Here is a 72089-nt window from a genome sequence, read left to right as displayed (position 1 = left end):
AATTAGTAGCATTTCTGACTGGAATTCCTTACACCCATTTAGTAAAGTAGTTTGTTGCAATGAGGATCCATCTATGTTGATTACTTGAAGTGGGGTGAATCTCTCCAACAAAATCTAATCCCCATTGAGAAAAAGGTGTTGAAACTATTGATGGAACGAGTGGAAGAGCCGCTAATTTTTGTTTACCAACAAACATTTGACAAGGAACAAAACCTCTGACCTTTGCCTCTACTTGTAAGAAAAATGTGGGCCAATAAAATCCTCCCCTCAGAATCTCTCTCCAAGCATAATGTCCCCCACAAAATCCTGTATAAAACTGATCAATGATTCCTTCAGTTTCTGATTCTGTTAAACATAATAACAAAATATTCAGTGGATCTTTCTAGTATAAATTTGCATTTATAATGCAGTACTTAACTGATTTTAACTTAAGGGTTTTACACTGGGTTTTGAAAAATGATCCTGGACACTCAAAATGGATGAAGAAATTTACAATATCTTGATACCAGTTTGACAAGAAGAATTTTTCATCAATGTGTATAGGACTGATATTGCTTTGAAGGTAGAGGTTCTTGTGGGTTCTTTTCTTTAGGATGAAGGGAAGGTTCTTGTGGATTATCCCCTTCTGCAAGGACAAAAGGTTCTTGTGTATTCTTCCCTTTTACTTCTAAAACAGAATTGATTCCAAGTACTTTGCAGTTGGATTCAGCTAGAAGCTTGGCTAATCCTTGACCTTTTACTAACTTTGTAATCTTAATAGTTAGATAAAACTCCAGAATTTGAGTGATCCATCTACCTCTTTTCCCATCAGTGTCTGGTTGGGTTAAGACAATTTTCACAGCACTATTAGGGACATAATTAGTAATAGGTGAATGTAAGACATACATTCTGAATGATTTCAAGGCTTGAATAAGGGCATAGGCTTGCTTCTCAATGATGTCATACTTAAGCTCAACATCTCTCATAACCTTGCTAAAAAAGGCTATGGGTTGGTCATGGGAATCTTCATTTTTCTGTAATAGAATGGCAGCAAGGGTTGTTTTAGAGGCAAAAGAGAAAATACTAAATGATTTAGTATAATTAGGGCTGGCTAAGGTGGGAGCTTCAAATATATCCTTTTTTATTTGTTCAAATGCACACCAAGAAGAGGCAGTCCATTTGACTTCATGGTCCTTTCGGAACATGTCAGTTATATCTTTTACAATCTCTGCATTATTTGGAATAAATCTCCTTAGAAAATCAATCTTGCCTAGAAAAGCTTAAATCTCCTTCTTGTTTCTAGGTAAGGTCAATGTTTCAATGGCAGATACTCGTTTGGGGTCAATTACTACTCCCTCCTTTGAAATTATATGGCCCAACAATTTTCCTTCTTTGACAGCAAACAAGGACTTCTTAGGGTTCAATGATATTCCAAATTTTCTACACCTGTCAAAAACCTTCATCAAGTGCTTTAGATGTTTCTGATCAAATTTAGAAGAAATAGTTATGTCATCAAGATAAATAACCACAAATTTATTTACCTGACCCATAAAAGCTATGTCCATAGCTCTCTGAAATGTTGCTCCAGCATTGGTTAAGCCAAATGGCATCCTAGCATACATGAATGTACCCCAGGGTGTAGTAAAGGTTGTCTTCTCTCTGTCTGTTGTATCAACATTCACCTGATTGTAACCTGTAAAACCATTAAGCATAGAAAGTCTTTATGCTCTTGAAACCATTTGTAGTAACTGATTCATTTTGGGCAAAGGATAATTATCTTTTAATGATGGCTTGTTCAAATTTATAAAATCCGCACAGAGTCTTATTTCTCCATTTTTCTTTCTAACAAGAGCTAGATTCGCAACCCAATTAGAATATCTAAGAGGGAGGATGATCTGAGCATCTAGAATTTTCTTAATTTCCCTTTCTACAGTTGGTAGAAGGGCTGGATTTATCCTTCTAAGTTTCTATTGATAAGGTTTCGCTTCTGGCTTCAAAGGAATCTTATGATGTATTAATGAAGTATCATAGGTCTTTAGAACAACATCAATCCAAGAAAAAACATCCTTGTAAATTTGCAGTAACTTAAGATATTGAGCTTTGATCTCAGGGTCTAGAGATGCACATATTTTTATGTTTTTGATATCTTCTTATGTTCCAATGTTAATCTCCGCTATGTCATCTTCTGAAGAAATGGACTGAGGGTTTCGGAGGACATCATTTTGATCAAACAATTTTTCTAAACGAATGAGTCCTTTTGGAATAAAATTATTAGATAATTGAATAATGTCATGATTAGAAATTTGGGTTTTAAAATCTGAAGTATCATTTCTCTCTAAATTTTCATTTATTTCAGTTCTATCTTCATCAATTTGTAGAAATGAAAAATCATCTATTACCTACAGAAATGATTTCAAATTTTCATCATCTTCAAATATTTGCCAATGTTTCAGATTATCTTGGATAGATGGCCTATATTTGACTTGTATATGATAGAGTACATCAGTATGGTCAGGAATTTTAAAAGATCTAGTAGAGACAGCTAAGGCATCTGCATGAATATTCTGATATCTAGGAATATGAGTCAAATTAAAAGCATCAAAGAAGTTTTCAACTGAATCCCATAATTCATTTCAGTAGGACCTAAGTCTACAGTGCTTGGTCTGGTAAACATTTCTTACTTACTTAACAATAAGTTCTAAATGAGTAAAAACACTTAAGTTTTGAACTTTTAAGCTTTTGGCTAATTACAATCCTAAAAGGAAAGCTTCATATTCAGCCACATTATTTGTAACTTCGAAGTCTAATTTACATGATTGGGTTATATTTTCTTTTTCAGGTGAAATTAAAACTACTCCAACTCCTGCCCCATCTTTCGTGCAAGAGCCATCAAAGAACAATTTCCAAATATCAGTTTGGTTTGGTTCAAGACTTTCAACTACCTCTTCAATTTTGACTTGAGTTTTATGTTGGTTTGAAGTGAGTTGAAAACAACCAAAGTCTTGATCTATTGCATAAATTGGATGGTTCCTTGGCTGGTCAGTCTTACAAACAGTATGTACAAATCTTACCTTTCTATATAATCTTAATTGCTCTCCTCCATAATCAATAATAGTAGCATATGACATATCCATCTGTAGAGTTCACTGTGTAAAGCTTTATAGCAGCGCTTTGCTGAGATATTAATATTATCCAAAGGATTAAGTATTTCAATTCTACATCTATTTTTATTCATTGGTCTTCCAAAACTAAAACCAAAAGCCCCAAAACAATTATTTTAGATGCTCTAGCATTGGTAGCTGACCTAATACTATCTCAGAGGTACAACATCAAAGTGGTTTTGTTGCCAGGGAGGTCGGTGGAATACTACTTTTTCGGGTGGCTAATGCTTGGATAGAGAGCCAACCTAAAATCGTTGAAGGTCGTTGGATTTGAATGCATTTGATCGGACGGTGGTGGAGTGAAAGAGCAGTGTAGAGGTAAGAGGAAAGAGCAATGGAGGGGCCCAACGATTAATCATGGCGATATGGGTTTTATTATGGATTAAAAACTGAGATTAGTAGGGTTTTATGGTTAAATAGAGGTTTAGGTTGGTTCTTCGTTTGAATCATAAAAACATTTTAACAAAGAAATCCTTTGCAAAACAAGGTATGGCGGACTTCAAATAGTATGAATTCGAGCGGATAAATGACGTCGGGTCCAGGTTCATCGCATATCGCAATCGCAATTTAGCGAAGGAAGGCCCATCGCAAAGGAATGCGATAAGGGTCGGACGCAATGTGGAAAATAAATCATGGATAATACTGCAATTGGGTTTGGGTTCCCATCGCATATCAGAGATCGTAATGGCAGAGGGTGTATGTTTCAGCCGGGACTTGTGATGAGGGGCGGATGCGAAATGGGCAATGAATTATGAAATATATTTGCGCGAGTCTAGGTCCATCATGTATTGCATATCGCAATGTGGAGGAGAGTGCATGCACGTTGAAAAGTTTGCAATCCACCAATATGCGATGTGTTATGGAATACATAGTTTTATAATAAAACTTATGATTTTGGAATATTTAGTAAAGGGAGTTAATAATACACAGCAAAGGGACTTTTAGGGGTTTAATACTCTAAGTTAGCGTTAATATGAAACATGAGCAGAAAGGGGAAATACACTAAGTATAATGCCTTTTCATGAGTTATTTTCTTTTCACATATATACATCAATACTTAGGCTAAGCATATTTTTGTGGGTTTTTTGGGTAAAAGGGGATTTAACATGGGGTTTTCACTTTTCGTAGGAAAAAAGGATTTTAACCTTAAGAAAAGGGGTTTTTTTATGGAAAATGAATGAATATGAACTATATGAAGGTGGCAAGGGGAAATTAGTAAATATAGGGATGAATGGGGATAAGGGAAGTTAATTAATTGATCTTGTAGACCTTCATTTGCTTTGTGTAATTACCTCATGGACATAGAAACATATGGTAAAACATGATAAATGTACATTTTGTCCAATCAATCATCATACTTCTGCAACCTTTCTTCTACTTACCCTTTGCTTATCCTATCATTTTTTCTTCACTTAATAGGTGCATTTAATTTAACAAACCCTTTTCCTTTCTTTTTATTAAAAAAGAAAACAAACTATCTAATTCTAACCTTATAACATCCAAGGGCTCAGATTAAACTGATGAACACCTTATTATTCTCTACCTAACCACTGATCTGCCAAGATTAAACAGTTTGGGCAGATCTTTATTCTTTAATTATAACATCAAATTTAAAGCATGAAGCAGTCAAAATTAAACTATTTGACTGTCATGGGTTGTGGCATTTATGACAAGCTACACACAACCATTATTTTGCGGAAAAAATAGTAGTGGAATTTAGACTTGCTAACTTTCAGTGTTTATTTGTTTTCTTTTCTTTCTAACTTAACATTTTCTTTTTGTCTTGATTTTTTCATTTTAAGGCATCTAACCTAACATTTTCTTTGATATGGACTTCATCATCAAGATATTTTCAAAAACATTTTATTCAATATTGTTATGTCCATATCCTAACTTGACATTTTTTTAAATTTTATTTTTGTTTGACTAATTTATTCTATCTTATCAAAACCAAAAATGCTACAACATCCGATTTGAAGGAATCGGAGAAAGAGGTTATGTAAGAGTTGAGGGTTCGAGTCGAGAAGCTCTCAAAAATAATGAATTCGTTGAACCTCATCCTACTCTTCCTAAGTCCGAAGAGTGTAGCAAGAGAACTGAAGGTGATAAGACCGAGGGCATAAAGGAGGTTCTCGAAGATGAAGAAGAAAAGAAGACAATCACTGAAATAGAAATGAAAGCCGACACCATAGATCAAAGAGCGTATCCATTTAAATTTAATCATGCATGGTTGAAGGAGAAATCCTTTGAGGAATTGGTTCAAAGAAGGAAGGAACTATCTAAAGGCAAGATAGTGGATCTTAGCAGGTTCCTCGAAAAATTGAAACTGCATTTACTCCCCATTCGGCTAGTTTCATAGACCTATCAATCACTATAGCATTAACCTAGAGGTTTCATGGGATGTTGGTTGCACCCACTACCTACGCGAGGTTACATGTGGATGAAAACAACGTGCTTTAATAACACCATTGTTGATTACATACATGTTCGCAAGTGGAAAGGCAGAGTAAGTATTCTAGTTGAATCTAGTGACAAGGTAGTTAGTGTGGAGTAGCATTCTTACTATAAGTGATCTATTGTTGGAGGCCTTGTAGTTATGCTACCATGAAGTAGATATGGGAATAAAGTTTCCAGTTTACACACTAGACTAGCATAGAGTGACACTACATGAAAACAATTTGGACTAGCTACTTCTGGCAATCCAATGTGAGGCAAAATAGTCATATCTACATTCTTGGTTTATGAAGAACCAATTGCAAAGTCTGTTTTTTAGGTGATCTAACTCGTACCTAAGAGCGAAATTATATGCCATCAACATGTTATTTATTTCCTCAATGCATTACCCTTTGGTGATATTACACTCCCACAAGAAATGTGGTGCACATCCTAGAGGTGCTAATCCCACGTACATAATTTTTTTTGCATTCGCATTATACAGATGCTGCACAATCATAAATATAACCAAATTCCAATTCAATTCAATATAAATTATAAATACACACAAATTGGTATTCAACTCAACAAGACTGAAATGATTATTGCTAGTATTATCAAGAAACCCTAGATTAGGAGAATAAGTTACTTCCAGACACCCTAAGCCATAAACATGAAGATTTGTAGGATAAATGACCTCAACTTCTACATTGATGGCATTGACGAGCATTCCCATAGCGTAAGGAATGGTGGAAACCACAAATGTTGCACAGATAGAAGTCAATGTAATCGATGCTTCTTATGGGGATATAAATAATGGACTTCAAAATTATTTGTTTTGTTGTTTCTCGCCCTAGGATAGATGATATATGCTCAATCATCTATGTAGCTTGTGTGATCTATTGCTTCAACAATATGCTTTGCCCCTATATTTGAATGAATTAAGATAAACAAATTATGTTAGACAAATCACCATTATTTCAATGAAAATTTACAAGAAATATAACTATATTATATAGTTGACTATAGGGGCAAGCAATACTTGGTTTGAGTCACTGGGATGCAAAACCCTCGCACATGCAAAAGAAAAAATTAACTCAATGTGCCATGGTTTCGATTCACCTCACTTCTCTAGGAAATGGCTAAACCAACAACAAGGGAAATCAGTACCTAGTCTAAGTCATTGGGATGCAAAACCCTCTCCCTTACATAAGAAAAAATAACTCCACACGCCATGGTTTCAATTCACCTTGCTTCTCCAGGAAATGGATTAACTAGCGTAAGGGGAAATCAGTACTTGGTATGAGTCATTGGGATGCAAAACCCTCGCCCCTGCAAAACTCCATGCTCCATGGTTTCGATTTACCTCGCTTATCCAGGAAATGGATTCACCCCACTTCTCCAAAAAATGGTTGAACCAACGGTAGGGGGGATCAACAATTCGTATGAGTCACTGGGATGCAAAACCCTCGCCCCTACAGAATAAAAATTAACTCCACGCATCATGTTTTCAATTCACCTTGCTTATCTAGGAAATGGCTAAACTAGCGACAGAGCATGAGGCTTGAGTGGAGCGATATCTATTGGCATTAATGTGCAGTAAATAACAAGTGGCCCAGCTGGTTGTCTACGGCAAAGAGTTCCTTTTGTCCTAAATTTTGACAAAGTTCCTTTCGTTTCCATTTGTCTTTAATTTTTCCCATACCTCTTTTCGACTTAAATATTTTATTAAGACAATTAAAATTTTCCTTTCCATTTGTCTTGAATTTTGTGCAAATCTATAAAATTTAATTTAAAATAATTAAAATTAAAAAGTAATGGTTTAAGACAAAAGATTTATTTTGTCTTAAAAGACTCCTCCGTGTAGTAGCGATGTTGGAGATGCTGGAGGTTACTACATTTGGCATGACAATATAGATCTCTTTTGGATGTTTAGGAGAAGAAGATGTATCCTATCATATTCACTTGTGTTTTGCAACATTATTGTTAAATTTTATTACCCTATCCACAAAGATAGAGTCAAGACCCAAAATTTGGTGCCCTGCAAGTAGTCAGCCCATCTAATAAACAAGTCATTGGGGATGCATAACACTGGGGAAAGACGATGAACCCATCCTCTAAAAAGGTTCTTGAAGATGCATGACACTTGAGGAAGGCAAGCACCATAGATTTGGATATTTTTCTTTACATTCCAAGTGGAATTTGACTTATGATACATTTCAATTTTACCAATCATATGATTATTTTTGGATAAAAGTTATATATTAAAAGCATTACGAGTATGGATGTCTTTGACTCTTTTAGTGTTGTGTAGTTGCTTTGTTGAAAATATTTCAATTTTGTAGTTTCAGTATGTTATGTGTTGTTCAAACAAGGTTTTGTTTTTCTTTACGGCTATTTTTTTGAAAACTTGAAGATGATGTTATTAGAGGTGGAATTGGCCCCGACGAGTTTTGATTTAAATTTTCTTTAAAATTTCATTTGACAAGGGACTAAAGAATAAAGTTTCTTTCATAATTTTAAGGGAAAATGGATTTCTTTGACTCTTTTAGTGGTGTGTAATTGTTTTGTTGAAAATATTTCAATTTTGTAGTTTGAGTATGTTATGTGTTGTTCAAACAAGGTTTTGTTTTTCTTTGCAGCCATTTCTTTTTCGCAAATTTGAAGATGATGTTATTAGAGGTGGAATGGGTCCAGAGGAGTTTTGATTTAAATTTTCTTTAAAATTTCATTGACAAGTGACTAAAGAATAAAGTTTCTTTCATAATTTTAAGGGAAAATGAATGTCTTTGACTCTTTTAGTGTTGTGCAATTGTTTTGTTGAAAATATTTCAATTTGTAGTTTCAATATGTTATGTGCTGTTCAAACAAGGTTTTGTTTTTCTTTGCGGCTATTTTTTTTTCGAAAATTTGAAGATGATGTTATTAGAGGTGGAATTGGTCCTGAGGAGTTTTGATTTAAATTTTCTTTAAAATTTCATTGACAAGTGACTAAAGAATAAAGTTTCTCTCATAATTTTAAGGGAAAATGGAGTCATGATAAACATGGTTAATTTTGGTTGAATATCTAGAATGATGGGACATTGAGATACAAAAGAAGTAATTTAATGGAAATAATGGACTTAAAGACTTTATAATATTGAAAGGGAGTGTTCTAATTATGGAGATGTTAATGTAATATTTGATGACATATTACATGCAATGCAACCATTGGAGGAGAGAAGAAGCAACTACACATAATGATACTTTTCCATAGAAATATTCATTGTTAACAAAGTTTTTTTACATAACCGTAAAAAAATATGAAAAAAAAATGTCTTAAGAGGTGCTTGTCAATTTTTATACCTATTGTGATAGTTAGAGAATTGAAATGATAAAGAGGTTTTTATGTGAAATCAAACCAACACATAATCTTAAATACCAACCTCCTATATTATATACCATGTTCTTTCATTATTGAAATCACAAAGAATCTAAAAATACTCTAAACCAAGAATTAGAAAAGTTGGGGTAATAATCTTACTGGAGAGAGAACTGTTATAGACATTTTTGTGCCTTACAGCATAGAGCATGAAATGTCAATAATCTGAGGGATCCAAAGTCCCTAAACAAGTTGTTCTTACCCTTAGAGGAACAAGGTCAGCAAACCACAGCACTGCAAAACAGTTCTCCACTGAAAAACACTCAAAAACAGGTCAGTTTTGGATCATTGCAGCTGCTCCACTAGGCATCTGCGCTGCATAGCAGGTACAACAAAGGCTACCTGCGTTGCATAGCAAGTAGAACAAAGGCTACCTGCGTTGGGCGTACTTGGACATGTGGAGGAATCTTTTTCTCAAAGTGCCAGTGCCCAGGAAGCTTCTAAAAAGACACTTGATGATAAGATTCGCCTAATGATGAGTTAAGAGCTTCTAAAACTCCAAGTGGAAGACAGAAACTCCGAGTGAAGAACTGAAGAACAACTGGAGTTGAAGAGGACAACAAGTCACACATCAAGCTGACTTATCTTCACTCCAAAACTCTATATAAGGATCTCATCCCATGGGATCTGGGAGGCCGGAATTTAGTGCAAAGAATTGTTGTTGGTTTGCAGTTGAGAGTATTGGGTGATTGCTTGAGGGAGGTGAAGAAGAGATTTCTCTCTGTCGGGAAGGTGATGCTGGATTGGACCTCTCATGGTTGTATCACCGCCTGAACCTTACTTCCATATATTAATAAAGCTTTTGAGGTTCTTCTATTCGCATGTGTTTCAATGATGTATTGTCTTACTTGCGTATTTGATTTATGCTAATCCTTGAATCAGTTATGCATGCATGCTTCTTGTAGTTTCCTTTTCTTATCTTATTTGCAGGATCTCGTGTAGCTGGGCCCGTGAAAAGACTTGGAGCTGGGAGCAAGCGGCAATCAAAGGAGATTGGATCGACCATTTGCGCAAGACATCGGTAAGTGGATCTCTTCCTTTTATCTCTTGCATGTCATAAAGAAGAAACTTTAGATAGTTTTGCTTTCAGCTGTTGCTAAGGAACTGTCACCCTTAGAGTGGGTTAGGGTCATTCCGAGTTGGATACTTTCCCCCACAACAGACTGGCGACTCCGCTGGGGATCGTGTCTTGTTGGTAGCTTGTGTTTCTTGCTATTCTTTTCTTAAACAAAAGGGTACCGAATCGAAAACTGCATTCGAGTTCTTCGAATGCAAAGTAGAGGGCAGCTACTCTAGCCCAGTGCTGGGCATGTTTATGATTTGAAGAGCTGATCCACAAGGACTCTTTTTAGCTCTTTGTGATAGTGTTCATCTTCCTTTAATCATCCTCTAGAGTATACTTGACTGATAGCAACTGATTTGGCCAAAAACCGCTCATTTTTGAGCAAACTGTGAGCCGGAATCTGAGAAAGACGAGAGTTGTCTCGTTCAGTGTAGCTGCAACAAAGGCTACCTGCACTGCAACGCAGGTCCCGAAGGGGCTACCTGCGCTGCATCTCAGATTGACAGTGCAGCACCTGCGCTGATCCAGTCTTGCCTTGTGCAGCTGGGATTCTCCACTGTCTGTTGCCCAGTTTTCAGTACTGTTTTTGCAGCCTGTTGTCAACCTGTATACCCAGCTGAAACCACTTCTCTTTGCCTTCATTCCGCCTCAGTTGTGTGAAGAAACCGTGATTGTTCTTATTGTATTTCTTGCTGTCATTCACAGTTTCCCATAGCGAAAGTGAACTAGTCTTGCTATGACCTCTTGAATCTAGACCTGTGAGAAAGTGTCGTTGTGATTCTAAGAGTTAGTTTATTGCTGTTCATAGCTGCTTGAGCATTTGCTTTCGTTATATGGTTCGAATCTCAGTATTTCTTGTGATTGAAACGAGTAAATCTTAAGGTGTTCTTTTGATTATTGGACAATACTTGTTTGTTTTCGCTTGAAATTGAATTCGAAATCGTACAACAGCTTTCTTTTTGTCATACACCAAACATTAAGAAAGAAGAAAAGAAATACTTGCATTGTGCATGTGCATTTTGACAGTTTGCATGTCGATTTAGGAAAAGTGCATCAGTGTGTGCTCTATGATCTGTTTGAAAAGATGATGTCTTTCTTTTCCTTCAGTAGTTAAGGTTTTCATAAGTTGAAAGAATTGAAAAAGCTTGCTTATCATTCTTAGACTGCATTTAGGAGTTGTCTCATACATCACGTGGTGATCCATAAAGGCAAACTGCTAAGCAAGATCAACCTAAAAAGAACTGAATTTATCTAACAACGCTTTGAAACATAACGAAACACAGTAGAGGTCTAGGTAGAGACGTGAACCGGCGTCGTTAAACATAGTGACTGTCGATCTCTGCGAAGGTGGGTGATTCCTCCTGAGGGACGATAGCACTAATACGGACTTGTGCCCCCGCGTACCGTCGTGTATATTGGGGGACCCCTATAGGAACAAAGCCTTTATCCATAGGAAGCCGTGTCGGCCGCCCTACTGATCGCGATGCAGTGAACACAGCATTCACGAAGATCGACCACTCGTACCGTAAAATGTATTCTGTGGTTTCGCGAAAGGTTTGGCACACCCTTGCCTAGAACTCCAGAGTAGTTTCTTTTGGCCTTTTTCAAACTCTATAACTGAAAAAGTCCATCCGAGCATTTGTTACTTCGGGCTCGTTAATACATCGAAGGATACTAGAGTCATCTTTAGCTTTTTCTCGACTCTTAAAACATGAAAAAGCAAGTTGTGTCTTAAAAGCGTCTAAAATTAATTCAATTCGAAAACACATTTTACCCTGTGCATTGTTGGTTGATCAAGTAATCCGCAATCGTGGAAGAAAGTCAATCGATGAACCGTCGTTCGCGGAGGAATACGAGACAAACGTCTTTGTCCCCGGAATCGAAAACAACCCGGGCAAAGCGACCTCGTTCAACTGGTTCCAAATCACCTGTCAAAGTTAGAACGAGTGTTCCAACGACATCTGAGGTTCCGGTTACTCCAAACATTTCTGGAAACCCTGCCCCTATTGAAGAAGTTCAACAGCCCCAGAAGGACAGTAACACTGATCCTAGTCTGAGAACAAATACTTGTGTTACTGAATCAGGTCCATCAGTGATCGGTTCAGAGATTCTTGCTCCTCAGACAACTGTCGCTGTCGAAACAACCCCTTCTTCGGCACCAGAAATATTCTACGGACCTGACGGTCTTCCTCTTCCACCCGGTCTGATCGCAATAGAAGAGATTGTAGAAGATCCGCAAGCAACTACTCCAACACATTTTGGAGCAGGGATCACTCTACTTCCTACTGCATCAGAAGCTAGCCTACCACCCAGAGAAGTTCCTGAAGAATCACTAGGCAATCTACTGGATAGACTAAAAATGTCTGAACAACCGTCGACATCTAGGACTGTGCCAAATGACACAGCGACAGCAGAACTCCCTGCAGTCACTCCGACAATGTTCGCCGGCATACCATCTGTCCCAAACTCTCAACAGCTGGGAGGGGTCCCTTCAGGGGCCATGATGACAGTGTGGTCTGTTCCTGTTTGTTCTCCCGGGATAACACCCGGTAACTCCTATGTTGGAACTCAACAGATTGATCCTTTTGGAAATCCGTTGGGACAATCCGGTCCTCGAGGTGTATTAAATCCTCTCAGTGCCGGACCACCACCGTATGGGGGGCAATATGCTTTTTCATTACCCCCTCCTGGAGGGTACCCATACGGGAGTTCACAACCATACCCAAGTTATACTGGAATAACTGCAAGTGGTTGGATACCTATGCTACCCCAGCAACCAAGAGTTGTGTATTCTATGCAACAACAGATGCCTGTGACGAACATCCCGACGACACCAGCAATTGTGACTGTGTCGCAAGTTCAAACGATACCTGTTACATGTCAACCTCAGTTTTCTCAGGTTGTAATGCAACAACCCGTTGACCCTGCAACCCAACCGCAATCGCCGGCTAGCGAGGCGTCACAAACACAAACGGGTACCCTTACCCCTCATCTTGGCCCAGTGGTAAGCATCGCACAACAACCAATGGTATCACAACCATGGTTGGTGCAGTATCAACAACCGCAGTTCCAGCAAGTGTACCAAGGTACCGAGCAGCAAATTTTTGCGAATAATGGACAACCGTACCTACAATACGGTCAAAACCAACCACTCTATGGTGGAGCAGTCCATCAACCGTATCAATCATATCAGCATCAATTACATTATGCTGGTATGCAAAGACCAACTGCTCAGGCGATTCCGTCGTATCCTGGGTACGCTTCACCTAACTTGAGTCAACAGCTGCCATTCGTGGCAACTCTGGAGTTACCTGATCTACATCGGTTGACAAACGATCCTATCGCCTACGCCCCTTGGTGGCCCATGATTCCTCACAAACTTCCATCGGACATTCCTAAATTCAATGGAAATCCAGGTGAAGACCCGTCGAATCACGTCATGACCTTTCATCTGTGGTGTTCATCGAACACCCTGAACGATGATTCGATAAGACTCCACCTCTTCCAGAGGACATTGACAGGTCCGGCGGCCAAATGGTATATAGAATTTCCAAGAGCCTCTTTCGACAATTTCAGCTCCTTAGCCACGACTTTCTTAACCCACTTTCAATTACCTATCAGGTATGAAACAGGAACCGAGATACTGACCAACTTCAAACAGACGACAGCTACTCACATATCTGACCATATACATGAGTGGCGTCGTCGACGTAGGATGGTCAAAACATACGTTCCTGATCAGCTACTAGCTGAATGGTTTATAAAGTCATTACTTCCGGCTATAACGGAAGATGTGGCCAAGGGGGGCGTCGTAACGGAGGAGCAAGTCATTGCTCGTGCTCAGTATTTAGACTTGGTATATACTCAGTCGGGCACGCTCTATGACAAAATACCTGATGCCCCCAGACCTGAATTTTCAATTCCTCCCCCTCCTAAATCGAATATTGACTCTCATGCCGGAGATGGCGTGATTGGCACTGCAAGCGCAAAGTCGAGAAAGGCTTCACCTCAGAAAGCCCGTAAGACTTCAGATCGAAATGCCCATGAAGAGATTCTTGCTTCGGAAGTAAATGCCATATCAGCAGATAAAGGCAAAGAAACCAATCAACCAGGAAGCAAGAAGAAGCAAAACAAAGGGAAGAAGAAGCAACAGGATGATCCGTCACCTGAGAAGGCTTCTTCAAGCTCTCCTAGGAAAGGGAAATAGAAAGAGAAGTCACCTGGTCCATGTTCTATATGTGACGAGGACCATCGGACACGAGATTGTCCATACAAGGCTGAGCTCAAGAGATTCTTTAAAAGTCCAAAGAACCCAGCTGTGTTGACTGACCCGTTTCCCAACCCAGGTCAAAATATGGTTGATAGTGGAAAAGCTTCCCCGTCGCAAGTACTGATGTTGTCGATCTCTAAGCACCAAAATGATGCTTTGATTTCGACAAGGAACAAAGATTACGGGAATCCGCAACTATCAAACGAAAAAGGTAACGATCAACCTAGTAGTTCGACAACAACTTCGTCAGAAGTTGTCCCTCCCATAATGCCGGAATTAACGATAAAACCACCTAAGGGTGTGGTACACAAGTCGACTTTTAATCCTCGTGCCAGAGCGGCGCAGCATTATAACATAGTGGAAGGATAACACTGGTGAAACAGCAGCTCTATTCTTTTTTAATCATGTAGTCGCCAGATTCGGCGTGCCACAGGCCATAGTAACAGATCATGGATCGCATTTTCGCAATCACATGATGGTTGAATTAACTGCCAAACTAGGATTGTCTCACGACAGCTCTACTCCGTACTATCCGCAAGCTAACGGACAAGTTGAAGCGATCAACAAAGTCCTGAAGCGCATGCTACAAAGGATGGTGGGGGTTCACAAAAGAAGATGGCATTTGATCCTATACTCGGCTTTGTGGGCCTACCAAACATCGGTAAGGAATGCCACTGGGTTCACACCGTTTCAACTGGTGTATGGCCTGGAAGCGATCCTACCGATCCAGTGCGAAATTTCGTCCCTTAAACTCGCAATTGATCTCCTCCCCGGAACCTCAGAAGAAGAAGCTCGTTTCTTAGAGTTAATCCAGTTGGATGAAACTCGTCGTGATGCCGCCTTGGCCAACGAAGCCCATAAGAAACGAGTCAAAGCGCAGTTCGACAAAAATGTCAAACCCCGTGTCTTCTCGGAAGGTGATTTGGTCTTGCTTTATGACCAAGAATCCGATAAATTGGGAGCTGGGAAATTCAAGTCCTTATGGATGGGCCCTTATATTGTTAAAAGTGTATTAGCAAAAGGTGCCTACGAGTTGGTAGATTATGACGGAGTTCCACTGGCGCAACCTCGCAACGGGTTGTACCTTAAGCGTTACTATGCCTAGTAGTAACCTGTATGCTTTTGTTACATTTTTGTTTTCGCTAAAGCGTTTGTTCCGGTTTAAGTAATCCACTTTTTACACTTATTGCAGATGTCAAATCCATTGGAACCGTGGGTCGGATATGCTGACGGAGCGAGTCGTAGTTCGAGGAACCTATCCTCTGCAGCATGGGCCATTTTTAACCCAAGCGGCGAGTTAGTGAGTTTCAGGGGGGTATGTATTGGTCAATCAACAAATAATATCGCTGAGTATAGCGCGTTGATAGAGCTCCTCTCTGATGCCATCACCCATGGCATACGCCGGCTAGTCGTCAGGCTAGACTCGCAGCTCGTGGTACTATAGCTCAATGGTACCTACTCTGTCCGAAATCCAGCTATTTATCACAAGTTCCTAAGAGTTAAAATCTTGGAAAGACGGTTTGATTTTATCCAATATCAACACATTTCCAAAAACTTAAACACATTAACCAACTCGTTAGCAAACTATGTGTTAGATAGACATCTGCAAAATTGATAAAAAGAGAAGCATCATCGATGTTTCATACATGGATCACATAAAAACTGGAATAAACTCCGAAAATCAAAAATATACACAACTGTTTACGGTTTACATGTAATGTTCTGTAACCAAGACAAAATCGGTCATATGACCCCAAAACTCAAAAATGGTTGGGGGGCACCCTAGCCTAGTGATGCTCATGATAACATGCCACGGCCTGTGCAATCATGCGCAGAAGACGAGACCATCGTCTGGGAACACCAACAGTATGTCGCTGCAATCGTAGAGGCAACTCGTCGATCCGTACATCCGGAATCCCAAGGGTAAGACCCTCGACATGTTCCTGCACAGCTGTAAGAGTCTCGGCCAAGTCAAGGTCACGGAGAATAGCTCTCCCAGGAGCCTCCCCTGCGGGGGCAGCGGCCGGAGCTCTCGGACGAACTGCTGGACGGACAGGGCCCACATCTGCATGCGCACATGAGTTTGATTAGAGTCTTGATAGAGTAAAGCACAAGGACATTATAAATAAAAAACAGTAAACAGTGATAAGGTCAAAATATTTACCAAGATCACCCCACTGCTCGCCATCCGGTAGTACCAAATCCGGATCACCTCGGAAGCCCATGCCAATATATGGATACTCGGAAAAAGCCATATCCTGCTACTCAAACCACCTAAAGAAGGCATCAGTAAAAGTAATCTTAGATTGACCCGCATGCCTAGCCATGTGGTCAACCCACCTCTGCATGCGTGGCTCAGTAGGAGATGGCAAGTCGAGAATAATGTACTGAGGTTGCATCAGGGGTATCTTCTCCAAAGCGAAGGCAGTCAAAACTGAACCAAAGCCAAAATTCTTCAGTTTCCCGTCCTTTACTTTGGTCAACTGGTTTTTCATCTGAACTAATACTGCATCACACCAGTTAAAAACTTTCGGCTGAAGACACTCCAGGGCGTGCTGCACATATGACCTGTTGGCAACGTGAGGGGATGCACTACCGGCCATCCTACAAATCGTGTACAGAATAGACCTGAGAGACCTGTCAGTGACATCACAGATAGAAATCTTGCCGTCTCTGCTCGGCTGAGATCCCTCCCTGCAATACTGACGGATATAATCTTTCACGGAATCACTCCCTCGGGCCGAACCGGACAAGGAAACGGGGGCACCCCGCCTTGACAAACCAGTCAAGAAGTAGATGTCCACTATGGTCAAAGGGATGGACTTGCCCCTAATCTGGAACACTTGGTTAACAGGATCCCAAGCATCAAGCAGGTACTGCAGTAAACATATCTGTGCCCTCATGCTAGATATGCGGAAGAATTTTAGCAAGCCACAGTTCCGCAACGCGCTCACAGTAACAGGATCATGGAGGGCAATCATGTCCTCCTCTTCATGCTCTCGTTCTCGCCACGTAAGAGTCATTCTGCTCCAATAAACTCTGCAAAACAAACAAGAGGAGGAGTAAGATCCCTGACTCAGTGAAGAAAATGGCAAAAATCTCATGAAAAATTGTGCAACCAAGAAGTTTTCTGCGCCCAACGCAGGTAGAGAAGGGTCTACCTGCGTTGGGGAACAAACTTCCTTTGAAAATGAAGGCCCCAACGCAGGTTTCGATATACGGCACCTGCGCTGATGGCAGAGCGCCCTAGAGAAACCCCAGGGGCTCATGGGGGCAGGAAAACAAGCATGAAACTGAGAAATAAGACCATGAAAAGATAGAGCTAAGGTTTAGCTCCTACTTGGTGAAAACGGCGCTGAAAATCGTCCACAGAATCTCCCGAAATCAGCTGGTGAAAAATCAAGAGGAAGAGGCACCTCCAAAGCTCCAACAAACCAAATGCACATGAAATGGTAAAATGAGGGGTAAAAACATCTTTTAATTGCTTTTTACGTAGTTCGAAGTGAAATATTAGTATTTTTACTTCATGTTATCCGTTTCTAACAAAGTTTGTTGCAGCAATTGATGATACAGTACTATCTCTGAAAAATAAAAAGCCATTCATGGTAAAATATGAATTTGATCTTATCAAACGAGCAGTTTTGGCAAAGTTCATGCTCGTTAAAAAATAAACGTAAGAACCGAGCAGTTTTAGCGCATAGTTCATGCTCGTTAAAAAATAAACATAAGATTGAGCAGTGTTTTGGCGCATTCAAGCTCTTTAAAAAAAAAAATGAACCCAGTACCGGTAAATAAACATCTGAGACCGTAAATTCATCAGCCATAAAAGCCTTGGTCGTGTTTGTGCACCATCACCTCCACTTCTCATTTGGCCGATCATTCACATCCACTTGATTGTTTACCTATTTTGAGGAACAGCTGCGAAGAGTGATTCCACCTAGCCATCCTTGTAATACTGCCGTGATTGGAAAATTCCAACCTGTACCTGGAATCTGCTGCTATCTCTGTTTATCACTCGTTCCTCAAAAGACGAGTCTTCTTTGAGCTCTTTTCACTGACTCGTAAAATATGAAAAGTTTGCCGAGTTTTGGCCTTCCAGCTCGTTAAAAGGACCGGAAGAGCTATCCCTCCTCTAGATTTTAATCTTTTTGGACCTGAGGGATTATTGCACAAAAAGATCGAGCGCTTGTCTAGTTCGGCTCGATAAAGATATCGAACATTCATCCCTTTTGTATTGTTTTATACTTTTTCGGACTTAAGGGATTAGATGACGAAAAAGGACCCCTTGGAGTCTACTTTATGTACACTTTTCAGACTCTCTAAAAATGAAAAAGGACCGAGTTGTCTTTGTCGCTGGGCTCGTTAAAAATATTAGATAGCGACAAACTTGTCCTTAGACAAGAACAAGTTTCCCTATCGCTAGGCTCATTAAAAACATAGCGATGGGCTTGCCCGAAGGGCAGGTTATAGATCAAGCATATGTTATCCTCCTCAAGCTTGTCAAAAAATAAAGAGGTACTGGTCAGAAATGACTGGGGAAAAATTGGGAAGAACCTCAAAGCTTAATGGTAGCAAGTCGCTCTTGAACATGACACTTTTGCCTCCGTAAATATCGGGTTGGGTTATTATCATTCACCGGTCCCTTCACCATGGTCTCGCCATACCATCCATACATGGGGTAATGCTACCGATCCATCACATCAGTGTCGTTATATGTTCAAGAGATGTCATTCAGAATGTGTCAACCGGGTCCCATCCACTACCATACATCATCTTTCATCCTTCCATGACCGCCACCCTGAATCATATTTCACAAATTGTTTTCACCAATCATCACTAGCTCCGTTCCGTGTCACTGATGTGGGATTCATTAGGGCCCTCCTTTGACGGATCACTTCTTGTCGACATCAGCTCATTATCCAAGAAGTTGATCTAGGAACACCCCCCTCAGTACTTTGAAGCTTGCATGCCTCAATGGCAAGTTTCTCACTCCCGGCGATAGGTATACATTAATGACCTTCGACCAGGAGACTTTGCGTGGTGTTCGACGTCAGATCCTATATTCACACCACGTAAATTGTGCTGCAGTACCTTGAGGGTCATCATCATTATCGGTGATTCCTCTCGTGCTTGTTAACAGTTTACATTATTGACTGGTAATCAAGCGATGTCTTTCCATGTTCGACTTCAAGAAATTCTCACATGGATCGACTTGTACTAATGTGAAGATCGGACAAGTTTGAAGACCCCGGATCTAGTTTCATCCATCCGGGCTGCGATATATATTCAGGAGATAAAGACATAGACATGTGCAGCAGATGATCATCCTACTAAAAGGATGATAATTAAAAGCAGAGAATTATCCGTCTATTATCAAACGATCGTCTATTTATGTACATCAAATGTATTTATAAAGCTGAGCATGGGAAATGCCCGCCTCAGCTAGATCATGAAAAGAAAGTATGAAAAGATAATGTATTGTATTGTATTTTGTTACAGGTCACCTCCCGGCGATTGAATGAACTTCGGATCCTCCTAATAAAGCATTTCACCCGATAAATGACCTCATACTTTAGGGGGCAACTGTTATAGACATTTTTGTGCCTTACAGCATAGAGCATGAAATGTCAATAATCTGAGGGATCCAAAGTCCCTAAACAAGTTGTTCTTACCCTTAGAGGAACAAGGTCAGCAAACCACAGCACTGCAAAACAGTTCTCCACTGAAAAACACTCAAAAACAGGTCAGTTTTGGATCATTGCAGCTGCTCCACTAGGCATCTGCGCTGCATAGCAGGTACAACAAAGGCTACCTGCGTTGCATAGCAAGTAGAACAAAGGCTACCTGCGTTGGGCGTACTTGGACATGTGGAGGAATATTTTTCTCAAAGTGCCAGTGCCCAGGAAGCTTCTAAAAAGACACTTGATGATAAGATTCGCCTAATGATGAGTTAAGAGCTTCTAAAACTCCAAGTGGAAGACAGAAACTCCGAGTGAAGAACTGAAGAACAACTGGAGTTGAAGAGGACAACAAGTCACACATCAAGCTGACTTATCTTCACTCCAAAACTCTATATAAGGATCTCATCCCATGGGATCTGGGAGGCCGGAATTTAGTGCAAAGAATTGTTGTTGGTTTGCAGTTGAGAGTATTGGGTGATTGCTTGAGGGAGGTGAAGAAGAGATTTCTCTCCGTCGGGAAGGTGATGCTGGATTGGACCTCTCATGGTTGTATCACCGCCTGAACCTTACTTCCATATATTAATAAAGCTTTTGAGGTTCTTCTATTCGCATGTGTTTCAATGATGTATTGTCTTACTTGCGTATTTGATTTATGCTAATCCTTGAATCAGTTATGCATTCATGCTTCTTGTAGTTTCCTTTTCTTGTCTTATTTGCAGGATCTCGTGTAGCTGGGCCCGTGAAAAGACTTGGAGCTGGGAGCAAGCGGCAATCAAAGGAGATTGGATCGACCATTTGCGCAAGACATCGGTAAGTGGATCTCTTCCTTTTATCTCTTGCATGTCATAAAGAAGAAACTTTAGATAGTTTTGCTTTCAGCTGTTGCTAAGGAACTGTCACCCTTAGAGTGGGTTAGGGTCATTCCGAGTTGGATACTTTCCCCCACAACAAGAACCTTATTAAAAAAACAAATATATGTTACAAATTAGTGCCTCTTTAACATATAAAAAGAAAAAAGAAAAAAAAGTATTTATTAAATTTAAACAATTTACAAATTTAGACAGCGCAATTTAACATTAAATTTTTATTCAAACAACTCAATTCAACATTAAATTTCTATTCAAACAACTCATTTCAACATTAAATTAGTATTATTTTTAAACAAACAAAACTACACAAAACGTAAATTTCAAACAATTTAATTCTAAATTATAATTATGTATCTACATAAAAATTGTGAACAAATACAATGAATGAAAAACTATAATAAATCATATGGAAAAATACCAAAAATCACATGATACCAAAAATCATATTCTAAATTGTTAATATTTCAAAGGTTAAGTTTTTGAAGTCATTAGGTGCATGCATTCAAATTTTCGTTCAAAAATTTATTATTATTTATTTTAATTAATTAACTGTAAAAAAATAGAATGTAATTAATTAGTTGTGAAAAACATATATCATATATAAAAGGAGTTATTTTCAATCATACAACGGAGTTATTTTCAATCATACAACATTCAATTAATGAAAAAATATAATTATATTTTTTTATAAAATAAATTTGTATAATATGAAATTTTATTAAAAAGAATTTATAAAAATAGTTAAATTAGGTATCATATTATAAAGTATTATATAAGTAATAAAATTTAAAATTCAAATTTCTATATATTAAACTAATTAAAACAAAATTGGTAGAAAAAAACAAATTCAACCATAATATTCAGAAAAAAAACACTCAAATGCCTAACATGCGGAGGGGCTCATAACCCTTTTGAAAGTAAATAAACATTAAAAAAATACATCTCAAATAATACAAATTCAAAACTAGAACGAACCAAAAAAAACATAAACCAAAAAAAAACCTAACAAAGAGATGAACTGATAACCTTATTAAAGTATTTAAAGGCCCATGCTTTGTTTTCGTTTGGTTGACTGGTTTGTTTTTTTATATTGGACATTCTACTCTAGGGAATTGTGGTTCTTTGACGGGTGGCATCAAATGGTTTATTTATATCTTTGACTTATGTATCTTATTCCCAATCCTGATCTACTCTACATACGCTTTGGCGGTGATTGGTGCATTTCTTCTTTGCCTGTTTTGTCGGGGGCTGGCTCCAGGAGAGCGGTACAATATTTTGCTGATCCTAGATGAAATTTGGGGTCCCAGATGCAGGCTGCACCCAATGAGCACATATTTTGCATATCTGTTCTCAGAAAACAGCCTTGTTTATATTTGCCCTGATCCTTTGATCCCAACATGGAAGAGCATCTCGTTTCAACATTGCCAAAAGACTCGATAGATTTCTCATTCACGAGAACTTGATCGAGGTCCTGGGCCTTACTAGATCTAAAGTTTCCCCGGCAACCTTTTCGGACCATGCCCCCATTATATTGCAGTGACGCGAGGAACAGGTGGGATCCGGATTTCCCTTCAAATTTAACCACACCTGGCAGGACGATCCAGGTTTATGCGACCTTGATCCGGAAAACATGGACTGAGACATGTGTTGACCCTGTTCTGTTTGCTAGCGATTTTTGGGTGGGCAGGCTGAAGTCGTTGAAAATGGCGATCCGAAAATGGATATGGTTAGGTGCTACGGAAGGTAGGAAGATACTTTTAGTTAACATGGATACTTTATCCAGGAGGATATTTGGAGGATGCAGTATCAAAAACACTGAATTCTTCGATTGGGCTCTACTGTCCATGAGCTTATGGTGGGCTATCTCTGGATGTGGCATTTGGAATGATATCATTGGGGAAAATACCTTAAAAACAGAGACCCTATGGACTGGATCAAACAGGGTGCAAAAGGCACAAAATTAGCATCATACATTTGGTGAAGTCTATTAATGACTAGGAAATGGTCAATTGAGAACCTTTTCTGGTTCATTGGCTCAGGCAGGAAGACCCTGATTGGAAGAAAAAAGGGTTTATGGAATTGCTGGAGATTAAAACCTCCCCAGAGGTATTACTGAACACTTAAAGTCTAGAAATATATCTCATGTTTCTTTCCGATCATGAAGGGTTGGGACCCCTCGAACTTTTCCCCTTTTGGATTACAGCAAATGATTTGGATATCCGTGGTGGTCAGGCAGAAATCCGGGACAGATACATGTTCCACTTATTGTTGGTTGGCATCACATTTAATAAAGAAGCATACACGGTTTTCTGGTATGACGCCCCTACAAATGGTCATATTTCTGTTAAGGGAATTTACAATCATATTTCCACATCTTGTAGGGGCTCTGAGGACAAATGCTGGTTTTCAAAAGCATGGAAATGACATTTACTACAAAAGATTTTGCTATTCGGATGGTTTGTCTAGAGAAATAGAATTTTGACCTGGGACAATCTTTGCAAATGGGGATTCTAGGGTCCCGGTAGATGCTCTTTATGCCATGAAATGGAAGAGAGTGCTATAGACCTTTTCATTGATTGTCCTGGAACCTGGATATATGTCCTACATATGCGGAGTTACATGAGAATCAAACATATAATTCAATTGAAACATGTTTCAGATTTTTGTTTAATGGGCATATAGAAAACAAAACTATCTCTTTTCATTTTTGTTGGGGTTTATGGAAGGGTCATAATGCAACTTTTTTTACGACAATCCATTCAACCATGTTCGGGTTGGTTCATGCCTCCTTGGATTACAGCAAAATTCCAAAACCAAAGCCAAATAGACTTATTGCTAACATGGATAACATACTCTTCTTTTTTTCCCATGTAGATAACACATGGTCTCTGTGTTTATGGTAATCATAAAGTCGCACCCCCATATAGAATTTTGTGCCAGCCCCATTAATATTTGTTGTTATATCTCTTCTAAGACTAGCACTGGTCTCCAGATATATCCTCTATTGATCCCTGGGGATGAATTATCGCCAATCTAGCCATGGGTGATGGTTATTGTTGAATTTTGATGAACTTCGCAGATTTTTCATATGTAAACTTGATTTTCATATAAATCAATGTTCGAAAAACATTTCCAAAAGATGATATATTGACTTCCAGGAAGACAGGCCATCCGCCGATAACTCATCCTTCAAGCCGATCAAATCCCCTCCTATCATCCATTGATGGGTAACTTCTTTCTTGTCTGTTGGCAACTTGGTTTCCCTCATATCTCTCGTCCAACCCCAGCTGCCTTTCTCCTGCATTTGACTGAGCAAACCATATAGCACTTGGGTCGTTTTATAAAGCCAACCAGATGCATAAATAGGATAGATCTTTCTAGCTGTAATATAAAAGATTTGTTAATCCCATAATTTTGAAAGAAGCCATTACACACATCTTTAGATTATTTCTTTAATATCAATACACTGACTTAGATCTATGTTAATTCCAGATATACCAAAGGCTAAAATGCTATGTACTTACAAAAAAATATGATAATAGATGCCAGTGTATTGATGTTAATTCTGTACTTTAAAATTTTTATGAAATTATATTAATTCTAGATTTACCAAACGCTAAAGATGTTATGTATTTTAAATTTTTTATCAAATTTTTATTAATTGCAGATTTACCAAAGACTAAAATATTATGTATTTTAAAAAAAATTTATTAAAGATCTAATCTCTTAGAAATCCAAAGCGTGAAAATGAATCTAAAATAAATAAATTATTTTATTTTATTTTTATATTTTATTGTTTTTTATTTAATTAATAATTATAATTATTATTATTATTATATATATATATATAATTGGGCTTGGAATATGCCCTAAAATTGTTTCTGCTTGGCTAAGAGCTCGTCTTCCTCAGACGTAAGGAAACAGGTTAATGGCTCAAGACCCAGAGGCATCTGGCAAGAGTGAAAGCCTGCTCCTTTATGGACCACCAACGGGTTATTCCAGGTGGCGTGGTTTCCCTTGATAACAATGATGCTCCTTTACGGACCACCAACGGGTTATTGCAGGTGGCGTGGTTTCCCTTGATAACAATGATGTGTCAACTGACATTCGCGGATAGCAGCCAGAGATGGTTGTCCTCATTGTTGGTTTGACAACTGAGTTTGATAAATTTTTCCACCTTCTAAAAGGAATATATATATATATATATATAAAGAATATATATATATATTTTAAATTAATAATTACATTTTTATTCTTTATTTTTTTTAATTAGATTAAATGTTTAAATAACATTATATAACCCTACCATAGCTTATGACATCTCTTCTCGCTCGGGCCAGAGAGCAATTCTAAGAATGTCATATATCCCTTCCAGCTTACAACATCATCTCTTCTACCTCGGGCGAGAGAGCAACTCTAAGAATGTCATATATAATCCCATTGGAAGCGAAAACAAAATAAAAACACACACGCTCATAGTTGAAAAACAAAACAAAAACACATAGTATTGTTAAAAAAACGCATATAAGAATGTTCATGTATGCTTCTTAAACATATCAAGCTAAAAAGTGATAACGCACATATAAGAATGTTCCTGTATGCTTCTTATACATATCAAGCTAAAAATTGAGCATAAACCTTAAGTGAAATATGTATTTATATATATATGGAAAAACAATTTAAACATAAAAATTGAGTATTTATAAAAATGTTACCACATTCCTTATATTCATGTAGAAATACATTATGAAACATGAGTTCTTCTCATTAGCCACTTTAACTCGGGAAGCCCGTGGAAAAATGAAAATTTACAAATTCTATTAACATGTAATCAAATTGGGAGTGTTTTATCTTCCATATTGTTTGATAGCACTGGAATATGCCGGTTTAAAAACAACATAATCAAACTGGGGCTGCTCTTATGGTCCATATTGTTTGATAGCAGTGGAAGATGCGAGTTTAAAAACAAAATTGAAAACCTTTTACACAGCACAGCAGAAGCCTGAACCTGCGTCTCCTATTATATTATTGAAAAACATACAACACATACATGCAAGCACATTGTAATCCATGGAATACCTGGGATGGGAATGGATATGTTTACTCTATCAATTTGATGATGGAGAACCGCTTATCTACACATTATGTAACCTTCCTCTACACCCACAGCAGCTCCACTATGACATCTTCATACCGCTTGAAGGTCAACCAAAGATCTCAATGGATTTGGGTTGAGGAGGTTAGGGTTCGGGCTGCTTCGGCACTGTCACTGTCAGCACCCCGTTTTCCATGCTCGCCTTGATCTCTTCCATCTTCACATTCTCTGGCAGCCGAAACGCCGATGGAATTTTCCTTTACACTATTGCGTAAAGATATCAACGGTCTAGAAGCACATACACTGACACATGCATACATCAAAACCATAAGAACAACATTGTTTCCCTAGGGAACTTAAGTGGGAAAAACCCATATCTCACTTTCAATTAATTAGATGAGACTAAGAACTTATTACAATTGCTTGCTTCAAGTATGAAACAGCGCTAGCACTTGCAAACTTGTTCTCCTGTTTCTTATCTGACACTGGCCAACACTAATAGCCAAATTCTTGACTCCACAAGCTCCTATTTCCTTGCGCAAATCTGAAGGAATTGAACTCCTATTTCATAGGGAATTCCTATTTCCTTGTTCAATTTCCCAAGGAAAGATGCAAAGTATTTTACTAAGCTAGACTTAAGAAGTGGCTAACATCAAGTTAGAATAGTTGAAGGATACATTTGGAAGACATCATTCAAAACAAAACAGGGTTTGTTTGAATGGCTAATTATGTTGTTTAGTTTATGTAATGCTCCTTCTACATTCATGTGTGTGATGAATGATGTGTTGAGACCATTTATTGATGAATTTGTCATAGTCTACTTAGATGACATATTAATTTTCAGTAAATCACGTGTTGAACATGTCATGCATGTAAGAAAAGTACTTGAAGTCTAGAAAAAAGAACAGTTGTATCTGAAGATATCAAAGTGCGAGTTTGGAAAGACTTCTTTAATTTAATTGAGTCATATTGTTGGAGGAGGTGAGTTGAAAATAGATCCCTCCAAGGTTGATGTCATTGTAAATTGGCCAAGGCCCAAGACAGAACTACAAAGGTAAGAAGTTTTCTGGGAGCAACCCAATATTGAAGGAAATTCATTGCTAATTTTTCTCTTATAGCAGCTGCTTTGCATGCATTGACCAACGTGAAAAAGGTTTTTCAGTGGGGAGGCAAACAGAAAAAGGCCTTTGATGCGTTGAAGGAAAATATTAGTACAGCTACCGTACTCGCACTTCCAGACTTGAGGCAGTCATTTGAGATTCAGACAGATGCTAGTGACTATGCTATGGGTGCAGTCCTCATGCAGCATGGTAAGCCTATCTGTTTTCATTCAGAAACTTTTAATGGTGCAATGATTAACTATCCTACATATGACAATGAATTGTATGCATTGGTGCAAAGTGTGAAAAAATGGAAACACTACGTGATGGGTAAGGAAACAGTCATTCACACTAATCATCAACCATTGCAATACTTGCAATCTCAATCAAATTTGCAGCAATCAGGGCAATTCCAATAAATGGTTTCCTTCAACAATTCCACCTGGTAATCAAGTATAAGAAAGGTATCTACAATAAAGATGTTCATATGCTTTCTAGGCCGATTGTTAGTGCAACTACTTTACTCAAGCATAATTTTGTTTTACATGAAAGTTATATTGAGCAATATGCATTAGATAATGAATTTCAAGATGTTTATGCAAGCTTGAGTCAAGGTAACCAAGTAGAGGAATTGGATTATCATTTGCATGATAACTTCTTGTACAATCTTGGCAAGCTTTGTATTTTGTAGGGAGAAAGAGTTAAAATCATAAGAGAGGCACATACTTCTCCTATTTTCGGTCATTTCGATGTAAGTAAGACAGTGACACATCTACAAAGGTATTGTTATTAGCCTCATATTCTTGAAAGTGTGTCTCGTTTTATTAAAGGATGTTCATTATGTGCAATCAGTAATCCTAGCAATAGGAAGTTAGGATTGTACACACCACTTTTGATTCATTCACGACCGTGGGAGAGTGCTTCTATGGATTTTGTAGAAGGTCGACCATTGTCAAAGAGAGGTCATGATTATTTGTATGTAGTTGTGGATAGGTTAAGCAAAATGTGTATTTTGATGCCATGTAAAAAGCAAGTTACAACTGAACAAACTGCTCAGTTATTCTTTCAGAATGTTTGGGTGCATTTTGGATTTCCCACATCCATTGTTAGTGATCGAGATTCTCGATTTATGGAGAGTTTTTGGTCAAACTTGTGGGGATTCACGGACACCAAATTGAAAAAAGTACAGTATTTCATCCACAAACAGATGGTCAAACAGAGGTAGTGAACAGAACATTGATACATCTTATACATGGGTATTGCAACAAGCATCCTAAGGTGTGGGATGAACAGTTGCACTATATTCAACATGCTTACAACTGAGCTAAGCACTCTTCCACTCAAACTTTGCCATTTGAGGTATGCATGGGATACTTCCCTAAATCTCCTTTGGATTTTATTTTTGGAAAATATGTTGCTAGTGAAGGTCATAGTAACATAGACAAAGCAAGAAAATTCATTGAACAAATACAATTAGTACACCAAAAGGTTCAAGAACAACTTGAGAAAAGCCAAGGCAAGTACAAAGAAAGGCATGACAAGCATCGTCAAGATCACAAGTTCCAAGTTGGTGATGAATTTTGGCTTCACAATAATAAAGAGAGGCTCCAAGGAGAAGGTAAAAAGCTAAAACCAATTAGATACAATCCATTCATAATTTTGGAAAAGATTGGTAACAATGCCTTCAGGTTGGATTTGCCTTCATATATGAAAATTTATGTTGTTGTTAACGTTGAGAATTTAAGGTTGTATGAGTCTCCTTTGATTGAAGATTAAGGAGAGAATGCTCAAATTGCATCTATTGAAGACAATTCCTTGATGTACTTCAACAAGACACTATACTTGACAAAAGAACAAGGACATAAAAAATGGGAAGTATTAATTATCTTCGAGTGGGGCTCAAAGGTACAATTCCTTCAAAAGACAAATGGATAGAGGTTGGAAAGATGAGGGAATTGTACCCTCACCTACTGAACAATTGAAAGTGATCATTTTGGGGTCCAAAAGGCTTCTAGTGGGGAGGAGTGATCAGGTGCTCAAAATTAGGCTCAAAAATCAAAGTGTCAGAATCTTGTTAAACTTAGCTTCAGATCGAAGAGCTTGTCATTCTGATTCCAACGGTTTGAACGACACTCAAATCCGAGCTCGTATGCAAAAGTTATAACAAATCAAAGTTCAGGTTTGACTTACTCACATGGCATGATTCAATGATGTGGCAAGGTCCTTTAGCGAATGAGGAGGTGCCAAGTGGAAAGCCGCCATTAGCTCCCTCATGTCACAAATCGCAATCGCAAACAGGTCAGCATTAAAAATCATCCCCTGAGTAGGGAAGGGTTGTGATGCGATAAGGTAGGCGGGAAGGCTTTCAAGAATCGGCCGGAGGTGCGATGCGATAGATTGCAATCGCACATCGGCAAAGGGAATGCATTATGGAAAATTGGCCCCGGCAGGTTTAGGTTAAGATGCGATATTGCAATCACAAATCGCAACGGTGCAAAGTCCCACATTATGATCACCCGTCGATTCACCACTAAACTGCGATTTGCTTTAAGTTCCTAGATACGAGAGGTTTATCAGTTCCAATTTATAGTGTCGTTGGGTCCGCCACATCGCAATTGCATAATCGCTCGCTTTGTACACAAAACTTAAGCCTGCTGATCCTTGCCGATTGTGATTTGTGATGGATAGGCAGTGTCGACAGATTATGGCCCGTTGCACGGCAAAATTCTCACTCGGTTAGCGGATTTTTGGAGCAAAATCGTGGGTTCCTGTCGGATATGGAGAAATTTGTGGAACGAATAATGGGAAAACAAAGGGAAGTTATAACTTCTTCAGTTTTCCACCAAATTGGATGAAAAAAGGGGCTAGATAGCCATTTTTGAACATTCTTGACTCATTGGAGCAGGTTTCAGAAGCATTTGAGCATTGTAAACATAGTTTTTTTTACATTTTAGAGCATAATAGAGAGGCCCAATCCATTGGAAGTTGGACCAAGGAGACGTAACCCAGGAGGGGTGAACTCCTTTATCATGTGCTTGTTGTAATTTGTCTTTGATAATGTTATGTACATGTTTATGCTACTGTTCAGTTTCTGTTTTATGTTAAATTTCTCATAAAATTAACATAAAAACTCTTCATTTTACTTGCAAAAATTGATGAATCCTTAAGCACAATGAAAGCATTTTGTTTATAATCTAAGGAAGATCTTAGCACTGCAAACTAATATTCAAAATCAGATCACCAAGGATAGTAGTAAGAAACTTGAGACTACAACTGAGATGGGGATCTTTGTAGGATACACAAATATTCCTCATAACTATAGGGTGTATTTTCCCTCACTCAGGGTGACAATAGTGAGAAGAGATGTCAAATTTGGTGAGGAGAAGGCTATGATATGCTCTCTAGAGGGAGAGTTGAGTATCCAATAGGAGGAGGGGCTTCTAGTTCCTAAGGAGGGGCCTCATGCAGAGCTTCAGGATGTTGTGGAGAAGCCACAAGTGGAGGAGTAGACAAGGTGCCGAGTTTAGGCACCCACTCAACTAGAATCTTCTAGAGAGGTAAGGAAGAGAACCAGAGAAGCTGACAGATTGATACAGATGCATGGGAGCATATGGGAGCTCCTATATCACAACGCAAATGGAGGAGGTCACCAAACAAGTACATTGGATATATAGCTCTCTTGACAGAGCCTTCTTCATTTGAGGAAGCAACATCTCAACCAGGGTGGGTTGATGCCATGGGAGAGGAGTATGACTCCATCATGAAGAACGGTGTATGGGAGGTGGTGCCGAGGCTAGAGAACGAGTCGATGGTTGGTTCTAAATGGATCTACAAAGTGAAGCATGCAGCTGATGGGATCATCAAGAAGTACAAGGCCAGATTTGTGGCCAAAGGCTTCTCTCAGGTAGAGGGAGTGGGCTATGAGGAAACATTTGCACTAGTGGCAAGATATTCCTCAATCGGGACCATTCTAACATTGGTTGTGAAAATGGGGTGGAATATCCACCAGATGGATGTGAATACTGCCTTTCTCAATGGTGTCATTGAGGAAGAAATTTACATAGAGCAACTAAAAGGATTTGAGGCACATGACAGGGAGACACATGTGTGTAGACTCAGGAGATCCCTATATGGTCTCAAATAGGCACCCCGAGCATGGTACACTTAGATTGATACATATCTTAGAGGATTGAGCTTAACCAAAAGTGCAATAGATGCCAATCTCTATCACATTATGGTAGATGGAAAGTTGTTTATCTCGGTTTCGTATGTTGATAACTTGATATTTACATGGGGTGAGTAGTTGATCTGCTCTTGCAAGGAGGATCTTGCAAGAGAATTCAAGATGAAGAACATGGGCTTCATGCATTACGTCCTTGGGTTGGGTGTATGGCAAGGTGATGGTGAGTTGTTTGTGTTTCAAGGGAAATATTCCTCTGAAATACTTCAAATATTTCACATGGAGAACTACAAGCCTATGGACACACCTCTAGCTAACAACTGGAGGAACGAGATTTCTTTTTCAAGACAGGGAGTAGATGCCACCATCTACAAAAAGCTTGTGGGATCCTTGATGTATCTAGTGAATACAAGACCCTACATATGCTATGCAGTTAATTAGTTGAGTCAAGCAATGGTGAAATCTACCAAGTTGTATTGGAAGGAAGAAAATCATGTATTGAGGTACCTCAGAGGTGCAACCGAGTATGGGTTATGGTATAGGAGGACAGAGGGAGTGAAGGTCCAAGGCTTCACCGATGCATATTGGGCAGGGAGTAAAGGAGACAGGAAAAGTACTTCACGTGTTATCTTCAGTGTTGGGTCTACAGTTATTTCCTGGTATAGAAGGAAACAGAGGTTTGTGGCACTCAGCTCAGCAGAGGTTGAATACATGGCTACAAGTCAACATCATGTGAGGCCATATGGATGAGGAAAATACTTGTGAGGCTTTTAAGCCAGGAGATGGATTTGATAGTGATTTATTGTGATAATCAAAGTTGTATCAAATTCTTTGAGAATCTAGTATTTCATGGCATGTCCAATCACATAGATATCAGGTACCATCACTTGCAGGATTGTGTGTAGAGGAGAATTATGATGCTACAGTACATTCCAACTGAGGAGAAAGATGCAGTGTCTTGACAAAGGCATTTCCAAGTGACAAATTCGAATTCCATAGGTGCAAGATAGGGATGGTGAAAAATACCTTTCTTGCTAAGAGGGAGTGTTTTCCACATCAACAAGATGATTTGGCTGATAGTTAACTTATGTGACATGGAAATTGTCTACTAGTTAGCTCAGTAAATTCGAGTTATAGGCTAGAATTAGAGTTGTGCATGTGATGATTACTAAAATTTAACAATCTAGTTCATATATTTTCAATTTGACTCAGTTAACTGAGATTGAGTCCCTAGTTGAGTCAATTGGGTCAGTTGAGTAGTAGAATTGTTGTTAACTTAGTGATCTCTCGGTTAAACTATTCAACAACCTAAAAATAGCCCAAACATGCATGGAATTCAAATATCCTAGATGGAGTGAAGGAAAAGGCACATTGTAATTGTCAATTGTATACTAGTTGAGTGTACAGAGCTTGGCATTGAGTAGGTGAATCATTCCTTGGGAATTGCGCAAGAAAATAGGAGAAAATTCTTATCCCTTAGGAGCTAATTTCCTCCAAAAGTGCACAACGAAATAGGAGAAAGTTGGGGCCTTGAATTGGCTAAGTTTTGGCCAAAGCAGGACAACTAGCAAGAGAATAGGTTTACAGTGCAAGGTGTGCTTCAAATTCAAAGCAAGACATTGTAATAGTTTCTCATTCACATATGATTAATGAAACATAGAAGAGGGGTTTCTCCTAGTTGGGTTCCCTTGTAAATCATTGTGTTCTTGTGGTTTTGATGGTTGCATGTCATTGAATGTTTTTTTAAATTGTGATTTCCATTCCGCGGAATAGTAGAGGAAATTTGTAATCTCTTGATTTCAGTTTGAATTCATTAGTAGTAGTAAATTTCTATTAATTTTTATAGTCTGCCGAACAAATTTTATTAGGAATTTGTTCATATCTAATAGACCTCGACCCAAAATACCTAACACCTATAGAATATAGGAAATAAGGAAGGAACTATCTAAAGGCAAGATAGTGGATCGCAGGACGTTGCTCGAAAAATTGACATTGCATTTACTTCCCAGTTAGCTAGTTTCATAGACTTTTCAGTCATTATAGCATTAACCTAGAGGTTTTATGGGATGTTGGTTGCACCCACTACCTATGCGAGGTTGCATGTGGATGAAAACAACATGCTTTAGAAACACAACTGTTGATTTCATACATGGTCGCAAATGGAAAGGCAAAAGAAGTATTCTAGTTTAATCTAGTGACAAGGTAGTCAGTGTGGAGTAGCATTCTTATTGTAAGTGATTTGTTGTTGGAGGCCTTCTATTTACGCTAACATGAAGTAGAGATGGGAATAAAGTTTCCAATTTGCACACTAGACTAGCATAGAGTGACACTACATGAAAACAATTTGCACTAGCTACTTTTGGCAGTCCAAAGTGAGGCAAAATAGTCATATCTACATTCTTGGTTTATGAATAACCAATTACAAAGTCTATTTTTGAGGTGATCTAACTCGTACCTAAGAGCGTAATTATATGCCATCAACATTATTTATTTCCTCAATGCATTACCCTTTAGTGTTATTACGCTCCCACAAGAAATGCGGTGCACATCCCAGAGGCACTAATCCCACGTACATAATTTTTTTGTGTTTGCATTATACATATGTTGCACAATCATAAATATACCCAAATTGCAATTCAATTCAATAGAAATTATAAATACACACAAATTGTTATTCAACTCAACAAGACTAAAATGATTATTGCTAGTATTATCAAGAAACCGTAGATTAGGATAATAACTTACTTCGATACATCCTAAACCATAAACATGAATATTTGTAGGGTAAATGACCTCAACTTCTGGGTTGACGGCATCGACGACCATTCCCATAGTGTAAGGAATGGTGGAAACCACAAATGTTGCACAGGTAGAAGTTAATGTAATCGATGCTTCCTATGGGGATATAAATAATGGACTTCGAAATTATTTGTTTTGTTATTTCTCGCCCTAGGATCAATGATATATGCTCAATCATCTATGTAGCTTGTGTAATATGTTGCTTCAACAATATGCTTCGCCCCTATATTTGAATGAATTAAGATAAACAAATTATGTTAGACAAATCACCATTATTTCAATGAAAATTTACAAGAAATATAACTATATTATATAGTTGACTATAGGGCCAATCAGTACCTGGTTTGAGTCATTGGGATGCAAAACCCTCGCACATGCAAAAGAAAAATTAACTCATTGCGCCATGGTTTTAATTCACCTCACTTCTCTAGGAAATGGGTGAACCAACAGTAGGGGAAATCAGTACCTAGTCTGAGTCACTGGGATGCAAAACCCTCTCCCCTACATAAGAAAAATTAACTCCACATGCCTTGTTTCAATCCACCCTGCTTCTCCAGGAAATGGATTAACTAGTGACAGGGGAAATCAGTACTTGGTATGAGTCACTGGGATGCAAAACCCTTGCCCCTGCAAAACTCCATGCTCTATGGTTTCGATTTAACCCGCTTCTCTAGGAAATGAATTCACCCCACTTCTCCAGGAAATGGTTGAACCAACAACAGGGTAAATCAACACTTTGTATGAGTCACTAGGATGCAAAACCCTTGCCCAAATTAACTCCATGCCCCATGGTTTCAGTTCACCTCGCTTCTGTAGGAAATGACTAAACCAACAACAAAGCATGAGGCCTAAGTGGAGCGATACCTATTTCCATTAACGTTCTATAAATAACAAGTGGCCCAACTGGCTGTCTGCGACAGAGAGTTACTTTTTTCTTAAATTTTGACAAAGTTCCTTTCCATTTGTCTTTAATATTTCCCAAACCTCTTTTTGTCTTAAATTTTTTATTAAGACAATTAAAATTTTCCTTTCAATTTGTCTTAAATTTTGTGCAAATCTCTTTCTCCTAAATTTTTTATTGAGACAATTAAAATTTAATTTAATTGTCTTAAAAGACCCCTCCGTGTAGTAGTGATGTTGGAGATGCTCGAGGTTACTACATTTGGCATGACAATATAGATCTATTTTGGATGTTTAGGAGAAGAAGATGTATTCTATCATATTCACATGTGTTTTGCAACATTATTGTTAAATATTATTGCCCTATCGACAAAGATAGAGTTAGGACCCAAAATTTGGTGGCCTACAAGTAGTCAACCCATCTCGTAAACAAGTCATTGGGGATGCATAACACTGGGGAAAGATGATGAAACCATCCTCTAAAAAGGTTTTTGAAGATGCATGACACTTGAGGAAGGCAAGGAGCATAGATTGGGATATTTTTCTTTATATTCCAAGTGGAATTTGACTTATGATAAATTTCAATTTTACCAATCATATGATTATTTTTGGAAAAAAGTTCTATATTAAAAGCATTACAAGTATGTATGTCTTTGACTCTTTTAGCATTGTGTAATTGTTTTGTTGAAATTATTTCTATTTAGTAGTTTCAGTATGTTATGTTTTGTTCAAATAAGGTTTTGTTTTTCTTTGTAGCTATTTTTTTTTGAAAATTTGAAGATGATGTTATTAGACATGGAATTGGTCTTGAGGAGTTTTGATATAAATTTTCTTTAAAATCTCATTGACAAGTGACTAAAGAATAAAGTTTCTTTCATAATTTTAAGGGAAAATGGAGTCATGATAAACATGGTTAATTTTGGTTGAATATCTAGAATGATGGGACAATGAGATACACAAGAAGTAATTTAATGGAAATAATGAACTTAAAGACTTTATAATATTGAATATTGTTATGTTAAATTCTTATTTTTGTAGAGCAATTTGGTAGAGGTTTAGCAAGGGATGGTGAAATAAGATGGCAGGGAGAAATATGAGCCACAATGGGCCAGAAGAACCAGCTAGGGTACCAAAGGGAAAACCATCACTCCATCTAATGAAAAGTTTATATGAGAAAAATTATGAATCGAGATAGTAGCTAGAGGCGAATACTACTTTTGCTTCTTTTGAGACTCAACATGCTAGAGCATGCCTCTCCTCTTCCACCCCTTTTAAAATATGTTTTTTTCCTAGTCAAGTATTTATGTGCATCAAAGAAACAAAACCAAAAGGAATAGTTGGTTTAAAGGCTATTTTGATTTATTCAATTTACAAACTACTATGAACAACAAATTGTCAATGGTTAACCTTGAAAGGGAGCATTCTAATTATGAAGATGTTAATGTAATATTTGATGACATATTACATGCAATGCAACCATTGGAGGAGAGAAAAAGTAACTACACATAATAGTCATTTTCCATAGCAATATTCATGGTTAATAGAAAATTTTACATAACCCTAAAAATAAATAAAAAATATAATCTTAAGAAGTGCTTGTTAATTTTTATACCCACCGTGATAATTAGAGAATTGAAATGATAAAGAGGTTTTTATGTGAAATTGAAGGAACCCATAATCTTAAATAACAAACTCTTATATTGTATACCATGTTCTTTCATCATTGAAATCATAAAAAATCTAAAAATACTCTAAACCAAAAATTTAAAAAGTTGGGGGTAATAATTTTACTACCAAAAATTAAAAAAGTCAAGGGTAATAATTTTACTACCAAAAATTAAAAAAGTTAGAGGTAATAATTTTACTAGATAAAGAGAACTTCTTGAAAAACAAATATATGTTATAAATTAGTGTCTCTTTGACACATAAAGAAAAAAAAAAAAAATCAAATTCAAATATTTATTAAATTTAAACCATTTACAAATTCAAACCACTCAATTTAACATTAAATTTCTATTCAAACCATTCAATTCAACATTAAATTATTATTATTCTCAAACAAATAAAACTACACAAAAATAAATTTCAAACCATTTAATTTAATACTAAATTATAATTATATATCTACATAGAAAGTGTGAACAAATACAATAAATTAAAAACTATAACAAATCATAATGGAAAAATACCAAAAATCACATGCATAGCAAAGGAAGAAGAGCTATTGACCACAAATGTCTCTTTAAATAATAAGTAAATTTATATCTTTCACAAGAAACAATCGTAGCAAAGTCATTTTTCACTTTTGTCTTATGGTTATAATGTTTTGTGCGTAGAAAAATGATGAGGCAAGGATGTGAGAGCACGAAGTGGCATGGAATATGGTGATTTTGAGGTGGTGGGTAACGCTAGAGCAATAGGTAAAAGATGCTTGCATGACTCACATGGTTGTTACAATGTCAAATTCATTTTAAATTGTTATTATAATAATGTGCATTGCAATTAAATTTTTATTTAAAATAATAAATTTTTATTATTTATTTTAGTTAAATAATTGTAAAAAAAAATTAATTAATTAATATTGAAAAGCAAATATCATACTTAAAAGAAATTGTTTTCGTAATACAATAACATTTAGTTAATGAAAATTAAATTTTTAATTGTTATATCTTTTATAAAATAAATTTATATAATATAAAATTTTATTAAAAAAACTTATAAAAATAATTCAACTGGGTATTATGTAAGTAATAAAAATTTAAAGTTCAAATTTTTATAGATTAAACTAACTAAAACAAAATATTATAAAGTTAATCAAAATAATATAATTTTAATTATAAAAAAAATCAACAATAATATTTTACAACAGAAGAAGGAAAAAAAACACTATAATACCTACGCTTTTTTGGTGATACAATAACATTTAGTTAAAATAAATTTATATAATATAAAAATTTATTAAAAAACTTATAAAAATAATTCAACTGGGTATTATGTAAATAATAAAATTTAAAGTCCAAATTTCTATAGATTAAACTAACTAAAACAAAATATTATAAACTTAATCAAAATAATATAATTTTATTAAAAAAAAAATATTATAAAGTTAATCAAAATAATATAATTTTATTAAAAAAAACAAATTCGACAATAATATTTTACAACAGAAGAAGGAAAAAAAACACTATAATACCTGACCAGCGTAGGGGCTCATAACCTTTTTTAAACTAAATAAACATTTAAAAAAATACATCTAAAATAATACAAATTCAAAACCAGAACGAACAAAAAAACATAACCCAAAAGAAAAACATAACAAAGAGATGAACTAATGACCTTCTTAAGGCCCATGCTTTGTTTTGGTTGACTGGGTTGTTTTTTATATTGGACATTCTACTCCAGGGAATTGGGGTTCTTTGACAGGTGGCATCAAATGGTTTATTTATATCTTTGACTTATGTCTCCAATACCAAATCTTGGTCCACTCAGGTGGCATCAAATGGTTTATTTATATCTTTGACTTATGTCTCCTATACCAAATCTTGGTCCACTCTACATAAGCTTTGGCGGTGATTGGTGCGTTTCTTCTTTGCCTGTTTTGCCCGGGGTCTGGCTCCAGGAGAGCGGTACAATATTTTGCTGATCCCAGATGAAATTTGGAGTCCCAGATGCAGGCTGGACCCAATGGGCACATATTTTGCAGATCTGTTCTCAGAAAACAGCCTTGTGGATATTTGCCCTAATCCTTTGATCCCGACATGGAAGAATGGAAGAGCATCTCCTTTCAACATTGCCAAAAGACTCATAGATTTCTCATTCACGAGAACTTGATCGAGGTCCTGGGCCTTATTAGATCTAAAGTTTCCCCGGCAGTCATTTCGGACCATGCCCCCATTATATTGCAGTGGCGCGAGGAACAGGTGGGATCCGGATTTCCCTTCAAATTTAACCACACTTGGCAAGACGATCCAGGTTTATGCGACCTTGATCCGGAAAACATGGATTGAGACCTGTGTTGACCGTGCTCTGTTTGCAAGCGATTTTTGGGTGATTGAGACCTGTGTTGACCCTGCTCTGTTTGCAAGCGATTTTTGGGTGGGCAGGCTGAAGTCGTTGAAAATGGCGATCCGAAAATGGATATGGTTAGGTGCTACGGAAGGTAGGAAGATACTTTCAGTTAACATGGATACTTTATCCAGGAGGATAGAATTTGGAGTATGCGGTATCAAAACCGAATTTGGAGTATGCGGTATCAAAACCACTGAATTCTTCGATTGGGTTCTACTGTCCATGAGCTTATGGTGGGCTATCTCTGGATGTGGCTTTTGGAATGATATCATTGGGGAAAATACCTTAAAAACAGAGACCCTTTCGACTGGATCAAACAGGATGCAAGACGCGCAAAATTAGCATCATACATTGGCTCAGGCAGGACGTCACTGATTGGAAGGGATAGCGTTTATGGAATTGCCGGAGATAAACACCTCCCCAAAGGTATTACTGAACATTTAAACTCTAGAAATATATAGTGTTTCTTGCAGATCATGAAGGGTTGGGACCCCCTCGAACTTTTCCCCATTTGGATTCTGGATCTCCGTGGTGGTCAGGCAGAAATTTGGGACAGATACATATTCCACTTACCCTTAGTTGGCATCACATTTAATGAAGAAGCAGACGCGGTTTTCCCTACAGATGGTTATATTTGAATTTACAATCATAATTTGGGACAGATACATATTCCACTTACCCTTAGTTGGCATCACATTTAATGAAGAAGCAGACGCGGTTTTCCCTACAGATGGTTATATTTGAATTTACAATCATATTTCGACATCTTGTAGGGATAGGGGTTCTGAGGACAAGTGCCGGTTTTCAAAAGCATGGAAATGGGAGAGCACCTCTCTTGGTGCAACAAAGTGTCATATAAAATCCGCTTTCCGGAAAATCTCGAGAAAAATCTAGGAAAGGGAAAAAAAAAAGAAAAAAATCTAGAAAAGGGAAAAAAATTGAGAAAAATCTAGAAAAAGGAATAATAATAATAATAAAACAACCTTATTTTCACCCTCAAATATTTGAGAAAAGAGGGAGGACCCTTATGAGGGAGGACCCTTATATTTGACGAAAAGAGGGAGGACCCTTATATTTGACGAAAAGAGGGAGGACCCTTATGAGGGAGGACCCTTATGAGGGAGGACCCTTATATTTGACAAAAAGAGGGAGGACCCTTATATTTATATTTGAAAAAAGAGGGAGGAAAAAAAAAACATTAAATATGTTAAAGAAAAGAAAGGAATATTAAAAGAAAGGTTTATGTATGCTTCTTAAACCTACGTAGATAAAAAGTGACCATAAACCTCAAGTTTTTATTTTAGATCATATACATTTGGAAAAACAAAACACATTTTAGAATGATTTAAATATAAAACTCGAGTATTGTAAAATTTCTTTCCACATTCATTATATAGAGTTCTTCTCATTGGCTATCAATTTGTAGGAATACATATTCATTATATAGAGTTCTTCTCATTGGCTATGAATTTGTAGGAATACATATGAAACATAGAGTTCTTTTCATTAGCTATCGCTCGAAATAGAGAAGCCCGTGGAAACATTCAAATTTACAAAACTCTATTAATATGCGATCAAACTGCGGGTGTTTTATCGTTCATATTGTTTGATAGCTCTGAACATGCGAGTTCAAAAATGAAAACCTTTTAGGCATCACAGTTAAAAGCCTGAACCTGCGTCTCCTTCTATTAAAGGACATAGAACACATACAAGCACATTGTAATCGATGGAACAACTGGGATGACGGAGAACCGCTTCCTACACACATCTACACATTATGTAACCTTCCTCTACGGCTACAGCAGGTCTAGTATGACATCTTCATACCGCGTGAGAGGTCAGCCAGAGATCTCGATGGATTTGGGTTGCGGAGGTTGGGGTTCAGGCTGTTTCGGCACTGTCACTGTCAGCACCCCGTTTTCCATGCTCGCCTTTATCTCTTCCACCTTCACATTCTCCGGCAGCCGGAAACGCCGAAGGAATTTTCCACGCGATCGCTCAATGCGGTGCCATTTGTCATTCTTGTGCTCTTCTTCTTTGCTGCGCTCACCGCTTATCTGCAGAACTCTTTGGCCCTCTTCCAACTCTATTTTCACCTCTTCCTTCTTCAAACCTGGAAGATCAGCTTTGAAAATGTGCGCCTCTGGCGTTTCCTTCCAGTCGATCTGAGTATTGGCTACGGCAGAAGTTTCCTTTACAAATTGCCCGGATGGCCCCCCTGTGGCCAGATCTGTGAATGCTTGGAAAGGATCCCATACTTCCAAAGAGAAGGGATCGAATGATCTCCTGCCGAAAAAGCTGGGAATTATCGACATTTTCAACTAGTAATGAATTACTGCAATATATGCGATTGGAATGAATACAGAAATACAACACTCTGATTTCAGTGTTTCGATTTCAAGATCGATCTCGGATTATACAGAAGAGATGTTAGTTTCTATTTTTATAAGACAAGGAAGAACAGTCTAGTGGACTCCATAAGGCAGGTTCCAGAGGATTCTCAAATGCTCGCAGGATACAGGTGTAAGCTCCAGAGCATTCTGAAAGCAAGATGTCAATTCTCACTTTGCCGTATTATTGTTATTTGAGCTTATCCATCCAGAATCATCTAATGTAATTGTGTATCATTTCTCGAGAACCATCTAGCGTTTCACATTGTTCAAGAAGTATGGCCTACGGTCATATGGTATAAGCTATATACTCGATAAGAAACGATGTGGATATCGGAATTGATGTTCGATGATGCGGAGGTGTAGCTCCTGCCACACAGGGACGGGATTATAAAAAATCACAATCTCCTCCTAAATTTATTTCCAAGTTTAAAAAAGAAAAAAAATATTAATTAAATTGTAATTCTACTATGAAATATATGCAATGTTTTGTTTACGTTTAAATCCGCTTTATATCAAGTAACGCGATCAACCCGTGCTGGGTTTTGTAGCCATCGAAAACTACACATGCCACGGTTACTATTGTTTTATTGTGGTGATTGATTCCGTAGATACACATTAGATGTGGTAAAGATAGAGATTTATTTTAATAGAATTTTATATAACATGGTATAAATATAAATACATATTTATATTCATTTTTTTTTAATATTATAATAACTTGTAAATGTAAAAGTTTAATAAAGCAAAAAATTTGAGAGTTTTTTTTAATAGGTATGTACATATTTTAATTAATTAATTAAATTTTATTATTTTTTAGTATATCTTATATTTGGAATTATGTTTGAGATAATGTGTTTTTTTTAAGAGTAATGGGATTAGAGGAAGAGTCTATTATTTTGTAGTTAAAAAGATATTAAATATTAAGGTATTGTGGTTGTTTTTATGTATGTATAAGCATGTGATCAATAATGAATATAGGCTCTATAGGGTATAGCAAGAAGGTGACTTTAGGTTAGTTTGTTTATCTATTGTGTCGGGGAGAAAGGAATAAGTCAAGCCCTTTGTGGGAGGAGGATTGGCTTGGGGAAATTGAAGTGTTGGGAGGACCGTCGATCATTTTATAGCTAATTTTAGGTATCCATGTCATCTTTAATGGAATGAATTTGGAAGGAAAATTTGTCATCTTGGCCTTGTATTTCATCTGTTGGGGGGTATGCATTGTGTTGGAGAGGAGAGCTCCTAGTACCAGACAATAGCAAAGTGAGGAGGCATTATCATAGTTATAGGTTCCAACTCCTTGGTCATCCCTTGTTCCTTCAATACTCCTCACTCTATAGCCTTCCTCGAGTCCCTGCATTCAACATTTGTCGTGTTCTTTTGGGTAATTCTTTATTTTATACATATCCCTGTCAATTTCTATTTTGGCTTTACGTTTGAATTCTAGTGTGGGCTTAGACGCATTTATGTTTGGCTTGGGTTGTACTACTATTCTTTCAATTGTACATGTGTTTTGGTGTCCCTCTGAGACATCGATCCTATTCCTTTGAAGCCCTCAATCCGCTCCAGTTGGTGTCGCCCTTCTTCCTGTGGTTTGTTCCTCCTAGCCCTATGGTTAACTTTGACCATCCTGTCTTCTCGACTCCTTAACTTGCATTTGGCTAAGACTTTGCAACGCAATCACTTTCATGTCTTTGTCATGAACTATCCTTGTGTAAACCATAGGGCCAATCTATCTCAGTTAGATATGTACGATGTATCTCAGTTAGATATGCAGCAACAAAAAATACAGAGTAGACATGTTGGGGGTGGTCATGGCACCCAGGGATGTAATCGATCCTAGAAAAAAGCCCAAGAGCCCGCTGCAAACTCCCACTCGCTCACACCCCCTGAAGCTCAAAGCTAGATTCACCATTTGGAATCAATAGCAACTAGAGAAAGATAAGTTTTCTTGGACTCTTAAATCCTTGAAGATGTTTCCACCTGGATTTCTAAACCTAGACACACTGTTATGCAACCAACTCACAAAATAGAATGAGAGATAAATCAACGACTTCAAAATTAGTCTCTTCGAGAGGGCAACCTCCTTTACATTACACAAATGAACAATTCTTCGATGATACAAATGGCAAGACCTCCTTTCTATATATAAGAGTCTAAGGGGTCACAATATAATAAGAGCGTACATAACAATAATATTGTAAGGGCACAACAATAACAATAGTGGGTTTATATGGGGCACAATAATAACAATATGGGGACTACATGGCCACATTAATACAATAAGGGGGTTGCACTAATAACAATAAGGGGCTACACTAGTAGTATAGGGACCTAACATGCCCCTTTACTTCAAAAAAGTGTTCTCCTCAATGCTTGAGTAGTTCTGGATGCTTTTGTATAAAATTCTCATACTCCCATGTGGAATCTTCAATGCGTATGTTATTCCACTTGATGAGATACTTTGAAATTGATCGTTTTTGTAGCTGTTGGGTTCTTCTTTCCGTGATTTCTTGAGGTTCCAATATGATTTTTCCTTCCTCGTCAAGTTTCGGCAATATTGTTTGGACTAGGAGCTTGTCACCTCTAACCTTCTTTAAGCATGAAACATGGAAAACTAGGTGCACTTGGGAAGATTCAGGAAGCTCCAATTTGTATTCCATAGTACCAATCTTTTGTAACACCTTGTAAGGACCATAGTACTTTGGTGATAATTTATTATCCTTCTTAGCTTTCTTGAGGGACATTTGTTTGTATGGTTGTAGCCGTAAAAATACCCAGTCGCCTACATCAAAACTTCTTTCATTACGATGTTGATCTGCCTGTTGTTTCATTCGACTCTATGCCACAGTGAGGTTATCCTTTAAGAGTTGGAGAACTTGTTGTTGATGGTCGATGTGATATTCCACTGCTTGAACCTTAGAATTTTATCTTAAAGATGATGTGATGGATGGTGGATGATATCCATAAAGTGCCATAAATGGGGTCATTTTTGCCGCAGTATGGAAGGAAGTGTCACTACAACAAAACCCTGTGATTAACATCCCTTTTTCCTTCCTTTTTTGCATTTGGAGCCCATTTTTGGTGCTATTTGCATCCATTTATCAAATATGGTGCAAAACTTGATGCAAAAATTGCATCGAGTTTTGCACCAAGTCTTGCACCAAATTTAGCACCAAGTGTTGCATGAGGTTTTGCACTAGGTTTTGCACCAAGTTTTGCGCCATCCTTTGCACCAAGTTTTGTGCCAGGTTTTGTGTCAAGTTTGACACCTAATTTGTTTCACCTACTTTTGCATCCTCTATTACATCCATTTTTTTGTGCCTACACTTGCATCAACTTTTGAAACTTTTGCTTCATTTTTTGCATCCTTTTTTGCATCCCCCTTTGCACCAAGTTTTGTGTCGAGGTTTGTGCCTAGTTTTGCATCTATTTTTTCATCTACTTTTGTTGCATCTACTTTTGCATCTTGTTCTACATCCACATTTGCATCTTCTATTGCATTCATTATTGTGTCCACTATTGCATCCACTTTTGTTGTGACACAATTTGCACCTACCTTTGCACCCACTTTTGCTTCTAATTTTTCATCCATGTTCACATCCCCATTTGCATCTATGTTTGCATTTACTTTTGCATCTATTTTTGCATCCATTTTTGTATTCAATTTTCATCTTGTTTTGCATCAACTTCTATTGCATCCACTTTTGTATCCAATTTTGCATCCAATGTTGCACCCATGTTTACATCCACTTTTGCATCCCTTTTTGCATCTTCTTTTGCATCAAAATTTGCTTCCTTTTTCACATCTATCATTGCATCCACTTTTGTTGTGCCATAATTTGCGCCATGTTTTGCATCTACTGTTGTACCCACATTTGCTTCTACTTTTGCATCAAATAATGCATCTTTTTTTGCATCCACTTTTGTGTCAGGTTTATGTATCAAATTTTGTGCCTTGTTTTATATCTACTTTTTCATCTACTTCTATTGCATCCAAGTTTGCATCTTCTTTGTTCCTACTATTTCATCCACTTTTGCATCTAATTTTGTTGTGCCATAATTTGTGCCATGTTTTTCATCTACCATTGCACCCACAGTTGGGTCTACTTTTGCATCCACATTTGCATCTTATTTTGTGTGCAAGTTTGCATCGAATATTGTGTATGTTTTTGCATCCACTTTTGCATCTAATTTTGTGTCCATTGTTGCACCCATGTTTGCGTCCATGTTTATATAATTTCTTGCATCTTATTTTGCATCCAAGTCTGCCTCCTTTTTGCATCCAAGTTTATGTCCTTTTCTGCATCCACTTTTGTTTCACCACAATTTGTGCCATGTTTTTCACCTACTATTGCACCCATGTTTGCATCGACTTTTGCATCTACGTTTGCATCATATTTTGTGTCCAAGTTTGTATTGACTATTGCATATTTTTTTGCATCCACTTTTGTGTCAGGTTTTACATATTGTTTGAATCTACTTGTATTGAATCCACTTTTGCAACCAATTTTACATCCATTGTTGCAACCATTTTTATGTCTACTTTTCAATCCATTTTCCAACACTCATCATTTTTTTTTCACTGATGGTATTTCTTATGACATTGAAAATTATGAACAATTCATGACAATACTAATAATCATTACGACGATGATAATGAAGATGATGATGATGACATGAATGGCAATTATGATGATAATGACAATGATGATAAAGACGATGGTGGTTACAATGACAACGAAAATGATGATGATGATGATGATGAAGATAATGATTATGATGATGACGAGATAATGACCTTAGAAAATCTTCCCAATTTTAAATGTTGTCACTGTCATAATCATAATCATTATCTTTGGCATCATCATCCAAGTCATCATCACTTGATCATTATTATTATCATTGTCATCTAGGTCATCATCGACACTAATAATGGCATGAATGATGATGACGATGTCAATGATCATGATGTCCATGACGACAATCACAACAATGATGATAGAAATTACATTAATGATGATGATGGGGATGATGACAATGATAATGGTGGTGGTGATGATGATGATGATGATCATATGTTTCATATATCATATGTGTCCTAACAACCCTTTTATTTCTCATGCATATATCATATGTGTCCTGACAACCCTTTTCTAACACTCATCACATTTTTTTGGGTTGATGATATCTCTTACGATGCTAATAATTATGAACAATTGACAACAATGTTGATAATCATGATGATGATGATGACGATGACATGCATGGTGATTATGATGATAATGCTAATGATGACAATAGTGATAACAATGATGGCGGTGTTGAAGATGATAATGAAGACGATGAAAATGATTATGATGATGCCAATGAGCTTACAATCTTATGGATTCATGAAGTTACTAGTTTCAAGGCCATCTTTTGCATACATATTACACACAATTTTCATGTACCTCAATTTAAACACAAAAAAACAGTAGAAAATAATCACTCTCTAGTTGGGGAATACATGGCTTATTTCTTGTCTTTTCCTACTCCCCTGCACATTTCATGGTCCTCAACATCTATTTCTAACAAGTTTTCTTTTTGCTTCATGTTACAGGCTATACATCTCCTCTTGTTCGAAGAAAGGTAATTCTCCATTTGACTTTTTGATGTTTAACCAAAACACCTTAGCTTATTTACACTAGGCATATATGGCTTGATAACTTACTCATACTATATGACTCCTTTTGATCTCATATAGTTGTTGGACATATATCATATGATATAACACATGTCATTATAGCACCCTTCCCACATTCTATACATGAATGAGATGACACATCACCCTTTTACCTTGGGTCATGGTTTTCATGGAACAAATGCACACACAGATTAGGGGTTGAATTTATACTATGATGTGTTGCTATGTTTTGATTTTAGTTCTTAATATATTGTTGACACTTGATCCTCCGGGATTGGAAAAATATGGTGTAAATATGTAAATACAAAATAAGAAAATAAAGAGACCTTGGAATGTGAATCCCAAGGGTCTCTCTCCTATGTGTATATATTAATTTTCTTCTTAATATAAAATTTAAATATTTTGGAGTTACCATATACCTGGCTTGACACGGTATTAGAGCGCAAGATTGCAATTCCCAAATTTGGCGTCCTTTTTCCTCTGTAACTCCTTTTCTATTAGTCTAACTTGTCCCTCTATTATTCCTTTCCTTGGTAGATCCATTTGCACTATGGAAATTTGAAATTCATCCTCATCGACCTTAACGAATTCTCCTTTTGCTGCATGACTATAATGATTATGTAGTCATTTTATGCACTATACACACTGGTTGAGGACCTCCATCAGTTGATACACATTGCGCATGTTGTAACAAGGTTGTAGACAAAATTTCATCACTCGGGTCCAACTTGAAAGCCCATGGTGGTACTGTAACTAAATCTACGTTTACTTATGTTTAAACATCCCTGCATTTATCTGTGATTATTGGTTGGTGTTGTCTTTGGTGTTGAGCATTGGCATTGGCATTGTTGTTGAGTGTTGGCATTGTGAAGTTTGTATTTATATCTGTGTTGAATACTCGTTGGTGTATTGAGTTGATTTATTTTATATGAGAGTTGGTTTACATCAAAGAGGCTATTTGAGATCGAGAGCCTGCATACTTTTTTTAGGGTTATTTTGATTAAAGAGAATTGGAGCTAGGATGTATGATGAGTCTCTATTGTTTGTAGAGATATATTAGATTTTTTATCAAAGACTACTGCTGCAAGTATTTTGACTATTCAGGGCCCAACTCAAAATTTGTAGAGATGCATTCACTCATCTCCATTGTTGGAGTAGTTCTCACTGGCAAAGAGAACTACCATGAATGGTCCAAAAAGATAAAGAATACCTTAATTTTCAATGAACTATGGAAAGGAGAATCTGAAGGAGGAGATGACAATCTGCCTGGAAATCCCACATCATACAAAGAGCTTTCCATATGGGAGAACAAGAACAACAAGGCCTATGCCTTGATTGTTGAATTAGTAAATGAAGAGGTGAGTCATCACATTGCACCAATTATGTCCAATGCTTTTAATGCTTTAAATAAGTTGAAAGACTTATATGAATCACACTCAGAGCTTGAGGTAGTCCAACTAATGATCAAACTCTTCAATCTATAATTGAAATATGATGATCCCCTTTCCCTAACCTCTGAAATTAGAGTTATTATGCATGATGTAGAAGCCACCAAAGTTAAAATGGATGTTCCTCTCACAATTTTTTTCAAGGCACTATATCATGACTATATCCCACATATTCTCTTAAATAATTACAAGCTTGTGGACAACTTAAAGAGATTACTTTTGACACTCCTGTGGAGATGTTTGTAGAAAGAGAGAAATTTTTTGGGAAGAGGAAGATAATTCCTCGGTCTTTCTAAAGAAGTTGTGTTCCTTGCATAGAAAGAGAAGAATCACACACACGATTCTTTTAGAGGAAGAGGTGATAGAAGAAGACATGGAAAGAAGAATAACAGAGGCAAGTGGGACAAACATTACCAAGGAGAAAGACATGATATTCATTGTATACATTGCAACAAAAATGGACATGATGCATCCACAAGCAAGCTCTCTTGGGATAGAATAAAGTAAGAAATAAATGAAGAGAAAGGTAAAACACCAGATCTAGGGAAAGATAAAGCACCTGAATCTACTCATTATATTGTGGCACATTGCAATATTGGAGTAACTAAAGACATGTTTAATAATTAATTTTCTTCGTGGAAAGATGCTTGGTTGCTTCATACAGGTGTAACCTGCTACATGACCTTTAAAAAATATTTCTTTGAAGATTTCAGTGACAATGTAGATGGAGCAGTCTACTTTGTGAAAAAGTCAAAACTCAAGCCATCCAGAATTGGCACCATCATGCTCAAACTGCCTGGACTCCTTGACTTTCTTCTACATGATGTTCTCTACCTCCCATAGTTGCAACAAAAATTGTTGTCCTTGGTTCACTTCTGCTAGCGAGTACACTCCATTCACATGTTTGATGGAAAAGTTGAAGTGAGAAAACCATCAGACAACTCACTTGTCATGCTAGGAATAGAAGAAGAAAGACTCTTGGAGTTGCAAGGAACATCTTCTCATGCACATAACCATGCATACAACTCTTAGTATAATGAAGGTACATTTACATCTAGCCTTTTATGGCATGCAATATTTGGACATCTGAACTATGACAATCTTCATTTATTGAAGAGAAACGATACTAGTTTCCCAACCATTCCAAGGAAACTTAAGCAATGTGATGCTTTTATCTTAGGAAAACATAACAAATAACCATTTCATGATTCTATTTCTAGAGCACATAGAAAGATTGAATTGATTCATTCTGACTTGTGTGTACCTAGGCCTATTCCTTTTGCAAATGGAAATAAATATATGATAAATACACCATAATGTGTTGGGTATATCTGTTGAAGAATAAATCTGAGCCTTTTGGAACTTTCATGCATGGATTGAAAATGATACATAATATCATATTGGCTTTATTTGTATTTATAATGGAAAAGAATATACTTCAAATGAATTTGAAAACTATCTTCACTAGCATGAGATTCAACATCGTCAATAGAATCGTGTAGGTGAAAGAATGAACATGAAAATCTTAAAAATGGTTCATTCAATGACTCAAATATACGAAGGTAGAGGAATTCAGCTTGATTGGATACTTTAATTCATATTTTGATGGAGATAAGGAAAATAGAGTATCTACTTCAGGTTATGTTGCTCAGGAGTTGTCACTTGGAGGTCACACAAACAATCAGTTCCATCAGATTCCACAACAGAGGAAAAGTATGTGGCAACTGTAGAAGCAACCAAGTGTTGAAAAACCGAGTTTAGTGATGTTTAACACCTAATTTTTCTTATTGATAATTACTTGTGAATGTTAGATGTCTTCTTATTACTTGTCATTTCTTCTTCATCAAGCAGTTATACAAATGTTCAATCTTTCAGGAAAATATAGAGATCACAAAGAGACAAGAGACACCAAAATTAGGCTACTAGCTAGGGGAAAACCCAACAATCCTTCTCTTATACAATCATATCAAAATGAGAAATATCCAATGCTAAGACCAAGAATAAGACAAAATTGCCACCAAGATGACAAGTCCAGCCCTCCTCCAAGTCACCTCTAAGGGTTAATGTCAATCTTGGTCAAACTGATCCAATGTTGGTCAAATCTCTGGAATTAAGAGTTGTAACAAACGGTGCTGAAAATTGGTTTGCAGATACAAATTACATCTTGAAGGCCCTCTTGTTGTAGAGAAAGTAATGTTGTTGAAAATTTGGTCATAAGTGCGTTGAACAACGTCTATTGTTGCAATTGCGACAACCATTATATATATGTTTTTATTTTGATTTAAATCCAGTTATATATATGTTATATATATATATATATATATATATATATATATATATATATATATATATATATATATATATATATATATATATATATATATATATATATATATATATATATATATTTCATATATGTTATTTAATGTTATTTATATATGTGTTATTATTTCCATTATCATATGTGAAAATTTACATTGAATACTATTACAAAAAGTATCCTATAAAAGTTTTATTGGAAAACATAACATAAATCATAATTATTGTGGTGAAAAGAAAATTTAAAAGACGAAATAATGGTATGCAATATAAGAATTTATTAATAATAATGTATCATATTTTCTCATACTAAATGTGGAAGAGTCCCAAATTAGACTAGTAGAAGAATATGGTAACAAATTATTGATGGATGACTTTAGAAAGCACATTTAAACCTTTATCCCCTATGAATGATCCCACCATATATGTTTCTAACCTTTTCAAAATAATTTAAAGTTACGCATGGCCATGCTAAGTAGAAGGATTTAAACATTTGGTGGGCGCACTTGGTACCAAGTATTCATGATACCTAAACACTTCTTTGTTGTGCCACTTCACCATTTCACAACCCCTACTTGTTTCCGCTAATTGCGCCAAGTGCTAGTTCCAACATCTCTTCGCTAAGTTCTTGCCCAAGCACCCCTTCGCTAGAATATAGATCCCATGCCGACAACATCTAAGGTATAGAATACAAAGGCAACAAATCTGACGACTCAAGATTCAATGAGAAGTCCAGTTTAAGTTTCACTGATTGACCTAATTCCATCAAGAGTTCTTGCAGATACCATTTACAATACATATACAATGCTAGTTGATTAAAATCCTGTAACTTAATACCCGGAGTTCCAAACCCCGCTGCTTGGAGATCGAAACTCCTGACTAGATAAACTAAAAATTGCTAAGACTAGGGTTTTTCTTGATTTTTTTGTTGCTGTTGTAAGTTCCTCATAATACCTTTGCCTCCATGTTTCCCAAATTTCTTTATTAAATTCATCCCCGACACACCCTCTAATTCATTCATTTCCATATATTTTGACCCAGTACTCTATTGTGTTGTCTCGACACTTTGTTTCCTTGACACTTCCTAGCACCTATCAGCCTTGATTATAGGGCCTATCTCAAAGGGGATCAAAAGAGTCAAACCCATGATCTCCACAACCTTTGTGGGAGAGATCTCACATCTAGCTCAAAACCCACTAAGATAATCCTTGGGGCTTTCATTTCATTAAATATAATTAGATACTTGTTATTTAAAAAAATATGTAAAATACTATAAGTCACTAAAACTATTACAATCATAACGTATGATGAAATATTTTGTTTTGATATTGATTGAATATTCAAATTCAATCATATATAACCAATCTTCCACAAACTTGCATATTCTACTTAACACTAATTGCAATAGGTGATGTTCATAAGGGTGAAGAAGGGGGATTTAAATCAGTAAAATGAATCATATATCATCAATTATCACCTTTAGGTCTAGTGCCATATAACCAATAATTCATGGGAAGGTCACCCATGCCAAGAATCCTCCAAATCTTATAGACTTAACCATGATCTTTTCTCAATATTCAAGCTCACTTAGCTTGCTACCCCATCCACAAATTATTAACAATCATCATTACTTATAAACTATTCACTTAAAGCTTCTTTCTCTTTATATAAACAAATAGTTTCAACATTCCAACATTATGAAATACCATTATTATAAGATTAATTGCATATTTGAATCCATTAATCTATAACAGATATCCAATGTGCCTCCTTCACTAATAATGAGCTTCTTATGAGGTTAAATAATCAATTTAGTATTTCTTTTTTGGTATCAAGTGATGCTCACATAAGTGAAAAATAAAATTGAAAAGTGCCAAAAAATCACATAACATCCATTTTTGCTAAATTTCAAACATGTGAAATAGAGGAATGATGTCAAAGAACGAGGCTTTTACAGGATGCGTGATGAAACTCAAGTACTTCCATGGTGGTTCCATTCCATCAGATCTTCATTTCTTTTTGAGGGTTTCTTTTTTTTATGCTTTGCATTTAGTCTCCTTTAAGGGTATGTGAAATTATGATTTACAGTGAAATTTGTGGGCTTAGCAATGGTTCAAAACTCTCATTGGATGACATGCGTAAATATTAGGGAAAAATGACCTGATAAGGGAACCTATATACAAGTCATTGGGAGAAGAAAATTTGTCTTTACATTCTATTGTTATGGTCATTGCTATTTTTTTTCTTAGGGTTTGATCTGAAGTGTGTATATCTCCTTTGTTTGTAGAGTTTTAAAGGGTGCAAATAGGAGCATACATGAGAAGAAAAATAGTGGAACAAGCTAGGGTGGTTCTATTAACCAGGTTTATGTTGTAGTTGATCATCGTGGTAGGCAGGGTTCTGCAACCAATCTACAACAAGGTTTTGAAGACAAGTTATTCTCCTCCTCAGTCGCCTCAGTATTATCCTCCTTTCCAGCATGATCTTGGATTAGCTTCTAATTAGGACTGTGGTTCAAACCTAGCCTCCCATCATCAGACACCATTTGGTCACCAATTTATTGCCCCATTGCAACAAATAGTGAAACTGGTGTCAAGTTAAGGATGGGTCGTGGTAGCTCAACAATCTACAGTTAGTAGATCCGATGGGCATGCCTTTTTATATGCTACAACAAATCTAAATGCCTGGGCTACTCCCCAAGAAACAAATTCATCAAGATATGAATTGGATAGAAATGATAATGTATCAGATCCACCTTTGTTTGCACAGACAATTTCGTCAAGGTTCACTCATGCCACTGCATTTGACAAAGTTTCATCTTGCAGATGGAGGTCTAAACAACCTTCAGGTGTTGAACATAATTCTGAGAAATTTAGAAACTATCATCAACGTTTAGATTCATTGCATGAAACTAGAAAAGTTGGATTGGATTCTGGAAATTTTACCTATGGTCTTAGTTAGCGCAATAACATTGGTTGATCAGCTAAAACCCCAACTAGTTTTCCCAAGGAGGGAAAGGTCGATGACACTTGAGATGAAGGACAAGCAAGAAAAAAAACTAGAAAGGCTTCTCAGAGTGAAGAACCCCCAATGTGTTCAAGAATTTCTAAAAATACTATGGTATTTGTAACACATTGTATGTCTTCCTTTGATCTTTGGGACAATAAGGAAACTAAACTCAGAGCCAAAGAACCCCAAGAAGAGTTCTCTAGCCCCTGATAAATGTCCTCAGGCCCTAGGATGGCCAAAACTAGAGGACCCAAATAGTGTGCGGCTAGAGCAGGTGTTAGGGCCTTCGAACTACTAGACGACCGCCTATTGAATTCTTAACTTTGCTTACTAAAGACCAGGTAGGCCTAGAAATCGTGGTATGGTGACCTTCTAAGATGAATTCCAAATGTGAATGGATAAAATCCTTGGGACTAACCCAAATTTGTTGAAAACCCCCTTCCTCTGGTTCATAATCCACCAACTCCTCCTCCTCCATGTGGGTCCAATAGTAAGCAACTAACATCTCATATGAAAAACATATTTGACAAGTAGTTGTGTGTCTTCAAAGGGTTTATCATGGCAGTCATCTTTGCACTTAAAAATATATATATCATGTGGATAAAAAACTCATGGTTACCATTTAATCTTATTTTGTGTTTTGACAAGGATATCAAAGCTTAACATTGTCTAGAGCTCATTCACTCTTCATCAAAACTACGCCTTGCTCTAGTTTCAAACTAGACGACCCTTTCTTTGCCTATAATTTTTTTGTGGGCCTCTAGGGTTTCTCCAAAGTTGAATTATTCTTCCATGGTAGAGATGTTGTAATTTCCTCTTTAACATTTTGACTCCGTTAAAAAAAAAAAAAAACAAAAACAAAAACAAAAACAAACAAACAAACAAACAAACAAACAAAAACAAACAAACAAAAACAAAAACAAACAAACAAACAAAAACAAAAACAAAAACATAAAATTAATAATTAAAGCAATCTAGGTCCATATTAACTCTAGATCTACCAAGTTCTGTGAGAGATGAATCAAATCTCTTGAGGTGCAAACCTCTTTTAGAGTGAAAAGAGATTTTATCCCTTTGGGCACTTGGTGGATCCGAAATTAAGATGGATCAAGACCAATTATATATAATGAAAATAATAAAAAAAGTGACATGGTTTCCACCTTTCTTTTGAAAAATATTATAAATATGTTTTCACTTTTCTTTTGAAAAACATTAAAATATTTATAATATTTGAATAACTTAGAAAAATAAATAAAGTATTTATTATATTTGAATAATGTTTTTAACATTCTGATAGTTTTTGACCCTTCTGATTAAAATGTGTTGACTCGTTGAATATCATTTTCCCACTCCATTTAAATTTACGAGGGTATTGTCCATGGAGGATTGGCAGGCAAATCAAACATGGTTAACATTTTGTTACCAACACAGTAGGGCAGAGCTACAGGAGGGGAGCCATTACACCCTCTCATCGATACCAATAGTACATTGGAGAGTTTGACTCGAGCAAAGATGATGAAGTGATTATTCAATTTCAAGAAGAAGAAGGTTGGCCCAATTCCTCCATCCGTGGAAGAGGCCTATGAGAAGGTAAGCATTTAAGCCATTATTTCTTGTATAATGTAGCTTCCATGGATGATCAAACATAGTAGCTATGATGAACAGATAGGTCTACTAATGTACAGATCTTCATGAGCTTAACTAGTCCTACCCATACCTACTTGTTGCTTACTCTATTCAGATCGCTCACACAGTAGTTTGGTTATAACTCTTAGTTAGAGGAAAGAGATCAGAGTCAGTTCCTTTTATAGAATAAATGTGAGCTGCAACATTCCTAAAGCTATATTCCACATCAGCAGCCATACTGATAGTGGTACAAGCTCCCATCACCTAAGCCATGAAATCTAATACCACCTGAGTGAAAGCAGCAAAAATAGGAAAGACTGTAGATCAAATGCATGTTGTAAATAACCCAATTCCTAAAGCAAAAATGATTAAAGACTGTGTATTTTGTTTTTTGGTCAGGGTAGATGAACAAGAGAGTGATATGATTAATGAAAATATCATGAAATTGGACATGGAGCTCTACATATACAAAGAGAAACTCAAGAAGACCTGACCCAGTCCTTCTCACATCACTATAAATCACGAGCTATGCACATCCTAAACTAGAAAAAATGTATGTATATATGCTCTACATTTTTAACATTTGTGTGGGTTTTAATCTGTTCAAAATAACTATGTTTTAATTACAGAAAACAAAATTATGCACAACTAAATTTTGAGAATTTGGATACAAAATGTAGAATTGAGTGGTGCCTGAAGCGTTGTTGGGTGGGGGGCAATTTCTAACCAGTGAGTTTAGGGGTTCAAATACTACTGGCAAAAAAATAGAACTCATAAGCTAAGGTGGATGTCCTAGGTCGTGTTGTGTGGAGGGGGGTGTTGGGGGTTCGATTCTAGTTGGAAAAGGATACATAGACTCATAAGCTAAGGTGGTTGTCCCATGCCTCTGTTACCTTTCAACATAACAGGGACCTATAGACCTGCCTGACCTTAAAACCAATACCTCCCATGTAAAAACTGTAGAAAAAATATACTGAATCTGAAATTTCCACCTCACTAATGTGAGGCCATGGATCTACTTCATAGAGTTTCCAACAATGGTGCTTAAACTATTTTCTTCAACAACCCTACAAGAAATATCAAATCTACCCAACACTACTAGTCAAACTCAAGAGTGTAGACCATAAAGACTTCACACATATATCATTTCAGCAACCCTAATGGCAAGATCTATCTCAGTACATAGATATGAAAATCACTTCATTTACAGTGGAAATATAACAAAAACAAAGAGATTTGAAAGCTTCATTAAGCATGCTAAAATCAACATAGAATCTAGTGTTGTTGTCCCAATAAATCAACATACTAAAACAACCCTGAAATTTGTTCAATACTTGAAAAAAATCAAATTGGAAATCACAAATTTAGGACAACAGTGGCACACTTCATATTATCAGAGTAATGAAGATAAAGTACAATACCTCAACTCATCTAATGCTGGTACAACAAGTCCTTTTAGTACATCCTGAGCAAGGACTCTTCAATACATCCTTAACCCTAGCCAGGGCTTCCACAATCACTGCAAATTTTCAACCCTAACCAACATTACAAAGGCCAAGCAAGGCATCCCAACAAGCTCTACAAGCCAATCTCTTTAGCTTCCAAATAGGCCATCATCACACCAACTATCAAACCCCAAGATCTCCCACTTGCAGTTGTATCACATAAGCTATCAGAGCAATTCACACACTTGTGACCCATAAGCTATAATACTCAACACTTGCATCCCACAAGTCAAGGAACCTTAGTGCTAGTATCCCACAAACATTAATCCTTGTTACAAGTGTAATACATGATCTTCCAAGATTTTCCAAATAGCTAGCATCACACCAACTATCAATCTCTAAGATACAAAGTAGTTACTCTTAAAAAAGGCACTTTCCTCCCTTTATATATGCTACAATCCTATGCTAAGTCAAGCAACCCTAGGCTAAGTTCACAAGCAACTAGCTTAAGTCAACAAGGAAAGCCCTAGATGGAGCTCTCCTCAGAGCAAGGTGTCCACATATCACACTATGGTTTTTTTGAATCCAAGGTGGTCACCTTCCAAGCTAGGTGTACACATGTCAAGTGCTCCTCCTCCAAGATGGTGCAATATCCAATCAATGGTCCTCAACTCAAACTGTGTGTAAGGTGGTAACATGCTTCAAGGGCCAAGCACCCAACCTCCAAGTGCCTAACACCCCCCTTCAAACTAGTTACTCCACATGCCAAGAGCCAATGCTCCTCAACAAGTGCACCCTTGTAGAAGATGCCAAATGCACCACGTAAGCCAACTACCACATCAAGAAGTGTGCCTCCCTAGAAGTGATCCCAAGGAAAGCATACATGCAATCTAAGCTCTCCAAATGTAAGTAAAAAATAAACAAAGGGGTCAGGAAACCACAAGCCCTATACATACCATGAAAAGTGCTTTCCTAGCTAGCTGAAAACACTTTCGGACCAAAAGTTGTTACTATTATCCACATCACCAACAATAATAACACAAAAATGGAAAACCCCTTGCACACAAAATAAAGAAAAATATCCTCTTACCAGATGTGCCTAGACTTGTGCATCTAGTCTTTCGATTTTCCATATGCTTGCCTTTTCTAAACCGTTGAACTATAGCATTAGCCCAATTGGATTTGATCTCCTATCGCTATATTTTCTATAAAATGCATGTTTACAGGGCCTTTTAGAACCAAAATCAAATGAATTGTTCATAGATGATGGATCAACAATCTTCTAGATTTGTAACGTTGCAATACAGGTCACCCATGTTACATCAAAATTTTAAAATTTAAAGATTAATGAACAGATTAAATAAGAATAAAACCATGATGTGTGGCAGTTCTAGAATTTTTTTATAGTTAAAAGTGAATTGAGCATTCTCACCCATTAAAATCTAGCACCATGCTTCAAACTTGTAGTAGAAAGTTGAAATGAAAACACTAAAGAGAATCAAAGGGAATTTTATGACGAGAATTCCTAATCCTAAAAACAGAATCACATGAAAATCTTGTAATCTTTCCTTCATGGGTGAGGCCACAGGAAATTAACATAGCCCAGCCACAATCATGATCATTGGTGTTTTCCCTTGTAACTATCAAATTGTAATAAAATATTTATTAATACAAATAAGGCATAGATTGAAGTGAATTAGGAAAGTCTTTTAAGACATTGGTTTCAAGTTTCTCTGCAATTTACTTAGGGAAAAGAAAACCTCTATATGTAATGTTTTAAATCTTGACATTTTAAAGTAATTGAAGGTAATGAATGGTCTTTTCAACTATAAAAGCCCTGTGGATATTGGTATTGCAGGAGTTTGAAGTTTTAAATGACTTGAGGATTGAGATGGAACAACTGCAGCAAGGAATGATAAACATGCAACACATGTTGAAGGCTTGCATGGATATGTAGCTAGAATTGCAATGTTCTATTAGGCAGGAAGTTTCTGCTACTCTAAATTGTTCAAGCCAAGGCCAAGGTGAGTATGGTCTATGGAAATATGATTATGAAAATTGAACATGTTAAGATTGGGGTGAGGTATCCTTGTACTAGTATTAGTATAAAAGAAAGGTTGAATCAATCTTGTTGAGATTAATTATATGGTGAATTTAGAAACATAGTAGGGGACTCCTTGAGATAGATATCACATAAAATAAAATAAAATAAAAAATCAGTAGACTTTTGCTAAACTCTAGCCTGAGAAAAGACAAGATATGGTGAATTGTACTGAAATGAACACAGATGAAAAGTTATGAGCCTCGAAATAGTAAGCAAGGGGATTACAAAAGTATATTTCAAGATAGATGAATTGAAAAGCACATGCAAAACCACATAATAACGGGAACATGAAGGAGATTACAAAAGACCTAGATATAACAATGGATATGACATTTTACAGCCTAAAAGTAGTAGAAAACAAAATTGAAATGTTTTTGTCTTTTAAATTAGGCAAATGGATGCAAGATATTTTGATGTTTATGCTAGTTTAAAGTTAGAAACATAAACACTTTTAAAAGTTTATGAGCTCTCTGATATTTTTTACAAACACATGCAGAAGTGTGCTTTGATTTTATGTTGCATGTTTGTTTTGTTCTTCTGTCCTTTATCTGCATGACTCCATCATTAGAAGCTTTAATATAATTTTAAAAGAATTGTTTGATTAGTTAAATAAGAGATCAATATTTTTACTACTACATTTTTCCAGAAACATAGTTACAAAATATGAGAAAATGCAAGTAGGAAACACAACTCATATTATAAGATTTTTCCATATGGGTATCCAAGAAGTAAGGTTCTTGATGGATTATCATATCCAAAATATAATGAATTGATATATAGAAGATATAGACATCTAAAGCTGAATTGAACCTTAAGTTTATGCTGGGAAGGGATTTGGAAACATAATTGTCATGATCTTGTTCCTAAGTTTTGAATATTGTTGTTCAGAACAAGAACTATGAATGGTTGACGACACTCAAACTCGACTGCTCTTTCGAGTTCCTTCCTAGACTCCTCTATATATTCTTGATCCCTCGATTTTCCTTCTGATCTAACCTCTATGTTGGAACCTCCATTTTCTTTGATTCCAAGCTTGTTTCCAGAGTCGATCTACGACCTACACTTCCAACATCGAGAATCTCTTGTTTGTCGACCTCAAAGGTTATTGTGAATATATTCATTGACCCTGGCTAGGGTTTTACAACTTCCTACTTAAACTGGCTCTTGGATCCCTTGCAACTTCCCACAAAATTCCTAAAAAGACCTAATATGAATTTACACAGAGGTTTAATTTCCTTAGATTCCATATTTATTAAGTATTGTTTTCTATTTATGCATGTAATACATAAAATGCGGAAAATAGAGAATAATAAAATAAAATCACACACCAACCACAATGAACACAAAATATGCTCTAGGACATCCTTACAAGAGAAAACCCAGCTAAAAAGAGAGGTTGCTTTGCTCTCTTTTTCTCTAGAATGGAAATAATGTAAGTACAAAGTAAAAGGTTCTCACTGTGGAGTTACCTAAGACTTATGGCCTGATAGGCTACTATAGACACTAAACCCCCTGTTATGCTCTCTCACTCTCACTCCCAAGTTGTTCTACTATACTTTGGAACAAAATACAATCAACCCTCTTTTTTGCTAGTGGCCTAATGTTGTAGTGAAAACACAAAAACCCCATTTTATTCTATCATAATAGACACGGGGACCCATTTTGGCATTGAATGTCGGCTTTGAGTGTGATTGTATCATTTCAAGTCTAATTTTCTTTTTATTTACATTTGTTTTATTTTTATATTTTGCCTAAGTTTGATTAATTTTGTTTGTTAATAAACTTTGTAAATAAGTTTTTGTTTTAAATGTCTTAGATTAATAAAACATAGCCCCCTAGACCAAGAACTTCATTATTATTATTAGTGGCTATATTTTCCAAATAGTGGCTTTGGCTTATATTATAAAGCGAATGTGTTCTTTTTATAAAGTGGCTATAACATATTAGAATGATATCGGAAGATCCCTTTATAAATCCCTGATATCATAAGTCTTGGCCCCATTTATTAGTGGTTGTAGTTTATTGGATGGAGAAACCACATACAACATAACCCTCCTCCGCTCCCTTATATCGGAGGATCCCACATCAGAGTTTTGCAGAGTGTGTCACTGCTTAAGACTTGCGATATCTTAAGACCGCCAATCTCCGATATGCAATATCATATTTTCCCGATCTCTGATATAACACTCCCTCTGATCACCAATATTCCTAAAAGCCTTCGCTCCAATATGTTGATAATCAATCATTGCCAATATCCGACTTTCAATAGTCCATAACCTCCGATCTAACATAAGCCTTCACTCCAACCTTCGATATACTATTCCTTTTATAAGTGGACCCGATATTTGTATTAACATTGGTTTATTCGGAATGTCGCATCCGCCCCATATCAAAGCTACTCAATATCGCAAATATTTGATGTTGTCTCATTTTAAAGTTGTGATGAGATTATCTCTGATATGTTAAAATTGGCAACTAGGGCCAAACTCCACGTGGGTCATCTTATTTATGGCAACTGATATTTTTCTTGGATCCCTCTCATTGAGAGGTGTAGGATTGATCTAAAGATAATCTGATTTCGATAAGTATTTATGAAGATTTGAGTTTATTTTGATTATGGACAAATTGTCAAGTCAACCAGCAACTTATGTAGGCTCAGAAGCCCAATAGTCATGTCTATTCAACCTCTACGTTTTAGTATAAATAGAAGAGGACTTGAAGTCATTTGTCACACACACACTCACTCTTGTGATCTCACTTCATCCTGTTTTGGGTTTGATGAAGATGAGAGCTAGAGGGAGTGCCCTAGGGTATACATTGTCCTAGATAACATGCCCTAGATCTAAATGCAGTCATGGGAGAATAAGCTCTACGTTGCTCGAAAAGCCGGAAAAGATGAAACTGTCGGAAATGCCGGAAAAGATGGAAATGCTGGAATTGCCGAAAAAGTCGGAACTTCTGGAAAAGTTGGAAAAGTCGGAAAATCCAGAAAATCCGAAAAAGCCAGAAAAACCAGAACTGGTGGAAAAGCTAGAACTGTCAGAAAAGCATGAACTATTGGAAAAGCCAGAACTGCCGAAAAAGTCGGAAAAGCTAGAACTGCCAGAAAAGCCGGAAAAGCCAGAACTACCTGAAAAGCTGGAACTGTCGAAAAAGCTGGAACTACCGGAAAAGCCAGAACTGTTGGAAAAACTGAAACTGTCGGAAATGTCGGAAAAGCTAGAACTACCGGAAAAGCTGGAAAAGTTGGAAAAGACAGAAAATCCAGAATTGCCGAAACTGCCAGAAAAGTTGGAACTGCCAAAAAAGCCAGAAATGCTGGAAAAGTTGGAACTGCTAGAAAAGCCAGAAAAGCCAGAAATGTCGGAATTGCCGGAATTGCCAGAGAACCGGAACTGCTGGAAAAACCAGAACTGTCGGGACTGCCAGAACGGTAGGGAACAACCGGAACTGTGAACTGCCGGGAACAACCGGAACTGCCAGAACTACCAAAACAGCCGGATCATCTGTCTTCGAAGGAGAGCAGCATGCAAGTGACAACTAACTAACATTGGGACAATTGTATGGTACTTAGCAGTAAATACATCAAGCATGCAATGTTACAACTAGCATACAAGGGACAACTAGCATGCAACAACAAGCATGCTAAGGACAACAAGCATGCTAGGGACAACAAGCAAGCAAGGTGTAGCCAACCCATAGGTCAAGATGGCAACATGGTGCAACAATTGCACATAATGCAGTACAATGATGGATATAGTCATGATTAATGAAGCATGATGAGATGCAGCACACTGATGATGGGTGCAGCATGGTGCAGTGCGGTGAGGTGCATCATGATGATGAAATGCAACACAACGATAGGTGAAGGATTCACCTTGGAGAATTAGTTGAAGCAACATGTCTTCAACTGATCTCATGTATCATCTTCTTAGAGATGATCTATGCTCTTATCTAGATAAGTCAAAGTGTTGACTTCTGTTGTAAACGTACTATCTCTCTCTCTCTCTCTCTGCTGAACTATTGAAGAACATATAAAAAGAATTGATCAAGGGTTTCCCCACATTGGGGTTTGTCCCTGGCTAGTGCCACATCTTGTGTCCTCTTGTCTTGGCTTGTCCTCTGCGATTTATATTTATGTTCTATCTACAGTTTACTTTAAGGATGATGTGATTGCTAATCTAGAAAAGATATTGAGCTAACTATGAAAATTGAAATAAATTGCTCTAGCATATAACATACCTAAAATTAACATGGTATTAGAGGTGAGGTGAAGACAATGCCCAAGAAAGAGTGAAAGAGAAATCACCAAAGACAGTTGGGAAAGGATGAAAGGATCAGTGGATTCCTCATCCCTCTTCAAATTCACTGAGGGTGAAGTCGAAGCAGAGAATATTATCAGAATGGCATAGCAGAAGTTTCTGATGGCCTACCTAAAGATCACTTCATTGGTAAGTTTTGATCTAAGGATGGAAGGAAAGGCGGATGCCTTGGTTGCAAAAAGTTTGGCCATTATGCGAAGGAGTTTCCGAATGGCAGAGACACATCTCTTGATGAATATAACAATCATTCCAGGGACATCTTCAATGATCAAAGGAATGACAGGTAATGCATGTCATCAAGGAAATGGTTGACTCTTCAAAGAAAGCAAGGAACCCCAGGTATGAAGAATCAAAAGTTGTTTCTGATAAGATAAAGAAGCGTTATCTTGTATTGGCCCTCTCCTTCAGATTCTTTAGGAATCTGGCTTATTTATTGTAGTGCTTCAAGGCACTTCATGGGTGCACTCTGTAATTTGGTAGAGATGGAAACAAACGTGGGATTATACTTGGAGCCGATGCCACCTATTGCAGAAGGGGTGTAGGGAATGTTATCCCTCAATTGAATGAGGGTAACTCAATTCATTTACATAATCTCTTTTATGTACCTGATCGTAAGAAGAACCTGGTGTCCATTTCAGCAATGGAAGTCAGAGGTTTCGGGGTGGCAGTCATCGATGGAAAGGTAAGTGTTTGAAAATAGAGTTTTCAAAGATGTTTTTGAGTTCAGGGTTGTATCAAGTTGCATGAAGTCCACTGGAGACCATGTCCATTGACACATAGCACCAAAGATATGTGAGTCAGATGGTGACAGGGATGCTTGAATTCAAAAAGAGCATGAAAGTACATGTCTGAGATGTACCAAAGGAAAATATTACAAGGGTACCATTCCCCTCATATAGCAGGTCCATAGGTTTGGAACAACCTGAGGAGTTTGAGATTCATGATCAGGAATCTCATGTATACAGGTGGAAGAAAGCCCTCTATGGCTTGAAGAAAAACTCCCCGGGCATAGTATGAGAGGATTGATAGCTGTCAGATGAAGCTGAGATTCACTAGGAGTGAAACTGATCCAAACCATTACCCAAAGATTGTGGATGATAGACCTCTCATACCAGCACATTATGAGGACGACCTATTTCTGATAGGTGCAAACTCTCTCATTTGCAGAAGTAAGAGGGAGTTGGATTCCGAATGTGGAATGATAAATTGCAAGCCTGTGACTACCTCGAGGATATTAACTTTCAAAAGTTATATGGTAGTGATGTCAGACCAGATTTGGGAAATGCCTCTGAGTTTCATAAACTCATTCGCGTTGATGTTCTTGGTGAACTTCCGTTCGGACATATGTTTTGTAGTTAGCATGGTGAGCTCATATTTGGTTGAGCCTCACTGGATTGGTGCCAAGAATCTTTTGAGATATCTTCAGGGCACAATCTCTCATGGATTGAAATACACTACCAGAAATATGAAACTGCATGATTATTCGAATGCTGAGTGGGCAGTCAGTGTGGCGGATCACTAGAGCACTTCTCAGTGCTGGTTCTCTTTGGATTTTGCTTAGATATCATGGATGAGTAGGAAGTAGAAATTAGTTGCTATAAGCACCACCGAGACTAAATACACAACTACGAGTATGATCTCGTGTGAAGCTGCATGGTTGCAGAAGCTCTTAAGTGAGCTGTTTGTAAACATGATGAATACCACTGTGATTCTCTGTGACAACCAGAGGTGGGATTCGATTACTGAGGAATCCCATATTTGATGATTGCTCCAGCAGATAGACATCAGATATTGCCTTATCTGGGAAATGGTAAGTCGATGAGCGAGGAGGATCCATCACATTGAGACTGATGTACAGGTTGCAGACATTTTTTGTCAAAGCCTCGGGGAAAGGTCAAATATGTAACTTTCCCGAACGACTTGGAGTCATTGAGAGACCTTCTTATAAGGGTCCTGCATGTTGCATGCATTGAGCTCTGGGAGCTCTGGGGGGCTTGGGGTACTTACTGGAGCAACATACGACCACAAGGCAACTCACCCTCCCTTGGTGGTGCGCTATGGAACAGGATGATTTGTTCTCCATGGCGACTGTAGAATAGGATGATTCGTTCTCCTGTGGGCTAGGATGATTCATTCTCCATGGCGACTGTGGAACAGGATGATTCGTTCTCCTGTGGGCCAGGATGATACATTCTCTGTGGCGACTGTGGAACAGGATGATTCGTTCTCCTGTGGGCCAAGATGATTCGTTCTCCGTGGCAACTGTGGAACAGGAGGATTTGTTCTCCTGTGGGCTAGGATGATTTGTTCTCCATGGCGACTATGGAACAGGATGATTCATTCTCCGTGGCAACTGTGGAATAGGATAATTTGTTCTCTTGTGGGCCAGGATGATTCGTTCTCCGTGTCGATTGTGGGCTAGGATGATTCGTTCTCCTTGGAATCCACTGACAAGATGATTCGTTCTCCTGTGGACAAGATGATTCGCTCTCCTATCGAGGCATCCTACCCATGTAGTCTAGGACTCATGGGAAGTACCTCTCATCTGATCAATGAGCAGGGAAATGAGGATAGGGACCATAGTAGCTCAATTAATAGATGCATCATTGTATCTACTGTACTCCCTATGCTAGGATGACCTCCATTGATCTGGGATCAATGAAACTGATTTGGGATAGTATGACTGGTCTGAGACACTCTCTTGTGATATTGATCTGGGATCAATAAAACTGACTTCGGGTCAGTAGAGAATGGTATGAGACATTCTCGATCAATTCTTCTTCTTCATGGTTCAGCAAAGGAGAGCAAAGAAAAGCAGAGCAAAGTAGAGCTCAGCAGAGCAGAGCTTAGTAGATCAGAGAAGAGCGGAGTAGTGCACGGCACTGATGGCAGAGATAGTACAGTCGAACATATGGATCAGCGGATGGAGTTCTCCCTAGTTGAGAGGGAGCGTTAAAATTGCCAACTAGGGCCAAACTCCATGTGGGTCATCTTATTTATGGTAGCTGATATTTTTCTTGGATCCCTCTCATCGAGAGGTGTAGGATTGATCTAAAGATCATTCGCTTTCGATAAGTATTTATGAATGGATTTAAGAGATCTGTGGCTAGTGTTTTTTGAATCAGTGATCGGAGAATCCATAGTTTTAACATCTTTGTACCAACGTTTCAAATCCCAATCCTCAGAATCTGAACAGAGACAATGGCATGGATATTAGCAGAAGTTGGCTCCCCGTGATAAATGAAATCAGAAGTCGCCAACCCATCCCCAGGTAATGCAAGTGATGCAGGTATGTTGTCCCCCCCTGTCTTCTTTAATAATTTAATTTAATATATTATATTATATTATATTAGTTAACTATAAATATTAACTATTTATAATTACTAATATAATTTAATTAAATATATTAATAATATTTAATTTATTTAATAATCCTTATATTAATTTATTATATTAATTAATTAATTATTATAATATTTATTTAATTATCATTTCATACCAATTATTAATTAATTATTAAGAATCATTATTTAACTTTTGATTAGTCTCACTTAATATTATATTAATTTATTAATTATTATTTTAATTAAATATTGGTTAGCCTAAAAATTTTCATTATTAATTTATATTAATATATATTAATTAATATGTTAAAAATCATTTAGTTTATTAATAATTTATTAAATCATTTTTAGAATCTAATTCCCTTTAATTTAATTTACAATTTTATTTTTAAATCATTAATTAATCAATTAATTTATTAATTAATTATTTTAATATCCTATAATACTTTAATCATCATTAGATTGGAATATTTAATTAATAACATTTCACTTTCTAATTTAATTAATATCTATTACATCTTTTAAGATTGGAATTATTATATTAGTTAGCTTTAAAATTAATTAATAATAATTATTAATTTGTTTATTAGTTAATTTGACTTAATCATATTAATTAGTAATTATTATATTAGTCATCCTTAATTCCTAATCTCCTAATATGATTTGAATTATTTTCATTATTTTCGTTATTTAATAATTATATTAATATATTAAGTAGTATATTAATTAATTAATTAATCATTATTATATTTAATTATTAATATTCAATAATAATAATTAATTATTATTCAATATTAATTAATTATTCACATAATAATTTCTTTGTGGTAGTTTTATAAAAAATTTTATTAATTTCTTTATTATAAATATAATAATTAATAAGAAATAACATAGTAAATATGATTATTATTAATTATGTATTATAATTAATTAATAAAAATTTAGGAAATAGTAATTATTTATAATAATATGTATAACAAATAATGTTATTAATACTAATTAATTATTTATTATAAAAATTAATATCAATAAAATAAAAATGTAATTAAAAATATAAATATAAAAATAAAAATATAAAAATTAAATAGAAATTAAATAGAAATTCAAGCCGACTCTTTGTCCTCTCCCATTCTTCCTCCTCATTAGTATTTATTAAAGTCTTTTGCTCTTCTTGGATCATCATTCTTCAACCCTGATGATGGATCCCACTTGGGATTTGAAACGTTGGTACAAAGATGTTAAAACTGTGGATTCTCCGATCACTGATTCAAAAAAGTATTTATGAAGATATGAATTTATTTTGATTATGGACAAATTTTCAAGTTGGCCAGCAACTTATGTAGGCTCAGAAGCCCGACAGTCATGTCTATTCAAACTCTACGTTTTAGTATAAATAGAAGAGGACTTGAAGTCATTTGTCACACACACTCACTCTTGTGATCTCACTTCATCCTGTTTTGGGTTTGATGAAGATGAGAGCTAGAGGGAGTGCCCTAGGGTATACGCTACCTTAGATAACATGCCCTAGATCTAAATGCAGTCATGGGAGAATAAGCTCTACGTTGCTCGAAAAGCCAGAAAAGCCGAAACTGCAGGAAATGTCGGAAAAGCTGGAAATGCCGGAAAAGTCAGAACTGTAGGAAAAGCCGGAACTACTAGAAAACCTGGAAAAGTCAGAAAATCTAGAAAAGTCGGAACTGCTAGAAAAGCTGAAAAATCTGGAGAAGCCAGAATTGCCGGAAAATCTGGAAAAGCCGGGACTGTAAAAAAAACAGAAATGTCGGAACTGCCAGAAAAGTTGGAAAAGCTGGAACTGCTGGAAAAGTTGGAACTAGCAAAAAAGCCGGAACTGTCGGAAAATTTAGAACTACCGAAAATGTCGGAAAAGCTAGAAATGCCGGAAAAGCCAGAACTGACGAAAAAGATGGAAAAGTCGGAAAACTAGGAATTGTCGGAAAAGCCAGAACTACTGGAAAAGCCGGAAATGCCGGAAAATATGGAACTGGCAGAAAAGCCAGAAAAGCCAGAAAATCTGGAGATGTCGAAACTACCAGAAAAGTCGGAACTGCCAGAAAAACCGAAACTGTCGGGATTGCCAAAACTGTGGGGAACAACTAGAACCGCCGGAACTACTGGGAACAGCCGAAACTGCCAGAATTGCTGGGGACTGCCGAAACAGCTGGAGCATCTATCTCCAAAGGAGAGTAGCATGCAAGGGACAACTAACTAACATTGGGACAATTGTATGGTACTTAGCAGCAAATACACCAAGCATGAAATGTCACAGCTAGCATGCAAGGGGCAACTAGCATGCAACAACAAGCATGCTAAGGACAACAAGCATGCTAGGGACAACAAGCAAGCAAGGGACAACAAGCAAGCAAGGTGCAACCAACACATAGGTCAGGATGGCAACGTGGTGAAACAATTGCACATAATGCAGTACAGTGATGGGTACAATCATGATTAATGAAGCGTGATGAGATGCATCATAGTGATGATGGGTGCAACATGGTGCAGCGCGGTGAGGTGCAGCATGACAACGAAATGCAACACAACGATAGGTGAAGGAGTCACCTTGGAGAATTATTTGAAGCAGCATGTCTTCAACTGATCTCATGTATCATCTTCTTAGAGATGATCTATGCTCTTATCTAGATAAGTCAAAGTGTTGACTTCTGTTGTAAACGTACTATCTCTCTCTCTCTCTGCTAAACTATTGAAGAACATATAAGAAGAATTGATCAAGGTTTCCCCACATTAGGGTTTGTCCCTGGCTAGCGCCACATCTTGTGTCCTCTTGTCTTGGCTTGTCTTCTGCGATTTATATTTATGTTCTATCTGCAGTTTAATTTAATGTTGATGTGATTGCTAATCTAGAAAAGATATTGAGCTAACTGTGAAAATTGAAATAAATTGCTCTAGCATAGAACATACCTAAAATTAACATGATACCACATGGTTCTTGCCACTTGTCACTTCAATATGGTCCCGCTATTATAATAATTGAAAATCTATTTTTCAATGGTTTTATGGGAAGTTTGTTTAGTTTTCAATACAGTTTTCATGTAAGTTTAATAATAGAATTCACGTCTTTGTTGTATTTTGAAATAGGGATGAACCAAGGGTCGATAAGGAGGAAGTAATAGTTCGATTTGGGATTTCTGAACACTATGTACCATGTGTCACAACACAGTTCTAATATGGGAAGATTGTTGTAACAAAAACTAAATAAGGCCAACACATGGGTAGAAAATCAATCCTTTGGCTAAAGAACATCACTTCGTTGGAAGGATTTCCAGATTCAACTTTCCATTTATCGAGAGAATCAGGGGAGACTTTTAGCTCTGTAAATTTGTATAAATATCTAGGTATTCAATCTTGTTAACAGGTGGGGTCGCGATCCACACATAGGGGAATTATCTGTAATAATTTGATTTGTGCTTTCACACTATTGTAAAGAGTTTTATTGTAGAGATTGTAGAGAATTTATGGCTCTGTTGTAAAAGGAATTTGCACTATTGCAAGCACTTTCATTAAGGCTCAGAGTTACTCTTGGGACTGCACATTTGTAATGTAAACTTTGACATGGTTTTAATTGATTCTTTCTCTTGTGTACTCTTACCGGAACTTAGGATTATTATCTCACTGTTAAAGTTTCGTTTTTGGTTCTAATATTTATTCTAAAGATTATTATTCACTATTGCTATGTCATTGACATTTTGTTTTTGAAACTTTGTTAAAGCTATATTTGCACGGTAGAAGGAGATCATAATCAATCTTAATTCGTTGAAGTATTCCTGTGGTGACTAATAACTATTTATTATTCATTTGTTGGCTTTTTCTACTTTCACTTGTATTAGTTAATGTGAACTATTTCCTTTAATTAATACATAATCATATGATGAATTATATTTGTTCTTTCCCCTGTTTTAGTTAACTTGCTCTTGGATTAGGAGAGGGATGTCCCATTCTAGTTCAAGATAGGTTTTTTATGTTTTAGATTAGTTCTACTTCTACACCTTAGTTTGCATCAAGTCCTCTCTTAAAGAGGAAAACATTAGTTGTGGCTTGGCTAAGCCCCATATTAGCTTAAGGATGACTTTCTTGCCTGATCAAAAAGAGGGTTGATATGATGTCTCTTCTCCATTGGTAGGTGAAAGTCATATTTTAAGCCATTGGAGATAGAGAGAAGGTAACTAGGCCTAGTTTAACTAGTCGGAACCACCATTTCAACGGAAAAGGAGTTGCTCTAAGTTCCTGACTGGGTGGCCTCCCTTATAATGTTGTAGGCAGAGATTTCTGAGCCTTCAACATTTTTGGCGCTAGAAGGAGGGCCTGAAGACTTGTTGGCTTTTGGAGTTTTTGTATTTTAAAGTTTTTATTCTAGTCATAATGGATCCTCTTAAACTTCCCATTTGGAGTTGTATCTCTGGATATGCATCTGCCAATACTCCACCAGAAATAGTAAGACACTTGTCAAAGGTAAATTTTAATGGTAAGAGGAATACTTCTGCATTTGATCATGCCTTAGAATTTATTCAAAATTTTCAAATTCTACTTTTCATGATGTAGGTTTTAACCCCGTATAAAAATTACCTGCATACGAATTCTAAAACACAAAAAATAAACAATGCGAAGCATAACACATAAAACACATATACACAAAGATTTTCCCCTGGATCCCAAAATCGAGACTACCAGCTTGATTTTTCATTATTTTCCTTTCAATGTTACAATACATATTTATACATGCCGAAGCATCCAATACCATGGACCAAAAACCATCACGTCCAAAACCATGTGCGAAAATTCATGCACAAAACCATAGGTAGGTCTGCCCAACCTAATATAGGGCCCAAAAACAAAATTTTCAGGGGCGCTGCCCTGGACCCCATAGAGTGGGGTTACCTACACCCCTCAAACCCCCTGTGACCCCCCCCCCCAATGCAATCGACGCAATAAAGGGGCGGGGGGGGGGAGGGCTCTGCCCCCCCTTTGACCCCTCGTTTAACTACGTGAGCTAGTCGTGGAAAGAATATAACACAACCCAACACATGATATTGATGAAGGTATTCTATGCAGGATTTTTACTCTTACATTCTCAGGAAAATCCAGAAACTGGTGTCAATCTCTTTCAGTTGCCTCAATTTACAGTTGGGATCAATTTATCAAAATGTTCCTTTATAAATTTGATGGTTATGATTATGAATAGGTATGTGATGAATTAGAAGATTTACGAAGATTTGAAAATGAATATCTCTTAGATTTGACAGTTAGATTTCAATTAATTTGCTAGATATTTAAAGCTGAAGATAAACCTTCAGGAAATGAATTGATAGATTGGTTTGAATATATTTATTATCTTTCTCCCATT

General features: G+C 36.9%; 1 protein-coding gene across 1 annotated transcript; it reads right to left on the bottom strand.

Annotated features, from left to right (window-relative positions):
• Positions 1 to 40599: 40599 nt before the first annotated feature.
• LOC149241323 (17.8 kDa class I heat shock protein-like) lies at positions 40600 to 41582 on the bottom strand. Its single transcript, XM_089373932.1, has one exon. The coding sequence runs from the start codon at positions 41332 to 41334 to the stop codon at positions 40858 to 40860; it is 477 nt and encodes a 158-aa protein (XP_089230058.1). The 5' UTR covers positions 41335 to 41582; the 3' UTR covers positions 40600 to 40857.
• Positions 41583 to 72089: the final 30507 nt, after the last annotated feature.

The sequence above is a fragment of the Pinus tabuliformis genome, chromosome 8, assembly GCF_031772625.1.
Source record: "Pinus tabuliformis cultivar Carrire ecotype Pingquan chromosome 8, CPIR1, whole genome shotgun sequence".
Lineage (NCBI taxonomy): Eukaryota > Viridiplantae > Streptophyta > Pinopsida > Pinales > Pinaceae > Pinus > Pinus tabuliformis.
This window is presented reverse-complemented; position numbering and strand designations above follow the sequence as displayed.

Coding starts and splice junctions, on each gene's coding strand:
- LOC149241323 (XM_089373932.1), bottom strand. CDS start 41,334: ATGTCGATAATTCCCAGCTTTTTCGGCAGGAGATCATTCGATCCCTTC.